The sequence below is a fragment of the Uranotaenia lowii genome, chromosome 1 (genome assembly GCF_029784155.1).
Source record: "Uranotaenia lowii strain MFRU-FL chromosome 1, ASM2978415v1, whole genome shotgun sequence".
NCBI lineage: Eukaryota > Metazoa > Arthropoda > Insecta > Diptera > Culicidae > Uranotaenia > Uranotaenia lowii.
The window spans coordinates 119,328,250-119,400,338 of record NC_073691.1 but is presented as its reverse complement, the minus strand read 5'-3'; the positions used below and the strand labels follow the sequence as shown (position 1 = coordinate 119,400,338).

General features: G+C 35.1%; 3 long non-coding RNA genes across 3 annotated transcripts; 1 reads left to right on the top strand and 2 right to left on the bottom strand.

Annotated features, from left to right (window-relative positions):
- The first annotated feature begins 20,471 nt into the window (after window positions 1-20,471).
- LOC129738111 (uncharacterized) lies at window positions 20,472-21,721 on the top strand. The gene is made up of 3 exons (XR_008735487.1): window positions 20,472-20,597; window positions 20,661-20,776; window positions 21,307-21,721. It is a non-coding gene; the product is annotated as an uncharacterized LOC129738111 (long non-coding RNA).
- Window positions 21,722-40,834: 19,113 nt separating this feature from the next.
- LOC129752949 (uncharacterized) lies at window positions 40,835-41,352 on the bottom strand. The gene is made up of 3 exons (XR_008738904.1): window positions 41,318-41,352; window positions 41,031-41,250; window positions 40,835-40,969 (listed from the first exon to the last, which is right to left on the bottom strand). It is a non-coding gene; the product is annotated as an uncharacterized LOC129752949 (long non-coding RNA).
- A 484-nt stretch (window positions 41,353-41,836) lies between these two features.
- Window positions 41,837-43,005, bottom strand: LOC129739066 (uncharacterized). Its single transcript, XR_008735738.1, has 3 exons — window positions 42,555-43,005; window positions 42,245-42,498; window positions 41,837-42,145 (listed from the first exon to the last, which is right to left on the bottom strand). It is a non-coding gene; the product is annotated as an uncharacterized LOC129739066 (long non-coding RNA).
- Between the last annotated feature and the right edge of the window lie 29,084 nt (window positions 43,006-72,089).

The window sequence follows — 72,089 nt, the reverse complement described above, 5'->3', positions numbered from 1 at the left end:
GCTGAGTCTATAGAGGACAAACAAACAAACAAACAAACAAACAAACAAACAAACATACAGAAATTGCTTTTTATATATATAGATGAGTTTCTGCATGCTTAAAATAGAATATCTTGAAAATTCGTGATTCCACAAAATTTCATCATAGGAAAGAAACAATTGGAAAACTAAAAATCTAAACGAAGTTTAGGATAAAAAAATGTTAACTTTGTAGAACTAAAAATCATAATGTAATCCATATTCTTCGAAGTTTCATAGAAGTAGTTTTACTCTAAAGGGTAGTTTTTTAAAACACATTAGTGTATCAGAAACAAGAATTAGGAAAACAAGTTAGTTTAAAGAAAATATAAACACATCTTTTACTTTACTATTACGCTTTTTATCACTGCATCGAATATAGAAATAGGAGTTTTTTTTAGAAAAATCTAGGAGCATTGGAAGTGTTGTAAATTTCTATCCCACCATTCACCAGGATCCTGATGTATAACCTATCCCCAACTAACACAACCCTTTGCTCGGATATTTAAATTCAGATTCGCAGACATATAGACGGTTTCTATAGTTGGTGATATTGACTTATCTTTGATTCTAAATTTTACAAAATTAATCTTTGGAGTATAAAGGGACAAAAGGTTGTTTATTGATCCTTGGAAGTATCCTACTAACAATCCTTCCTTCATTCCTCATTGGCTACTAGGACGTGGCCAGCGCCGTTATTGATCATTCTAAAAGGGAGAGCATGAGTTTTGTGCATTTTGAATGAACTGCTTGTCCCCATTCTTTTGGTCCTTGACAAAACTAATGGCCTCGATCAATTATGGAGTAGCAACCATTGGAAAGGTATTGTGAATTTAAATAAAATTTTTAAAAACGTCGCTGGTGAACTGGCAACAAAACACAGACTTCCGTAAATCTAGAACTTTACTTTTCTTTATCGGAAGTCGGAAGTCCGGACTTCCGAAGTAAAATGTAGTGCTAAGGCGTTAATAGAACTTGTTCTACTTAGCCACGCTAGCGATCTTGGCTAGCGAATGGTCTTATCTTCAAGTCACTTCAAGTTCAGTGATTTGAGTTGGATATGAGTAGTCAACTATTTAAGCGTAGCTAAGCTAAGCTAAAACTTATTATTTGATCCAACACTTCTGATACTAAGTTAGTTAAATTTTTTGATTATTTTTTATATTTAAAATTACTTTTATTAACAGTTCATCAATAACAGTCTAAGTGCAAATCCTAAACACCATTCCAATTAATTAATAGTTCTTCGTTATTAAATTTCTTGTTGTACTTCTTGTTGATCTTCAAACTTGTATTAAAGTTTATTAGATTGAACTATTGATTTGTAAAACCGAATCATATTAATCGATTCTTCATTTATTAAAATTTCAATGGTATCCAACTTCATGTTGCCTAAACCTTTTCGTCTTCCTCGTTGTCAACGAACAAGATCTTCTTGCTTGCATCCTCATCAAGCTTTTCTATTCCGGAACGACCATGTATATTTTCGCTAAACCTTCTTCCGAACTTCCAGTTCCACTTTTGGTAATTCGATTCCTTTTTTTCTGTTGGCTTGGCTGGTTTGCCGCGTACGAACCTCACGTCATTTGATCCTATTTCTCCTTTGGTTTCTGTTTCTTTTGTCAATGAAAGAAATGATGTGATGTAGATGGATGTTAAAGGTGTCTGTTCATGTTTTTTTTCGCTGTTGTTCTCTGACAAAGGATGGGCATGTGATGTCATCCTGCCGTTGACCGTTCTTCGAACAGGTCAATCGACTTTTAAATTTTCCGTTGATCCACATTGAAAGCATTTGTTCACCATTCCTTCATAAAGGACCCTTGTTTTAAAATTCTGGAGAGAAACCTGACCCGGAACTTACTCTCTCAACTCAATATGGACACCATGAACACCAGTCTAAATCGGAAATCCCAACTCTACTCAATAACACTCTCTTTCCAAGCATCCAAAAGTCTTATGTCTACTTAAACGCGTGCTTCCAAAGTTCGAATTTCGCTGAACAAAAGTTCCAAAGGGAATTTGTACCGAATTTTCTCGAATGCGAGCATGAAAGTTACAAAATGTTCCTCAAATAGCCTTTTTGTGACCGTCAATCGTCTCAAATAGCATTCCATGGACTTGAAGTTCCAAAAAGTTCCTTAAATAGCCGTTTTGTGACATGTCAAACGCATCTAAGAAAGCTTATAACCATTTCGAATTTTAGCTGCTGGTAAGGAAACATCTAGGCGTGGCCTCTTGGCAGCGTGTTTGGCTATCATCTCAAAGGGTCACGGTTCAAATCTGGTATCAGGACTGTTTTTTGCATTAGGTTGTTTGATTGCTTTAGTAAGCAAATAAAACAAATGTATTGCAGAACTGGCGTGCGCTCCGGCATGTTTCGAACAAAGTTAAAAACAAAGCAATTAATTCAGATGAGTTGAGGTGGTGGGAGGAATAAAGATGGATGCCGAGAAACCGGCAGCACCATATGGGCTGGTGATGTCCGAAGAAAGAGAGGGGAGGCAAGATTTTTTTATTGTTTTTGCTGATTTAACGGTCACTTGTGAGCTGAACAGAAGGCTGTTCAAATCTGTAATGGAACTTCAAAATTTCAATAAAACTTAAATTTTGGGCTGAACAAAATTAACTTCAGCACATTGATTATGCTGAATAAGCTGTGTTTGACCTGTTTAACGAGAATTTTTTCTTGGGTTACCATTCACTGAATGTTTCCATAACGTGACATAATTACCGCTATCTTTTGGTCGTCCACCTCTGGGGGTGAACCCAAGGCTCGAACATATTCAACAAATCCATTTGCCTCTGATGCATAGATCTTACTTTTATTGAAATCATCATAAACAAAGTCTACTGATTGTCCTAGTTTTGCTAGGGCATCCTTCATTAAATTGTCCGTTTGAAATATTTTCTCTCTTATGATGTTTCAATTCTCGAGAACCGCGTAAAATAACCGCGCCTATGGCGAAAACCCGTGTAAATAAAGGATGTTCGGATCAAAAAGTGCTCACACTATATTTTGTGAAAATTGATTATTTGTTTATTAAAAAAAATCGAAGTATCTTTCATTTTGAAGTCCAAAATGTATGAAAAACGTGAAAAATACTCAGTTAAGATTCCGGTCGACCTAGACCAAACTGGCGAAACTTTTGTTTGACGCCTGCCATCAGATTTTGTACAATCACCTTATCCACTTTCTTTGGCGCAGAACGCCAGTTTGCCTTGAACTGCTTCTCGCTGCTTACAGTTTTTTTGGGTTTTCTTACAGTTTCGCTTAACTATCGTCCATTTTTCAATTGGGAGAAGTTCTGGTGTGTTAGGAGGGTTCTTATCCTTGGGCACAACCTGAATGTTGTTAGCGGCATACCACTCCATGGCTTTTTTTCATAATGGCAGGATGCCAAATCCGGCCAAAAAAGCACAAACAAGTCATGTTACATCAGGAAAGTTAGCAAACGCTTTTGAAGACACTGTTTTACGTAAATTTCCTGGTTGACGGTCCCGGCTGCAACAAAATTGTCGCTTTACAAGCCTCATGTACAGATAGCTTCCCAAACGAGATATTTCTTGGCAAACTTTGATAGTTTAACCGGTTGCTGTATAAAACTCTTGTCACGAAGCTGTCTGAAGTCTGCCTTGGCGTGGGTTTCGTCGTCCATCACCACGCAAACAAACTTTGTCAACAATGTCGTATACAGCTTACGAGATCTTATGTTTGCCGTGAGGTTTTGCTTTTCAATGAGATTAGCAGTCACTACCTTCTTATTAGTCGATAGTTCGGATCGTTTTTAACACTTTTATTTACTTACTTTTACTTTTATTTACTTTACTTTTATTACTTTGGTTACGGTTGATGTTGCCGCATTTAACGATTTAGCTATTTCTGCGTACCGTCAAACGGGGCATCATGCAAAAGCAGGGTTAGATTAGGGTTGCCATATCCCGCGACACCAAAAGAGTACATTGAGATCATTTACCAAAAGTCAGGAGAAACTTTGAACAGTAGAACCATTCAGCCGAACTCCAGTTTTCTGAGCTCCCGCGTTATCCCAGCCATCAGGTTGACCCAAGATCCTAATATTTACCGAGCTTTACCATCCGGGTGGTATGCAAAAGGATGTACAGTAGAAACCCGCTTACCCGAGATGATGTGGGTAGAGACCACCTCGGATAAGTGAAATCTCGGGTTAAATACATTGACATACCCAATCCTTTTGCTCTGGTTTTGCATATCATTCAGGCGCATAGCCCGGTTATTAAATACATGGATTTTATTTTTCTATTTACCTGGCGTTTCTAGCAAGTTTAGATTTGGAACTTGCCAAAAATGTTAATTTAATACCGTTTTTTTTTTTAAAGAAATTAACCCATTAAGGTCTTTCCTCAAAATGTAATACTTTCACAGTATATCGCGATGATAAAACACATTTTTACACGGAATGAAAGTAGTAGCTCGGATAAGCAGGTTTCTTCTCTACATATTTCGTGCTATCTGAGGCACCCAGATATTTTAATTCAATTAAAAACTGGGCATGTCTTGGTGTCTTACATGACAATAAATTTTCTTTTAAAATATTCTTGTACTATACCTAAATTTTGTGCATATTGATTACTGCTTGCATACTCAAAGGCGCTTATCGCGCTAACTGTTTATAACGACTAAAATGCATGATTATTAGAACAAAATATTAAAGCAATTTTTAGTAAGCTGTATTCCCTTCGTAGTTTTTGCATAAGATGTAAAACAACTTCCTAAATTGGAAGAAATACGTCGATTTTCGGATCAAGTGTCTTTCAACAAAAAAAAGAGTACATTTGGTAAAATTTCACAAAAAGAAGAGTACGCCCATTTTTCGATCGGAAAAGAGTACATGTACTCTTAAAAGAGTACGTATGGTAACCCTAGGTTAGATGCAACATTTGTATACCACAATACTCATTCAATTTTTATTTATATTTTTTTTTATATTTCTGGGCTTGTGATATAGCTCAGTTGGCAAGTCTGTTGTTTCCTGAGCTGATGTCCGCGAGTTCGAGCCCAAGAGTAAACATCGAACACAGTTGTACCGGATAAGTTTTTTTTAATAACGATCCGCCAACTGTAACGTTGATAAAGTCGCGAATGCCATAAAGATGGTAAAATGACTATAATCGAAACAAAAAAAATTATTTCAATATACTGTTATAAAGTTATCATGATAACAAATTGATGAAGACATAGTTTTTAACATCGTGAAAGATCTTTTAAATGTTTCTGATTCTCATAAAAAATTTAAAAAAAATCCAGCAATAAATTTACAAACTTTTACATTTTTTTTATGCCGTAAAAAACTTTACCCAGTACGACGGATTGGCTTAACGATATCACCTACAAACTTTATATTGATTTCATTATCCTATACCAACACTGTTGGTGTTTCACCATTTTTTTTTAAATAAATATTTTTATAATTCACTTACCTGTCTGGAGCAAAATGCAACAAAATGAAAATCAGAACTGAACCGCATAAATCTCGTTTCCATATGCTGGGAAATGAATGCTTTGCATTATGCGTTTGTTAACATTCAAATTTAATCCATCCTAAGATTTATTTTCATGATTTAGGCTAATAGAATATTTGTTTTCTTTTTATCCGTAAATGTATGCTGCAAATTTACACTTTTTCCTTAAAAACATTTTTGATAGAAAAACGTAAAATTTAATTCGAACAAATCAAACAAAAAACTGCAATTGGTGCTTTATGTGTTATAACATCACAAATTTATCATAAACTATAAATTTTCAAACGTTTTCAATTGATTTTTCATTAATCACAGAGTTTAATGCAACTTACCCCTTTTTCTCAGCAGGGTGAAAATCGCATGTTTTTGAAAATAAAAAATAACTGGTAAAACCAATAATTTTTCTGACTACGTCAATTTGGTGTCCCATCAACTTTAAAAATTTTGGTGAACAAGAGGTATGATTATCTGTAGGCATTAATATTTTAGAAGACATTGAAGTTGAAAAGTGTTGCATGTTGCGCCGGTGGCGCCAGTTGACAGTACGTGTAGTATGTATTTTCAAGCCGAGTGAAAAAAAAATCTGATTCGTAGCTCCTCTTGCTTAGACGCTATTTTGAAAACTAAAGACCTAATGTCGAAAGACAAATAGAAGCATCATTCACTCACACCTAGAAAATGAAGGGTGTTCAGATTTTTTTATCTGAATGATTAGAAAAAAATACGACGAGTTTAAGTTGATAACTTTTTGATCCAAACACCCTTTAGAAGTTGACTGAGTAAAGACAATCCGCCTAAAAAACCTTAGTGTACTTTCTATGACAATCTATGACAGATGGTTATATGAAATTAGGCTTTTCTTCCGTGAAATCTGGCAAGCCTAACATAACAGTGTCTAGGATCCTCTGTAAACGAAGAATATCATTTAAAACGGAAAAGAAATCATTTTTTAGTTTGACCCAGAAGATATTCGCTTTCTTTGACAAAAATATTATGAAAACAGTACGTAAACTGTCCCGATTCACCCCATTTTATTGTTCCAATCCCGTTCCATGAATATGAATAATGATTTACTATCTATCTACCTACATGAACACTATTTTCGTGAAAATTCATAGGCTCAACCAAGTTTGCCGGATCAGCTGGTTTTATTATAAAAATTTGTGCACTTTTTAAGTAAAACTGTAGAACATAACTAAGATTTTGAAAATAAAGGTTTTATTTAATTCAATTACCAACTTTTCCGAAGACCACAAGTTATTTAACTCCTGAGAAAAAAAAGATGTTTTCTTTTTGAATGTTTTGCCCTGTTCTGCTATAAATAAAGAGTTTTGAGAAGTTTTGAAGAAAATTTGCTAGAAGAGAATTCTAAGCTATTTCTTTAACTATAAGTCAAACGGTTTGCAGCAAAGTTGTAAAATAAATTAAAATCTTAAATATCAAGATCTCAAAACCGTTCTTGCGTGATGTCAGGATTGATTATAATTTTTAACGACTATAATCGAAACAAAATAATACTAGGGAAGTTGGACGACATAAGGTATTCAAGGTTATGTCGAACTAAGTTGAGCGTGCGGCTTTGAATCTTATGACATAAACAAAGTGTATCTCTTTCACGTTCCTTTTTCGTCGTCATTGCGTCAGACCTTGGTATGAGACAATAATTTCTGGCGCTTTCTTAGCTAAATAAAATGGAATTACTATGAATGCATTCCAATACTATTCCTTAGCTTACAAAAAAAAAATCCATGCATTTCCAGTGAGTTCCCTTGTTAGCATACTGCGTCGAGACGAGACCATCAAAGAGCTGAACGATGGTGTGGTAGTGGAGATTTTCCGGCATCGCGTGAAAGGGATCCCCAGATTTCAAAGTTCGCCCAGCACATTCGGGCATAGCATTGGAGGTTTTTCTATCTGTGTGCACACGTTACAACAAACATACCCATTACCGATCCACAGACAAAGGTCAGCAGCACAGCTTCCTGACCTCTTTTCTGCACCGTTGGTGTGAAATTTTTCAGCAAATTCTGTGCGGTTGCAGTTGAAGTTGAAAGTTTCCTAATTTGGTGACATCGAAAGCTTGCGAAATTTTGTTTTAAGCTGACACTTGTTAAGGATTTGTGTGAATTTTAAACGGTGCTTCAAATAGAATGTGGGAATGGTGTTTTGTTTTTTTTTTATGCTAAAATTGAAAAATTGTTTGAACAATTCGAAAAACTGGTAAGGCTTTGGGAAAGCTAATAAAACAATTGATCAAAATAATTCCATATTAAAACAAGGCATCAAGATCCTGAAAACATTGTAAATGATTCTTCATACCTGACAACTTGTCAGTGACAAGGAAAAAATAGATTCTAAATTTAAGCTCGGAATTAGATCTTAAAATTCAGAATTCCGATTCTGAGTTCCATATTCGAAATAAGAATCAGAATCAGAAGCACCAGCATTAAGAATCCAGATTTAAAGAGTTAAATAGGAGTTGTACACATTTACTTGGAATCATTGAAACAAACCTTGAACTTTTTCCGAACTCTATTTTCTTTTAATGTAGATTTATAAATAGATGTACATATATAAAAAACCTTACGTTCAAAAGAATGACAACATAGCATTTATTTACTCAACCTCATATTCAAATAATACACAATTTATGTCCTTGGAAGATAACAGTAGGTGCTCACGTAGTAACATTGTGTGTTGTTTTACGAAGAAGGCATTGATTTATTCATTTAAATGACCTGAAAACACGAAAACTCGCAGTAGGCGTTGGATTTTCTTAGCCAACAAAAGCACACAACAAAAGGCATTCTAACGAAACTTTCTGCTGACTGTCTCTTTCTCTCACACATTTTTGGGCAAAGTTGCAAACGAATCCCACTGAAGAAATGATAAAGAATTTTAGCCAAGATGACTAAGCGTGGATGTAAATGGCGAACGGGAAAACTTTATCCATTTGGAGACCAAACGACGACGGCGCTGCACTCGATACTTCTAGCTTCCAGGAGTTTAAGTTTCATAAAGAGTTTTGGCTGGCGGTAAAATAGTTTTACTGTAACAAAAGACGGACATCATCTAAGGAGGCTGAGGGAAACCAGCACCGAAAGTCGTAAGAAATCTTTTGTTACACAGATTACAGTTACTTTTGTCAATGGGATGCAGCAGCGCGTTAGCAAAGAACCAGATGGTTTTCGGTAAATTCCAAAGTGTCCATTCAAAAGCAAATTAGGAAGTTTTCTTTGAAGTTGGAAATCGTAATGACGAAACTGACCGAGACTAAAACTACCATCGAGCATCGTGTCATTATGGATGAGCAGCTAAGCACCGAGCTTCAGATCGACAAATTTCCTATGAATTAAACACCCTGGGGCTTGTTGGATTTTTGGAGTGTTGGAAAGAGCAAAAATAGAAGCAGGTAGATGTTTCCTCATTGTGGCAAATAGGGACCTTTTTGGACTATTGTCTTTTTTTTTATATATATGTCTTCATTTGTATCAATTCATCATTACATTTATATTACATTGTTACATTAAATTAGGTGTTCAGCTCAATAATGAACTGTTTCCTATAGAGATGCTTTTGACATTTCTTATGCACACTTGCTGAGAGTGTACAGATGAGACGGGACAATTAACCTCAAAAACTCTTGGTACAAAAAAACGGGCAGCTGGTCGATACACATGGTCGTTTTTGAGGTTGATTGTCCCAAAACTGACAAGTCTTGGTGAAACAGCCAGCATAATATCACGAACATTATCAGCGGCAAATAGGACTATAGAGCCGTATAGACTACTAATCACTAAAATTATTTATTCGACTTAAATTTGTTGAGCACAATTAAGTATTTAAATGTTGGAGAACATCCTGTAATGTCAGAAAATAATAATAAACCTTAACCTAAAAACTATCCTAAAGTAAAACTAATTATAGCGAGAGCGAATCTCTGCGATGGAAGACTGCATCGATTGGCCTCTGTAGTTAGAGATAATTTTGTTCGCCATCTCTTCGATCGATTCAATGCTCGCAATCCGATAAAGATCTTCGGTGCTGTGCCAAGGTGGAAGCCGCAAAGTCATTTTCAGATGAAATAATGATGCGTGTCGTGACAAGCAAACGTGAACTACTATCAATAGAAAATTTCCAACCAAGAAACGTAGGTACAACACGCATCATTATTTCGGCTCTCGGCTTCGCTCTCTGCCCGAATCACCACCCAGCTAACATGAAATCGTAATAGAAATGATAATCCAAATCGAATATTAAGACATTTTCAATAACTATCGTAAACACGTTAGTATTGAGTGATTTTCGATCATTCATTTACGACAAGCTTTGCTTAAAAAAATTGAATCGGATAGCAGTTTAATCAATTCGTAAATATGTCTCCAAAAAGTTGAGAATATGCTAATTCGACATTTACGATTTGAGTGAACTGATTTAGGGGCTGTTCACTAATTACGTAAGCACATAAGGGAGGTGGGGGGGTTTCACATTTGCTTACGATCTTTTACAAGGGGGGTAGGGGGGTTTCCAAAAATCTTACGTAAGAAATGTAACATTAAAAATTCATCACAGCCGCTGCAGCCATACGAAATCATATTACTCAGGTTTTTTTTACTCACTACCTATTTGTTTGTAAATTTTGATGTTATTTATCTTTTAATCTCTTTAAATTAATAAAAAAAATGGCAGGTTCTATAAAATTTATAGATAACCAATTCAAACCAACATGTTTTAAAAACACTAAATCACATTATTAAAAAAGATTGTCACTTTTCGCTTCCATCAAAACAATCTTTTTAATTGAGAAATTTAAAGAAACAAAAAGGAAAATGGCGCGTTGTGACACCACGAGTTGAATCCATCATATTTCGAAAATGACTTCATCCATAAAAATCTTTAAAAATCAATATAAGGCGCATTAAATAATGAATTTCTAGACAGTTTTTTCAGTGATAGACACTAGCTACTATACATTTTACTAGCGATTTACCAAAACCTTTATCGCTTACCGCTGAATGAGTCTGAGCTTTTAGGTTAGTAGACAACGTGATTGTCGTTAAACATTTTTGCCCTAATTCTAGTAATGTAGAATTTTTTTTTTAAATTTTCATGATTTGCAGGTAAAAACATAACAATTTTTTGTGGTACCTTGTGCTAACCTGATCTCTCTTTTTTAAATAGGAACTTAGATTTTATGTAGTTTTTTCGATTGTGGAAATTACTGAAAATTATTGTTACCTATTTTATAAGCTTTTTTTGATAATTCCGTGTCAATTTCTCAAAGATTAAAAAACGTAAGATCTTACAAGGGGGGGAGGGGGGGTTTTGAAAAATCTTACTTTGTCTTACTAGGGGGGGGGGGGAGGGTTGAAAATTTCCAAAATCGTGCTTACGTAATTAGTGAACGGCCCCTTACGATAAATGGGCGGTTCTTCGATTGACACTCTCTCCGGTTCCTTCCTTTGACCGGTTCGTTAACCCTCATCCGCATTAGATTTCATTACCCTAATCAGCACTAGGAGTGTCAATTTGACACTCCAAGCTAAAATTGTCATAACTCTTTTTATATCTAACCGATTACAATTAAATTTATATCAATAGAAACCTTGTAATGCCAGTAAAATATGTTTAGAACATTATATATAGCTAAAGCTTATAGTTTTTCCGTTATTTAGCACGAAAGAAAAAAAATCCGATAAAACATGCCTCAGGAAAATTGCTGTAGTTCATATAATACATGTCCAAAAAAATATTTGACCAAGAAATGCACGACACGCATCGTTATTTCGTCTCTTGGCTTCGCTCTCTGCCCGAATCACCACCCACCGTACCTACTCGGAGAGCAAACAAACACGTTTTGCTGGACCGCTGCTTGTAGTTCTAGAAATTCAGGAATGATTGTACGTTTATAATTTTCATATTTTTGTGAAATCTCACAGCGCGAATTGTAGCGCCTCACTAGAATGTAGATTAAAGGTGCTTTCCAATGAATATACTCTTGATTGGTCCAAACAAAGTAAAAGCACTGATAATCCGGGTACAACCTGACAGTGGACCACAAAAACAGATGAAATTTCAATTTGTAAAAAAATCGCGCAAAGTAGTGAACTTTGAAAAATTCCAGTTAATTCAATTTTTGTTGCATCAAAAATCTAAAGACAGCGAAATGTTGGAATTTTAATAGATTTTGTAGTCATATTTTTTTCAAAACTCTACCATCGCTCAAACAGTATTTACTAGCAATCGAATGAAAAGTAGGTTTTTTAGACCACTTTTTTGAACTTTTTGTGACCATTTCATTAAAAAAATTTTAAAAAATATTTCTTGTCTTCATGATTTAGGCATTAACTTCAGCTTTCATATGCATAAGGCAAATATTTTTTTTGGACGTGTAACATATGAACTACAGCAGTTTTCGTAAGGCATGTTTTTTCGGATTTTTTTTCTTTCATGCTGAATAACGAGAAAACTTGTTACTTTAGCTGTATATAATGTTCGAAACATATTTTACTGACATTACAAGGTTTCTATTGATATAAGTTTTATATGAAGTTCATAATAATTCAAACGAATTAAATAGATTTTACTTTTGGAGTGTCAAAATGACACTCTAAGTCGGAAAAGGGAGTTTTTTTGTCCAGGCTTCCTGGGTTCGTCCATAAATAAAGTAAAGATGCAATATTAAAGAACTTTTGAATTAGTTTAGGGTCCCCGAAGAAATTTTTCTTTTTTGAAGCTTCTGAAAAAAGTTACAAGCATTCAAACTTGCAATAGTGTCAAAATGACACTCTAATGCGGATGAGGGTTAAAAGAAAATCTCACCATTTAGAGCTATAGCGTGGACCATATCAACTGATGAGTTGGCAAAGTGGTAAGATACCGGACTGCGAATACGGAGGACTGGAGTCTCTTGGTCGAGGAACTTTATTTTTCGTTTATTTTGCTTTTTGTTGGAAAATCGAATCGTTGGAATCTTGTCATTGTAGATATATCGCCTCCATTTTTGTAGCTATATGCTATTTTGGTAAATTTAATATCTTTTTATCTGGTATATTTGTTTGAATAATTCTGTCGTTCCTGCGTTATACCTTCATAAATGTTTGCTGGGCACCCACCGTACCTACTCGGAGAGCAAACAAACACATTTTGCTGGACGTGCTGCTTGTGGTTCTAGAAATTCAAGAATTATTTTACGTTTATAATTTTCATATTTTTGTGAAATCTCACAGCGTGAATTGTTGCACCTCACTAGAATGTAGATTCAATTTGCTTTCCAATGAATATACTTTTTATTGGTCCAAGCATAGTAAAAGCACTGAAAATCCGGGTACAACCTGACGGTGGACCACAAAAACAGATGAAATTTCAACTTGTGAAAAAAACGCGCAAAGTAGTCAACTTTGAAAATATTCAGTAAATTCAATTTTTGTTGCATCAAAAATCTTAAGACAACAAAATATCAGAATTAAAATAAAATTTGTAATGATATTTTTACAAAAGCTCTACCACCGCTCAAACAGTTTTTACTAGCAATCTAATGAAAAGTAGGTTTTTCAGACCACTTTTTTGAACTTTTTGTGACCATTTCATTAAAAAAAAATTTAAAAATATTTCTTGGCTTCATAATGTAGACATAAACTTCAGCTTCCATATGCATAAGGCAAATATTTTTTTTGGACGTGTAATATATGAACTACAGCAGTTTTCCTGAGGCATGTTTTTTCGGATTTTTTTTTCTTTCATGCTGAATAACGAGAAAACCAAAAGCTTTAGCTATATATAATAATCTAAACATATTTTACTGACATTACAAGGTTTCTATTGATATAAGTTTCATTGTAATCGGTTAGATATAAAAAGAGTTATGACGATTTTAGCTTAGAGTATCAAATTGACACTCCTAGTGCTGATTAGGGTAATGAAATCTAATGCGGATGAGGGTTAAGATAAGATTTTGCAAAATTTAATATTTACCAGATAGTCTGATTATTCCAATTAATAGCGGGACATGTCCCGCTTTTTAGTTGAATGTCCCGCTGTCCCGCTTTTTTCTCAAAATGTCCCGCTTTTTTTCTTGGAAAACTATTACAAAGTTAACTGACTGACACCGGAAAATATCAAACTTTAGTTTCAATTTGAATTCTATGATGAACAGAACATCTTTCAAATCAACTTTTCCTCAAAATAAGCAGCATTTATCATAAAAGACAATCTAATATATAAAGATGAGTTGGACTATATATGTTTGTATGCACCTTATACAAATCCACACCGCTTAACCCATCAGCCTGAAATTTGATACAGTTATGTGTTTGGACCATGGGAAGGTTTTAGTAATAGTTTCGAGCCCCTCCCTCCTGAGAAAAGGGACCCTCCCATAGAACTTTCGTTTTTTTCCCACAAACCAGAAGTCATGGCACCCATTTTTCAGAACCAATTTTTTTCCCTTTGGCGGGGTTGTTTTCACCATCACCATGGGCCGGGGATTAGAAACGACCATCAAGAGTTCACGTGGACTGGAAAGCAAATCAAAGCTTGCTGAACATAAAAAAAATTGAAAGGAGAAATTTTGGCGGGTGATTTTTCCTTCTACTGCTAAAATCACGTGGTACCGGTGCGAGGCATTTGATTGCAATAATGAGCCTTCATTTAGGATAAAAAAACTACTCACCTGTTAGAAATATATTGACAAGAACAGTGGTTGAGAATCTACTAGAATATGCAGTGTGTAAAGTATGCATACAATAATTCATGTTCATTATGAATTGACTTCTTCAGTTGAATAACAATTTGGACTGAAAACTAAAGTTCCAGCTTTTAGGAACCAATCATTTTCATATTTTTGAACTTCTTCATAGGGAAAAAAAATTGAGGGTTGTAAGTTCAAGGCTGCGATCTTAACACTTTGATTGCCGTGTAGGAATTTAATTTACAATAAGAATTAGACAACTAAACGGTTATTTTATGCAAAAAGTTAAATCCAACGCACGAGACTTTTAGTAATTTAATCTGAAGTATTTAGTTTTTTACAATTCAATTTCAGTTGTTAATTGAAAAATTTTAAGTTATTATTGATCATCGATGTGTTCAATTTCACCATCCAAGTATAAGAAAATTTAAAAAGCATATTGAAGTTATGCAGAGGAAGTCTTTTATAAAGTTTCAGCGGAAGTGCAAAATAAAACTTAAATAGGTATTCCATTCTACGGGGACATCTTGATAAGAGGTCGTTAACATTTGTTTACAAGCTTCATACATTGAATTTTCACTACACACCAAAAATTTTATAAAATTAAACGAGCCAGAAACGCTTCGTTACTTAATAAATTTATGATCTAATACAGAACAAATCTAAATTTACAACACTTTAAACCTAAACGGCACACACACCACTATCAAATGAACTGTAAGCTTGAAAAGATCTAAATTTAGTTCCAAAAGGATGTATTTTTATGTCACGTACCAAAAAATCATCAAAAACACAGTTCACGTTTGCAATTGAATCAAGATGCAAAAAAGTAGTGACGGAAAATGGTGTGTTGCTATGTTGAGAAGAAAATGAAACTCTTGTTTTTATTTTAAAAAGTTATTTAGCTGTTATTGATGCTTGAGAAAGCTATTCCATCCAGCAACATCAAAATAAATGTGAGCGATATATTCAAATGGGAACTATGCTGGAATTCGAAGTGTAGTGGATCGTTTGTGAGGAATCAGATTCAGGTAGTTTTTACTACACAAAGTTCCAGGCTAATTTTCGGAAAAACTTTGAATGTCATTCAAGATGAAAAGTGCATGATTGATTGGAAGCATCTGGCCAAAATATTTTCATTCGTTGGTACAACTTGTGCGTAAATAGTTAAATGTATAAAACAATACACGTGATTTAACATTTTTGGTCAACTTTTAAACATTTCTTGAGAAACCTTTTAAATTCCATGACTCAAACAGAACATACGAGCATTCCAGTATCATCACATTCAACAACAAGTAATTTAAAAATCATAAGATGTAGCATTGCAACTAAGGTATGACATTTGCAATTGAGTTCAGCAAAGAATAGTTTGTTGCGTTGTAAAAGCAAACTATTTCTAAGCTTCTGTTAAAAATACACTGTTGAATATGAGATGTGTTCAAAGGGACAGGGAAAATTGACCGTATGCCTTAAAAAGTTGGAAAATTTTGGAAGTCAGTATCAACTACTGTGAAGAAGAAATATTTCAAGAATATGTGTTTTCAAAGATAGTTTTGTGTTCTTCAAATCAATTTAGATTTATGTATGTTTTCTCAGACTGCCCGGCCATTAGCATTAAAGAACATTAGTGATATTGGAACTTTTGAAATACTTCCAGCCAAATATTATTTAAAATGCTCGAAGAATGGATTAGATTTTAAAATAAGCAATTAAAACGAAGAAAGATATGGCGACAGCGTTTGGAACAACAAAAGGAAGGTATGTTCTCAATAGGATAAACAAATTTATAAAATTGGGTTCTTTTTATGTTCCAGATTCCAGAGTTTGAAAGAGGAAAAAAGGAACTTCGATTTCCTTCGAAAACTTTACGGGTACAGGAAAATGAGCAACTTCCTGTGCAGCAAAAGAAAAACCTCAAATAATGTTTGGCAAGTCATAAAGCTGAGAAAAATGTTAAATTACCAATTTAAAACTTACCGGACAAACGTTTTTAAACTTTTCTTGGGATAGCGTAATTTAATTTTTTCTCTTAACTTTTCCGTTCCAGATCCGTGCTGAATAGTTGATGTTTGGAGATTAACCAACTGCAATAAAAATCCCAAAAAATATGATGAGGCCTAAATAAGACAGAAGTCATTGTGTTTCTTACCTCAAGAATATGCTTTTGAATTCTTTTTGGCCATAGCTGCATATTGTTGAATATTTCATGTATTTCAAATTGGACAACACAATTATTTTCAATTGAAACATTTTGACGAGCTAATAATTAAAAACACTATACCAACTGGCTGAGTATATCGGTATCGAATTTTGAATACGGCGAATGCGCCAACTGTAAACAAATCCAGATAATCACATAAATGCGTTAAACTATTCATTTTACATCCGAAAATATGATCTCCTTTCAATTTTTCTTATTTTAGTGAAGTTAAATTTAATTTTTTTAAAAAAGGCGAATAGCTTTTTTTATGAGTGTGTAATCCCACAGTTCATTCGCCCATTTCTCCTCAAAATTTCGTCGCGAACAAAAGGGCCAATAGTTATTTCGAGATGGAAAAAGGGCATTGAAGTTTTCGAAAAAAAAATTTCCAGGACGAGGAGATGCACAAATCAGTATTTATAAGATCGTTGAATGTGCTAATGTGTTAACGTGATCATTTGGACCCGTTTTCAAGCCGAAATTTGCTTGAATATTGCTTCTTTAATGAGTGATCCAAAAGGCGAATAGTCATTCTGCAATTCAAAAGGGCACTCCAATTTGGCGAATGAACAAAATGAGAGCACCAGTCTGTGGTAAAAGGGCCCACAGTTATATTTATTAATTTTTTGTGGTAATTAGTACGGAAAAGCTATATTTATCGATCGGGTGTTGAAATTTAACCAATTTGAAAGCATTTTAGCGACTTCTTTAGGAAAATGATTGTACGCAGCTAAATAGGAAATTGATTTTATTTTCTGAAACTTGGAATGCGTTTTTCTCAAAACAAAGGTCTTGGCGCATTCGCCGTATTCAAAATTTGATACCGATATGGAACCAACGGAACCCTAACAGTCAGGTACACAATTTTTCTCCGTTTGTTTGCAAGTTAAGAGCTCTGAATATTGTTATGAAATAGTCCAAAAATGGTATTGAATTTTTAGAACTATATTTTCAATTCTACAAAATGAAAAGATTATTGTTATTGTCAAATTTTATTTATTCAAAAAAGGATCGATCATAAATTTTTATAACTCTCATGAGAGTATGCATACAGATAAGGTTTAAACAATACATGTACATGCAAAGAAATTTCACACCTAAAGCAATTAGAAATACTTTGCGCCCGCAGCTCTCAAACAGAGGTGCCAGGTGTCCTGATTTATCAGGATTTGTCCTGATTTTCGAGAGACCGTCCTGATTTTTCAAAAACTCTCAAGTTGTCCTGATTTTTGAAAAGTTGTCCCTGAAATGTCCTGATTTGTCCTGATTTTCATAAAAACTTCTTAAATATGATCGAATTTGTAGTTAAACTATGAGAAAATCGAATTAATAGGTTATAAAATAGTTAAACCCATTTAACAGATGGTAATCTTCGGTTCAGATGGTATTCAAATGGTGTTTTTCGATATGAACAAACAAACTGCGAACTGTTATTGCATAAGTCAAGGCGTTTAAAACACCTGCATTGCGCCTTTATTTATGCAATCTAAGCAGAAATCCTTATTACTTTCATGAATCAAGAGGTGTCCTGAAAAATCCTGATTTTTAATCTCGCGTTGTCCTGATTTCTGACGAAACCACCTGGTACCCTTGCTCTCAAATCATGACACGATTAAACCGCCATTCTCAAATTTGCATGTATTCGATACAATACATTTTCAAATGGTCGCAAAGGTTTTTGAATTCTTACACGCAGAAAAAAATATTTTAGAAACAATAAGATTTCGAACGAAAATAATAAAATTTTTGGTTGGGAAAAAGCACAAATATATTTCTGGTAGCACTGACTAAAATTATCGATTTAATTTAAACTTATCGTTTGATTGAAAACGAAACACCCCCTTTTTGAAAATGATCCACCATTCTCGTCAAAATAACAAAAAAAATTTGATTATAAACTAAAACAAAATGTGAGGTTCAAAACAGCGAAAAAAATCAGGTAAAAAATAATGCATGGAGTTTATGATTTGAAATAATTTTCTTTTTCTTTCAATAAGACAGAGCTATAATTTTAGGTTTTCGGATCTTTTCATTATATTTAGAATCCATTTTATTATTTAGTCAATTAATTTTTCAAACTTATTATTATTTTGGTTACTTTGATTTTCTCGGGAATCGAGTCATCCTCTTCAAGCAACAGCAGCAGCGGCACCTCCTCCATAACCACGCACTGGTCAACAGCCCAACCGGTGTTGTTGCTGCTCGGTGGTCAAATTCGGCCATGTTCTAAAATAAAATAAAAATGTAAGAAGCATAAGATTTTTCAAATGTAAAAAAAACATTACCTTCAAAATTATTCCTGCCGGTTCCTTAGGAGGTTCCAACTCTCGAAAAAATATCCTCCGCGATTCCACCGCTGCTGCTGACCTCCTCCCTCAATTTTCGCAGTTTTCGCCATGGTGTGTTCGTATCAGATGAATCATAATTTTCTCAATATTTTTTCTTTATGTTTATTTTGTTTTTCAACTACACGTTTATTTAAAAACAACTAGGTTTGCGTTTGAACACAAACCAAATTTAGATTTTAAGTAATAAAAAATGAGTGTGCAAAAATTACAAAATTTTATTATTATTTCCAATCGATTTTTTCATGAAAATAACGGAAAAATATGCATTGAGAAAACAAAACAAAATAACAAATCGTTTTGTTGAATCCGCTAAACTCCCCGTCTTTTTTCTGCGTGTAAAACTAAATTTTCCGAAAAGTGTAATACATTTTTTGAACTGAACAGATTAATTTAATTAAAATTGAAGAGTGAATTTTGAAAAATTTTAATAATTGAGTCAATTAAGTAATGATGAAATTTTATCTTAAATTTAATCACTTTAATCATCATTGTACGAGCATTCATTTCGAATGTTTTGCTTGAAATTACACCCTTTCAAACTTTAGCTATTGATGTAAATTTGAGCAAACAACCTACCGTTACAAATAAGTCACTGCTGGTTTCTAATACGAGTTTTGCCGCCAAACCAAACAACAACAACAATTGTGAACAAGGAATATTTAAATATTCCTTGATTTGTGAAAACGTTTTAATTGGTTTAAATTTGTGTTTATATTTAATGTTGTATTTTGAAATTATTCAATTTCTGTATTTGATTGGCGTTTGTTGATAGGTAAATATATTAGTTCTTACGTATAATAATCTAGCAGATGAATATGTGCATTGGTAATATGATGACAAATTGTTAATTAAATGAAAAGCAATGTATTTTATGTGCTTATGACTATTGGTTATTTGTTATCAAAACCCATTAAGTATTTCTCTATTTTTTCTATTTTCAGATTTTAATCAGTTTACACAAAAATCCAGTGTTTCTTCGATGATTGGAGATTTTGTTCCCAGGAATACATTGGAGTTAGTAATAACAAAATGAATTAGAGAAAGTTCTCATCTTTAATTCTTTGCGTGAGTCCTATTAAGTTCAGATAGATTTATAACCTAAACCACTGACCATACTGACTGGACACTCGATTTCGTTTTCTGGATAATTTTTCCAGAAAAAAAACAAAAAAAAAATCATTTTTCCAACAGTACGCAATGTCGATTCCAGAGTGCGCATCGATCGATTTGAAGAAATGCTATCCCAGTTAGGAAATGCCGCCCAACTTTAAAAATAAAACACGCAATTTCTAAGATAAAATCGGGCTAAACAGGACCATTTTTCCTACAGGGCATTTTTTGTCAAATTTTTCAGGTTCGCCACCTGCCGTCGGTATTGCGAACTTGCAAAATCTGACAACAAAAAATTAGACAGAAAATGGTTGAATTTTTGTTCTAAGAGTCAAGTCAGTGTGGTCAGTGCCTAAACTGCCGTTTTAATGAGCGTTATAACGAAGATTTCGATGTTTGAACTTTTCTTTCTTATTGAGACAGTTGTGTGATATCACTATCCGCAGTACTACGCAGTTTGATTGAAACGATTGTTCAAACACGGTTTTGAGTTTTAATTTTCAGCATGACTAAATGGGGCACTAGGTTTTTCCAAACCAGAGATTCGTAAACGGTTTATGCGTGTCGCACTGCTGTTACACATAAATATTTATTTGCGAAGAAATTACAATCAAATCCGCTTAATCCGTATAATCAAATTTTATATTTCTTTAGGGCTACCGTGCAATTGAACAATGGTATTACAGAAAAACCTTAGGACAACCACTATATTAGGTTCTGGGATTAACAGGTAAGTGGAAAACTGAATGTTATATTTCAGTTATTTTAAAAAAGTTTATTTTCTTTTTTATAGCTTCCAAAGGTTCGAAAAGCGGAAACTATTTCCGAAAACAGGAGGATTTTTGCAGTACCAATTTGGCAGAGGTGTTATGTGTTATACTGGTTACACAGCGACTCTTACACAAACCGGTGAGTAGACGAGGATTTTTTTGTTAAATAATGGGAAATGTAATGACCGTCCGGAAATTTAGGGAATCACCTGAAAATAGCTCTTGTCGCATATTGATCAGAGGTTTCTCTGGATCCGCTGTAGAAAAGATGTAACAACACACGAACTTAACATAATTGGAGACATTATTATTTCATCACCTGCAGAAAGGGTTTAGCGAATAATCTTAATTGAAAGAGCCAAGCAATATAATCGACGTGGAAAAATGGACAATGAAACTGTCTCAACTTGAAACGTTGAGATTCTAACCCAGATGGATCGTGGTGGTTTGAATTATTTTAGTTCCTACTAGATTACGAAATTATTACACCAAGATAATTTAGCTGTTCGTACGTCGTAATTCATAATTAATGAGATTGAAAAAATTATGTTTAAAAAAAAATCGTTACAATATTTTAAACAGTAACAGTTATTTTAAATTATCCGAATACTAAAAATACCTACTTCACTAGCATGTCCAAAAAACTAATATCTTCTATCATTCTTGCAGGTCTCCGTAATACATGTTCTACGTTTTGCGCATCATGATTCATTCAGGAAGTACCAAATAAAACTGTATCAAAGTTTTCGGTTTTTTCAACCAAAATAAATATCAGTTGGATAAAATGTGAAGCAGGCTGCGAGCCATGAAAATGGCGCCTGGAAGAAGAGATATAAGGTACACCGGGGTAAGTGTGGACGCGGGGTAAGTGTGGACAATGGCTATTGAAACAATACTGTGCACTATTTTTTCAAACTTTTAATGCAGAATGTTCAATTTACTTGTAATCTATCCAATAACTGTGAAAAAGATACGATTCATACAATAACGGATGTTTACAGCGACTTTTTTGGAATTTTCTATTTTCAACTACGATGTCGAGTTGATGTGCTTGTTTTTCAATTGCGAATTTTTCGTAAACTAGCTGGCTCTCGATGAAAAACTCTACATTGAAACAATCCTTACATTCCAAACAACCAGTTAGGAAAAGAAACGGCGATTAAAAATGAAGAAAAAAGAGTTTATTTTCAAAAAACTAAAATTTTGTCTCCAACCCCTGCCTGGGGTAAATGTGGACGGCTTTAAAAAGACTTGATGTTTACACATTTTTTCAATTTTCTTTCCTTCATCCTTCATGAATTGTTTTATTTAGCTACATTTAGCATTCGGAACATGAAAAGTTGGGTATAGTACTTGTTTGTTCTGTGTTTTTGATAAAATCGGATCTCGTGTGTTGCAACATAAATTACTCACAATAATTATTGAAAGATGCCTTACTAATAGTATCATGAACTTTTTTTCAAAATTTTGGACGGTTCGAGCAATAAAGTAACGTATTCATTAAAGAAAACATAATTTTTTTGAAAATTTCCTGGAAAATCAAAGGGAAAATCTACCGTCCACACTTACCCCATAAAGCGGGGTAAGTGAAGACACCAGCAGTCCAAAACAATTTACGTGATAACTTTTTTCGCTTTGCTTCTATCAACCTCATTTCTTCAGCGTTGGAAACAACATGTTCTGCATTACATTGAACGTTATTTTATCAAAATTGCTCCTCTGCTGATTTTTTTTATGATTATTTAAAGTTGAACTATACGAAAAACCGTCCACACTTACCCCGGTGTACCTTAATAAAAGATGATACACAACATTCTAATGTATAAAAACGATTATCAAAATTATTGATGTGTATATTTTGTTAAAGCTTTATAAGTTTAATAACTATTGATGATACAATTAAAGAATGAATAAAATTTGTATAATTTAATTCATGTTGATTTGTTACCTACTTGGATTTGTTATCCATTTCTGAATTCGAATATCACCAGAACCTTCGATTAGTTTTAGCAAATTTTTTTTTAATGTCGGACAGGCCTGAACATGTTGGTTGTTCACCAAATCCGGATAAGCAACAACAAAACTCGATTCGTTATGTTCGCACATCCGTCGGACTTTATCGCGGTAGACATACTGACCTTTGCTTTAAAATCGGTTAGCGATTTCGGTACGTGTACCCAACATAGAAACCCATTCTTTGATGCTATGCCCCTTGGTATCTACCAAGTTTTCTGCCATTCCTTCAGCAGCTTTCTCAGCCGCTTGGCTATAGGTGAACATAATCGTCATCGTCATTCTTTTCATAGAAAAGTTCCCGATCGTATAGATGAATTCCGGTTGCGCGATCACGACGTCGCATCTCAGACTCAGCGTTTGCTGTCTGCAAAATTTGTGGACAAATGCTTGAAGCGCGCAGCCGAATAAAAAATGAAAACAAACTAAGCGCATTAGTATTAGTGTCTGGCTGTTCATTCAGCAGCCTGATAGAAATCGATCGAAGTCAATTGGAAAAACAGCTGATCAACTGTCAATCCATTTCAATTGATTTCGATTGAGTTTTGTTGAACACACCTTCAATAACTTAAATGAAGCGTTACTGAGGCATCATCACAAAAAGGTCGATCATAGAAATTAATAAAATTCGGTATCGATTTTTGAATACGGCGTATACGCCAACTGTAAACTTGTATACCCATTTCCAATATCGATATCCAATTATTTTGTTGTGTTTTTCCTTAGTGATACCATTGAAATAAATAAATGATTTCAATTCAATAAAACATGCATTCAGTTTTCTAAATATTCCTGAGTTCTGAGTTCAAAGTTTTCGCACCGAGAAGTTATCGTTACTAACAGACTACGGTAAAATTATAAACAATTGAGACGCTTAGGATCAGAGGGGTGCAAGTGCCGAAATGATGATTTCGAGAAAACGGGCCTCAAAGTTTTTTTTCTAAATCAAAATTATCGAATCAATTTTTCTACTAAATTTTCGATGAAGTGTGTCTTATGAGGTCTAAAATGAACGATTCTCAAAGAAAAACCAAAGTTTTTGCGATATTTATGTTAAAACGGCGAACGACTTTTATTGATATTTTTCACTTGCACCCTTCTGATCCCAAGAATGACACTTGCACCCCTCTGACTCCAAACAATATGATAGCATCCTTTTGGAACCTGTATGTAACGAGTATTTTCAGTATGATACTAGATGTTTTGTTTTTGTTCACACATTTAATTTTCTGCGTTTTCGGGCTTCAAATTTCTATGCAACTCATAATGAACGAGGTTTGCAAGTTCCACTATCCTAATTCCCAGAATTTGTTGAAAACTTTCAATCTCTCTTTTTCCTTAATGGATACACAAGAATACCTGCATATGTGTTCATTCATTGGAATTAACTGTTTAGCTGGTCGCTTTTTCCGGTAGAACCAACGTACGCTTCCCCTTGGTTTCGTAGCTTTTTTCGCAAGATGAGTTTAAAGACTGCCTGATTTCGTTGGCGTTTTTGGGGTCTTGATGAATGGCCAGTTGACTCTCCAGGAATGGACTCAATTTCGCTAGCAACTGCAGCAGCAGCAACTTCTGATTCTCCAGAAGAACCGTGGATGTTTAATTTTTTTCTTTTTTTGGTCTAATTATACCAGGCCTCTTTCCTAAACAGTTATGTAAATATTCCTTAAAAGACTTAATGTAATTTTTTATAAACTACCTGTCGAAACGACTCATCTGAACTTTTCGAAGTTTCATTTTGTTCCGTGGGATAGTATGTAACATCAGGATCAAAGCCTGTCGAAAACTCTGAATCCTCTAAGCTTTCATCCGAGAGATTTTTCTTAGATATATTTCCCAAAAAATTATTGTTAAGTGCGTTTTGTGTTTGCCTTTTATCCCTATTAGCATTAGCTAAATTTGCCATAAAAAAATATTTTAGAATTTTTTGTATACATAACAATGAGATTTTCATGCCGACGAAGTTACACCTGAATCTATTTTCATCACTTCTCTATCTGGGAACTTTGGATTATCCTAATCAGAACCAGTAGAAAATCCTAGTCGGAGCTAGATGATGTTGTTTTCAACTGACAAAAATGTATACGTTCTAATGAAATCAGCCTAAAAGTATAATTCTTTGGTGTCAGAAGGGTGCAAGTGCACTTGCACCCTTCTGACACCAAACGAAACAGGATTTTCATTGACACGTTTTTTTATAAATAGCTTAAAAATATAGAAATAATTTTTCTTTTGACCTGTGTCTTCTACAGAATGTTAATCTATACTTTAACTATCCAAAAAACAGTTTATCTCAGTTTTGATAAAAAATCACTTGCACCCCTCTGATCCTAAGTGCCTCAATTATATTTTAACTGAATATTTCATGAATATTGTGTGGATGCAGTGGATCCCCTGACTTCTACCCGTTTCCACTTTTTCCACTAAGGGCACCATATTTAGATCGACCCTTTCATTGTGATGCGCTCGTAAGAGCAAGTTCACTGGTTGAGATGGAGTTGGAAGTTTCGAAGGTTTACATCACATCACAACACATTTGCCGTCCACCGGTGTTGGGAAAATCTGATATTCGAACAGTTTCGCGCTGCAAAATTTGTATCGTAGAACACTTTATGGCGGAGGGTGATAGAAAAACACGATGTTTTGCAACACCGAACCGAGTGATAGAGTCGGCGTTGCAATACAGTATTCGTGCATGAAACGCTTCGGTGCTGCCATCTAACTTATGCTCAAAACCTCAGTTGAGGGGAAAATAAAGGAAATTGAGCAATTTCAGGATTTAAACATAAAGTGATATTTTCTTTTTTTTTAATCTTTTATCACTTAAATTGATACGAATTGCAATGAAGTTATTCAACTCTTTCAAACTTACAGCCAATTTTATTCATGCCCTTGCCAATCAAATACATTTTGAGGCGCAGAGATGCCAGATAGCTGGGTGAATAAATAAATTCTGCTTGTTTGTTTTGTTTGAGCGGTTTTCGGGAGTAGGAAATTGTTTCGTTTTTTTATTTGAAAAAGATATTCCGACGGAATGTCCGATAACAAGTTCGGAACGCCGCCTTTAATGGATCCATCATATTTAGAAAACGGAACCCTCGCTGTTAATTCGACAAGTGTCAATCAGATCAAACGTAGGCGTCGAATCGGGAGTAAAATTCAGCTTGTGTTTGAATTACCTATACTTTTTATACGTCACTTTGAAAATGATTTAGGAAAAGTTCAAAAACTTTATCAACTCGTGTAATCAAATGCACTCCAACACAAAACTCCTAATCCTGCAGAATACAGTTTAATATTGGAATGCATTATAACTTAAACAATACTTGTTCATACATATAAATAATAAAATTTTCATATTTACACTAGGTACTATTTCAAGTTAATGATCAAGTAAAATGAATTTGTTTTCAATTTTCAAACGGTGAATTCAAAATAAAAAAAGTCAGTAAAATTACTGAAAAGCAAATTCACTTGGCATCGCTGGTTGCTTTCGATTTTATACCTTCGTATTCTATCACACCGGTGGACGGCCAACATTTTTGGTCTATATTTCACGATAGAAAAATTCCCATCTGTGCTACAGCTGTCAAAATTCCTACCACTTTTTCCCAACACCATTGGACTTGCTCTAACGCTTCATATAAGTCATTGATTATCCCCTTTTGATGACTGATTTATCGTGTGCTGCATCTCACTTGCGCAAATAGGAAAAATCTATCTGCATCGTAGTTGCGTGCTTAAATATTAACCGGAATATTAATAACCAAAACAAACTCCGTGGAGGTAATTTTTCCAGTTCCGAAGATAATTTTCCAGGGTTTTTTTTTCACATTATCGTGTATCGTGTGGTTACAAATGCTCCGTACTTTGAATTGACCACTGGATATGCCAGTGCTGATTTTCTGCAATGTTCGGGATGGTATATGCTGGCTGATACGTATAATTCTTCATGGATTCGTTTCTGATGATGGATTATTTAGACAAAGGCGATGAAATTTTGAAATAGCCCGAAAAGTGTCACTAACAGAATATTTCCTACACAGCCTGACGCCTCTGGGATCCATCAGCAGATGCAATGGAAGGTTGGTGGTAAAATTGTTTCAAATTTGTTTATCTTTACATTTTCTTACCAAATTTATTTCCTTTTTTTAATTCTTTAATTTTTAACGGCTCATACCGAAGGCATTAAGGATTCAAAGTCTTTTTTTTAATTGATCCTACTAAACATATATCTGTAAAGTTCTATAATTGATTTATGAGTTTATAATTAAAGGAAACTAAAATAAGCACGTGGTGTGATATTATTGAAATAGAGGCGTACTACGCAACACTATGTGATTAGGTTGAAAGTCACAAAACGAATGACCTAGTCTTTTATTCAATCTTATGTCCGGAGCTTGTGCCTTTGTGCACATTCTCACTCTCTCCCACTTGGGGTTGTTCATGACTACTCGAAAAGCACTTTGCTATACACTACAACTTCTCCTTCCTTTCGAGAACTAAGTCAACCTATTTGATTATTAATAATTTCGAAAGTTTGTTTACAAACTAATCAATTCATATTTTAAATTATTTCGTTTTGCTTTAAGATCTATATTCGAGTGCATGATTCATGCTTACAAATTCATTAAACAAAATTTAAATGTTACCAGCTTTTTTCTCGAACACTAATAATAAATGTAGTCATGTAACTTTTTTCTTTTCGATGATCTTTTGGATCTTCTAAGTTTTTCATTGCTATTGGATATTCTATCCTCTTCATTCTCCTCCCCCGCGAATATAAAAGAATCTGCTGCGAACCCATAAAAATCCTCAGATTCACTGTTGTCGTCTGGTTCTCTTCTCCGTTTATTGCTACTGCCGCTTGAAAAAGGTGATAAAACATGATGCGTCGCTTCAAAACTGGCTTGTTCAAAATTGTTTGTGGTATCTGCAGGCAAAATTGTTGATCCATGTGGAAAAGAACGACGGTTTTTTCTACGAGCGTTATCCGTAAGCTTAAGCTGACGCTTGTGTGCTAAAATCGTTCTGCCACCCAGTGACACCTGTGAAATAGTTTGAGAAATCCATTTTAAAAATGTGACAGGAAGATATCGTCTTAAATCAGTTTTGTTCGGATTTATATAAAAAATCAGGTCTCCATTTTTCAGACTCAGAAAAGGATCTCTCAGTCTTTGAGGTGAGGTGTTCCGCTGTTGAGATAAATCATCAATTTGACAACATCTATCAAATTGTTTTTAAAACTTTTCTTAGGGTTTATAAGATCCAACAACCCTTTAGGCTTGTATTTCAGTAGACGTTCTGAAGGAAAACTGTAGTCCGTATTTAAACAGGTATTCCTGTAGTTGAACAAGAATAGGTACATTTGCTCATCCACATCAAGCTTTTTTATATTAGGGTCCAAAAGAAATTTTTTAAGAACATTTTTTACTAAACGGACCATTCGTTCCGCCTGGCCGTTGCTTTCTGGATGATATGGTGGACTTTTCATCATTATTATGCCTTGCCTCTCAAAAAATTTGATGAATTGTTCAGAGTTAAAAGGTGGTCCACTATCCGTGACTATGACATCTGGGAAACCATATCTGGCAAAAACATTCAAAAATACTTTTATGACTTTTTTACTTTCTGTACCATTTTTCATATTTTCTAGCTCAATCCATTTACTAAAACTGTCGACAATCAATAAATACATTTTACCTTGGAGGTAAAAGAAATCCGCGTGAATCCGTGAAAATGGTTTGTTTGTTGGTATCCATTTTGAATATTGAGCAATCGTTTTAGTTGGAGTATTTAATTTGCATATTCTACAGTCTTTAACAAATTTTTCAATATCTTTATTGATACCCAACCAGTACACGGTTCTTCTAGCCATTTTTTTCATTTTATTAATACCGGAATGATTCATATGTAATAAGTCCAAAATTTTCGATGTCATAGTTTTTGGAATAATAACTCTATCCTGAAACAACTTCTTCCAGTTCTTGGTTCATTGAAAAAATATCTCGATAGTGTTTGTGGATACGTTTAGGCCAACCTCTTTTAATAAATTCTATAATTTGTTGTATAAAAACATCCTTACTTGAGGCGTAAGCGATTTCTTTATAATCAATCGGGAATTCATCAGTGAAGTTTAGATTTTTAATAAAATTTTTATCCAAATCTTTGGGTACTTTTTCGTCAAGTGGGAACCTAGAGCAAAAATCTGCATTACCTAATTTAGAAGCTGGTCTATAATAAATTTCAAAATCATATATAGACAATTCTAAAATATACCTTTGAAGACGGGTAACTGAAATTGAATTACGACCTTCTTTGCCTAAAATTCCAATAAGCGGCTTGTGATCAGTATAGATCGTAAACTTTTGGCCGTACAAATATTTGTGGAATTTCTTCACTGTACTTACAACAGCGAGGGCTTCTAAATGTAAAATTGGGTATTTTCGTTGTGCTTCATTTAGCGAAAAAGATGCGAAAGAAATAGGTCGTTCTTCTCCAGAAATTTCATGAGCTAAAACTCCTCCTAAGCCATAAATACACGCGTCTGTTACTACCACAACAGGTTTATCTGGATCAAAATATTCAAGCAAATTCGGTTTCAAAAGCAACTGTTTGCATTCCTCGAAAACTCTGTTACATTCCTCTGTCCAAATATATTTTACTTCTTTTTTTAATAATTTATAAAGATTCACCCGAGTGGACATATTTGGTATAAACTTCGAATAATACGAAAGTAAACCAAGAAACGCTTTTAACTCAGAAATATTTTGAGGACATTTCGCTTCCTGAATTGTCTTTACTTTTTCTGGACAAGGAAGTAAGCCGTTTTCGGTCAAAACATGACCCAAGTAGGGTAAAGTAGAAACAAAGAATTTGCATTTTTTTAGATTTACTTTTATATTAGCCTTAGCCAATCTTTCCAAGGCTAGAAAAAGGTTACGTTTACATTCTTTCAAAGTTTTTCCAGAAATAAGCACATCGTCTAAATAGCATACTACATTTTCAAGTCCTTTCAGAACTTCGTCCATAACTTTTTGAAAAATTTGAGCAGAAGACGATGCGCCTTGTGGTAATCTCTTTTAAACATATAATCCTTTGATTGTATTTATTATCATTATTTTTCTCGATCTTTTTGATAATAAAAGTTGCGTGTAAGCACCTGCAAGATCCAAAGAACAAAAAAATTTGGCTCCCGAAAGAGTAGCAAATAAATCTTGTGGCAAAGGTAAAGGATACGTGTTGGTTACCAAAACTTTGTTGATCGAGACTTTACAGTCGATAACCAAACGTATATTTTGATCCTTTTTTATCACCACGACAACTGGAGATGCCCATTCACTGGCATCGATCGGTTCAATAATACCATCTTTCTCTAAATTATCTAAATAGCAGGGGTTGAAAATCGAGTCGCTAGCTAGATGCCCGAAACGATCAAAACGCAAACCATTCCGAATCATGCTTGAGCTGAATCATTCCATTTTGTAACATTATGGAATGGAATGGATTGCCAAACAAATTATCCCTAGCCATCGCGTGGACGAATGAAATTATTTCGACTTACTTGATATCAACCAAGTTCAATGCGGAGGCCAGTGAAAATGAAAGGCATCTGTAGAAAATGCTGATGGGATGGCTGGAGATGGCAGTTTCTGCTTAACTAAAAATGCTGTAAATGACTGAAAAATGTATGAAGCCCACACAATATGGGTATTGGGGAAAAGGGCTTAACGCGTAGAAGTCGAATATCGTCATCCGACGCCATCTTGAAATCCAAGATGGCGGCTTCCGTTTAACTTCAAAATGCTGTAAATGACTGAAAAATGTATGAAGCCCACACAATATGGGTATTGGGGAAAAGGGCTTAACGCGTAGAAGTCGAATATCGTCATCCGACGCCATCTTGAAATCCAAGATGGCGGCTTCCGTTTAACTTCAAAATGCTGTAAATGACTGAAAAATGTATGAAACCCACACAATATGGGTATTGGGGAAAAGGGCTTAACGCGTAGAAGTCGAATATCGTCATCCGACGCCATCTTGAAATCCAAGATGGCGGCTTCCGTTTAACTTCAAAATGATGTAAATGACTGAAAAATGTATGAAACCCACACAATATGGGTATTGGGGAAAAGGGCTTAACGCGTAGAAGTCGAATTTCGTCATCCGACGCTATCTTGAAATCCAAGATGGCGGCTTCCGTTTAACTTCAAAAGGCTGTAAATGACTGAAAAATGTATGAAACCCACACAATATGGGTATTGGGGAAAAGGGTTTAACGCGTAGAAGTCGAATATCGTCATCCGACGCCATCTTGAAATCCAAGATGGCGGCTTCCGTTTAACTTCAAAATGCTGTAAATGACTGAAAAATGTATGAAACCCACACAATATGGGTATTGGGGAAAAGGGCTTAACGCGTAGAAGTCGAATTTCGTCATCCGACGCCATCTTGAAATCCAAGATGGCGGCTTCCGTTTAACTTTGAAATGCTGTAAATGACTGAAAAATGTATGAAACCCACACAATATGGGTATTGAGGAAAAGGGCTTAACGCGTAGAAGTCGAATATCGTCATCCGACGCCATCTTGAAATCCAAGATGGCGGCTTCCGTTTAACTTCAAAATGCTGTAAATGACTGAAAAATGTATGAAACCCACACAATATGGGTATTGGGGAAAAGGGCTTAACGCGTAGAAGTCGAATATCGTCATCCGACGCCATCTTGAAATCCAAGATGGCGGCTTCCGTTTAACTTCAAAATGCTGTAAATGACTGAAAAATGTATGAAACCCACACAATATGGGTATTGGGGAAAAGGGCTTAACGCGTAGAAGTCGAATATCGTCATCCGACGCCATCTTGAAATCCAAGATGGCGGCTTCCGTTTAACTTCAAAATGCTGTAAATGACTGAAAAATGTATGAATCCCACACAATATGGGTATTGGGGAAAAGAGCTTAACGCGTAGAAGTCGAATATCGTCATCCGACGCCATCTTGAAATCCAAGATGGCGTCTTCCGCACAACTTAAAAATGCTGTAAATGACTGAAAATCGAATGAACCACCCACAATATGGGTATCAGGTGAAAGGGCTCAGCGAGTAGAAGTCGAATATCGTCATCCGACGCCATCTTGAAATCCAAGATGGCGTCTTCCACTCAAATTAAAAATGCTGTAAATGACTGAAATTCGAATGAATCACCCACAATATGGGTATCAGGTGAAAGGGCTCAGCGAGTAGAAGTCGAATATCGTCATCCGACGCCATCTTGAAATCCAAGATGGCGTCTTCCGCACAACTTAAAAATGCTGTAAATGACTGAAAATCGAATGAACCACCCACAATATGGGTATCAGGTGAAAGGGCTCAGCGAGTAGAAGTCGAATATCGTCATCCGACGCCATCTTGAAATCCAAGATGGCGTCTTCCGCACAACTTAAAAATGCTGTAAATGACTGAAAATCGAATGAACCACCAACAATATGGGTATCAGGTGAAAGGGCTCAGCGAGTAGAAGTCGAATTTCGTTATCCGACGCCATCTTGAAATCCAAGATGGCGACTTCTGTTTAACTTAATAAATTACTGAAAATCAATTGAACCATCCACAATATGGGTATCAGATGAAAGGGCACAGCGAGTAGAAGTCAAATTTCGTCATCCGACGCTATCTTCAAATCCAAGATGGCGGCTTTCGCTTAACTTAATAAATTACTGAAAATCAATTGAACCACCCACGATATGGGTATCAGGTGAAAGGGCTCAGCGAGTATAAGTCGAATTTCAAAATCGAAGATTAAAAGAACATTAATAATAAAAAAAAAGTTGTTAAATAATATTTAAGGTGTGTTAGGTACACTTTGGGAAGGACCTGATTTGAAAAATGGAATCACTCGATCTAATGCTGGATTGATGAGTTCTGCATTCAGTTTTACTTGTAAAACATTCTCCAGTTTTGTTTGTCCAATTAAGTGTCTGTGGGGCGTGAATATCATTCCAAAATGCAAATTATCTCCACAGACACTTGAGTAGCCGCTGCTGTGTATACGACTTGTGCAAGGATGGATTTCAAAATGGCGTTGCATGGCGAAATTAGATTTCTACTCGTTGAGCCCTTTCACCCAATACCCATATTGTGTGAGTTTCATGAATTTTTCAGTCATTTACAGCAATTTGAAGTTAAAAGACAGCCGCCATCTTGGTTTTCAAGATGGCGTCGGATGACGAAATTCGACACCTAGTCGCTCAACCGTTCCACCTGATACCCATATTGTGGTTGTTTCATACATTTTTCAGTCATTTACAGCATTTCGAAGTTAAACGAAAGCTGCCATCTTTTATTTCAAGATGGTGTTGAATGATGGAATTCGACTTCTACTCGTTGAGCCCTTTCACCCAATACCCATATTAAAGTACCCATTTTTCAGTCATTTACAGCATTTTGAAGTTAAACGGAAGCCGCCATCTTGGATTTCAAGATGGCGTCGCATGGCGATATTCGACTTCTACTCGTTTAACCCTTTCACCCAATACCCATATTATGGGTGTTTCATACATGTTTCAGTCATTTACAGCATTTTGAAGTTAAACGGAAGCCGCCATCTTGGATTTCAAGATGGCGTCGGATGACGATATTCGACTTCTACGCGTTAAGCCCTTTTCCCCAATACCCATATTGTGTGGGTTTCATACATTTTTCAGTCATTTACAGCATTTTGAAGTTAAACGGAAGCCGCCATCTTGGATTTCAAGATGGCGTCGGATGACGAAATTCGACTTCTACGCGTTAAGCCCTTTTCCCCAATACCCATATTGTGTGGGTTTCATACATTTTTCAGTCATTTACAGCATTTTGAAGTTAAACGGAAGCCGCCATCGTGGATTTCAAGATGGCGTCGGATGACGATATTCGACTTCTACGCGTTAAGCCCTTTTCCCCAATACCCATATTGTGTGGGTTTCATACATTTTTCAGTCATTTACATCATTTTGAAGTTAAACGGAAGCCGCCATCTTGGATTTCAAGATGGCGTCGGATGACGATATTCGACTTCTACGCGTTAAGCCCTTTTTCCCAATACCCATATTGTGTGGGTTTCATACATTTTTCAGTCATTTACAGCATTTTGAAGTTAAACGGAAGCTGCCATCTTGGATTTCAAGATGGCGTCGGATGACGATATTCGACTTCTACGCGTTAAGCCCTTTTCCCCAATACCCATATTGTGTGGGTTTCATACATTTTTCAGTCATTTACATCATTTTGAAGTTAAACGGAAGCCGCCATCTTGGATTTCAAGATGGCGTCGGATGACGATATTCGACTTCTACGCGTTAAGCCCTTTTCCCCAATACCCATATTGTGTGGGTTTCATACATTTTTCAGTCATTTACTACAATTTTTAGTTAAGCAGAAACTGCCATCCCCAGCCATCTCCATTTGAGAAAGAATAAAATTGAAATGACCATCATTCAATTTTGTAACATAAACGAATGACGCCGATTCGAAGAAAAGTTCGATCCTGACGAAAACCAAACAGAGTGCCTTGGAGCTTCTCCTATGTCTGAATATTCCACTGCGCGCTGGTTTGAAAGTAGGCAACACAGATAACACAGAAGCATGTTGTTCACAGAGCAGATCGAAGCACGTTCATTTCTGTAGGGCTTCACTAAGGGGGTGAACGTGAATTTTGATTCATTTTTCAAACCCTGCTAAATAGTCAATAACTTTTTGTTTAAGTCTGAGAGGCACGTCATACGCTTTTCTGAATATTGGAGTATTATCCTTTAAAACAAAATCTCCCTCAAATCCCTTAATAGGATTAGAAAAATCCTCGTCAAATACTGTAGGGAACTTACTCATAATATTATCCATTGCTTCCTCCTCCTTGACTGCATGAACTGAATCATTTGACGGTTTGGTAAATGTCTTTCTCCAGCCTGTATAGAAAACGTCCAACCAAGTACGACCTAACAAAGGAACAAAATCATTGCTGCATTGCAAAATAACTAGTGATAACTTCTGTTGATTGCCATTCAACTGCACGTTCACATCTGTTTTTCCTAGAATATTCAGTCGTTTGCCATCTATTACTACCAAACGTTTATTACACGATTTAACTTTCAAATGTCCAAAATTTCTGTTAAATTGTTGTTCGGATATCACACTTTCAGCCGAACCACAATCTATTTCCATCTTCATTCGCTTCCTTTCTATAATGGTATCTACATAGCATGGCTCATTTATTTTGTGAACCGAAGAAATCATCATGCAGTCTAAATCGTTATCACTATCAGACTCTAGATCCTTTTTTAATCTCTTAAAAAGTCCGGATGAACTTGGTTGTGGCAAAGCAACATTATTCACACTTGATCTTTGTTGTCGAGGGCTTCTGTTCTTTAGTCGATAACAGTATTTCTTGGTATGACCTGTTTTATTGCAAAAGGTACATCGATAAATGGGTCTATTATCAGAGTAATTGTCGTTTTTAGTATCGTGTCTACGAAAAGTTACTGCTCGATTCCTACTATTACTCCAGCTTCGTGACCTAGATCGATGTCTAACCGGAGACCGAACTGAACGTCTTCCAAGCCTATTGATCAAACTGTCACGTCTTGTTGAATTAGTATTTACCGATTGAGTCCGATTCCAAGCTAGTTCCTGGTTTATTATCATCTTTTCAGCCTTGCTAGCCGTTAAATTTTCCTCGTTAAAAAGTTTTCTTCTTAAATTTTCATCTTTAACTCCAATTACCAGAACATCTCTAATCCCACGTTCTTTAAGGTCACCCAAATTACAAAGTTCAGCCAAAAATTTTACGGCTAAAACAAAATCCATGTTGCTCTCGCTTTCACCCTGTCTGCGAGTCCAAAATTTATCGCTATTTACGACTTCATTCGTGTCTTGATCATAGCTTAATTCTTGTTTTAATTCTGTATATGAAATATCTCTTACATTTCTACCCGGAAATAAAAGTTTTATTTTGGAGTAAACCTCCTGTCCACAAACCGCTAAAAATAAGGCCTTATATTGGTCCTCAGAATATTGGTTGTGGATAAAAATCCATTCTAATTGCTCGATATACTGAGCGAATGGAACTGACCCGGGAATGTAAGGTTCCATTGTAGTAGTTAAAGGCATTCTGAATATGAAAATGTGTTTAAATAAACCCAGCAATAATAACGTTCAAATAAAAAGAAAAGAAAACAAAACAAAAAATAAATAAATTAAAAAAATATTAGAATGTCTCGTATTTTGACAATATAATAAAACGATAAAATGGATCAAAAACAATGAGTAAAAATCAACATACCTGATACACCAAAATATTTCCGGATCACCAAAATATTTCCAAAACTGAGGGAAAAAAAATCCTAACAGTAGCAATGGCAATCACCGAAACAGCAAGCAGTAGCAACAACAAATATCAGCAGCAAAAAAAATAGGGCAGCAGCAGCAACAGATGAAACAGCAGGAGCAGCAAATGGAGCAGCAGCGGTGAATTTCGATGTACAACAGCAACCAGTAAAACGCAAATAACAAGTTATTTGAAACGCTCTTGGCTACACCACTAACAGCAACCTTCAGCAAGGCCCGTAATTTGCGAACTTCCAATTGATTCAAAACGCTCAGCTTTGTGTTCAATGTGAACAAAATTTGGAAGAAATTTTTCGTTTCGGCTATTCTATTCAGCTGATCACACCACAACACCACCGTCTCACTTGTAGTTCACTTATGACAATTCGTCTGAGTGATGATGGTGAGTTGAGGGATACCAAGTGAGATGTCAAATTAACTTTCTTCTCACCGTTTACTGCAGTGCGGCAAATTTTACTAAAATGAACCAACTTCCAAAATGAACACTTTTTTGACACTATGCTGAATTTGAGATTTTATCCCACTCGTCGCCAGTTGTAAAGTTCTATAATTGATTTATGAGTTTATAATTAAAGGAAACTAAAATAAGCACGTGGTGTGATATTATTGAAATAGAGGCGTACTACGCAACACTATGTGATTAGGTTGAAAGTCACAAAACGAATGACCTAGTCTTTTATTCAATCTTATGTCCGGAGCTTGTGCCTTTGTGCACATTCTCACTCTCTCCCACTTGGGGTTGTTCATGACTACTCGAAAAGCACTTTGCTATACACTACAATATCAAACTTATATTGAATCATTTTTAGAAGTTGCTTAGATAATGCTTCTTATATACCGAACTACAATCATGATAATTGTTATTAAATAAGTAACTTTATTTATCCTTATCGCATTATTCTAATTGTAATTAAAAATCACAATAGCAATAATGCGATAAGAAGAAATTTAGTTACATATTGAATAACAATTATTTTGATAATAGTTCGGCATATAATCTATTTGGTTGTGAGAAAACTTAATAACAACTACTTTTTTTACTTACCTCTACTGACTGATAGAGTGTTTTTCCACTTAGCAGAATTAAGCAGGTTCCTCCAGGAATGGCTAGAGTTGTTCGAATTTGCCAATGGTTGCAGAATTACACTTTTTGTATTGGTATTGTAATTGGCTCCTCTAACTTAACGGAGCAGCTGCCAGAAGTTGTTGTGTTCATCTGATGGGTTCATACCGTTCATACGGAACACTAGTAATCAAATTGGCAGAGCCAGCAGCACAGATATTCTATAAAGTTTCGAAGCATTAGGAACTGACATCAAATTAAAAAAAAAAATGTTTTTACTTACTTTTGGTAATGACGAATTTCCGCAGGACCACCGTTCCCGGTCGAGAGCAATACGATTTTCAGTAAATGGGGCACTTTTGCGAACGACTTTGCTGATAAAGCTACGAGTAGTCTTAACTTTCTTAATCCGAGTTATTTTTCTAGCAGTTGAACAAACAGTTGAATGTCATGCTCATTTTTGTTACAGAACTTTTACTGTAATATTAAATGATTTACTTTTAGCTTTCAGTCCAATACAACAAAACTACAGCTTTATTGTTTTACAGGCTCTATTTTTTACATGCAACCATTTTCACGTACACGTGATATTCATTATTTTTTTCTGTGTTGTTAAAATGATAACTTGATATGAAAGTTTCACTTAATCTTCAATTTTTATCTTCATATTCTCTCTCGATATCTCTCTTGACAAACTTTTATCACGGATTCAGCGGCCGGTATCACCAAATAATTGAAAGTCTTTTCAACTGCACCATTGCGCTTGCAGACGCGCAGACATAACCACAAATGGCTATTCAATCAAGTAAATACGTCCGAAAAAGTTAATTAAACATAATTTTACATCATTCAACACATATTTTTAGGTGAGACCTAATCTATAGTCACTTGCATGCAATAATAGATGTTGAAAGATGTAAAATTAGAGCATATTCAAAAATAGATCGAATATAATTATGGCTCCAAGCGTTTCTGTCACGAGCAATTTTCGTAATTTTTTGGTGTGTATGTTACGTTTTAAAAAATGATGTGAATAAATCCGGACAAAACCCGGGCTATTTGCAACAAAATCCGGGAAACCGAGTCAGACCGGACTTACCTCAAATTTTGATTCAAATGTTCTAGCAAATCCGTATAAATCAGGGCAATATGGCAACTTTAGATTAAAACGTTTTTCGTGATAGCATGGATAAGCAATCAAGGGAAATTATTTCAAATTTCTATTAGCTAACCTAAAAACTATAACTTATTCAATAATATGGAAACGATAAACTTTGCTACATCAAAACTTTAAGAAGAGTAACAAAACTTACAAAGCTCACATGGCCAAACCTGATCTAATTTGTTATGATGATAAGCAAAAAGCTTTCAAAATTTCAAAAAGTCAAACGACTCAATTCGATTTATATTTTATGTGCACTCGAGCAAGGCCGGGTAAAATCAGCTAGTAAAGAATAAATCTAAAGCTCTCAGCATCACAGTGAGATTCTGATTCAGTTAAGTGTTCTTGAAGCACGTAAGCCAACTTACTTACTTAATGATCCCGTGCCGATCGTCCGGTGCATAGGGTCGCGGTAAAAGACCTCAACTGTTTACGATCCGGAGCCAGCGTAAGCCAATGTATGAAAAAAAATATTGTTATAGTTGCCTCCAGATAATTATAAATTATAGAATTATAGAGATAAACTTTTTCGCCGGAATCTTAGTAAAATTTTCAAATATCATACACCACCTTTTTCGCCTCAATTGTCTAAAATATATAAGGATGGAAGTTTTCTTGATGTTTTCAAACATTTGAACAAATTACCAAACAAACTAATTTTATTAAAAATACACTATGGTGTTTGACGTGGTATCAAATCCGCCGTTCACATGTACGACTTGAAATATTTTCTCTCAAATAAAGTGTTAATTTGCGAGAACAGCGGAAAAAAGGGTGCATATGACAAAAATAACTGTAAATAGAAGTCATGTAAGAAAAGTCCTAAGTAAGTCCTGTTTTTTTTCGCTGTGTCTTGCTTTTTTTTCATGAAATGTCACGCTTGTTTCTGAAAGCACTAATTCTACTCTAAAGTCAATAATTTTGAATTTTGAACGCTGAACGAGATTTTTTGAAGTGTTGCTGGGTTCTGTAAATGAAAAAAAAAAAAAATATTGGGAAGTAATAGGTAATTTTTTTCTTTATATTCCAATAGCTTTGCGGTCTTCGACAAAGTTGTAGCCAGAGAATTTTCCAGATGCTTCGCACCCGCGCATTGATCATTTAGTTTGATAACAGCGGTAGTTTTGTAAACGTTTTAAAGAAAATGTTTTGCAACAAGAATGCCGAATTAATTGTTACAGATCAATTTCCATTTATCATTCTTAAATCATTTCTTCTGCTTATAAGGATTAGCAGATCGAATAACACTATTTTAAAATTATTTTGATGATGACATTTTGTACTTAGATAGGGTAAGTTTCCTAATTTGGCATGTGTATCTAATGTTAACATAATGTTCAATTTTGCCTGTCTTTGACGTTATTTTCCTCTTATCACAATCATCAAAAAAATGATAATGTAAAGAATCATGTGAACTTTCATTTTACAAACAAATTAGTTTTCTAACTCACAGGATTTTTCGTGAAATGCGAATTGTTTCAAAGTATGCCCAAATTGAATGGAATGTTAGCGAACTTCTTAAAAAACACCTGTTTAGAAATAGAAGATTAAAACTGAATTTGTCAACCGATTTTTTTGAAATTTTTCGTCGGATTGTTTTTTATCATGATTAAGGTAATAAGTATGTTAAAACCATGTTTTTTTCGTGTAAAAACTCAAAAAAGCATATGTCCACAATTAGGAACACTATTTCCTATGTGTTCCTAATTATGGACATAGTCAAAGTTTTCCAAATTATATCAAAGTCATAGAATGTATTTGAAATTAATATAATTGAGAGAATTGTGTTTTAACATAATTTTCAACGATCTGTTAAAATAAACTGTTTTGAGCTAATAAAACATGATTTTTCTATACTTCAGTATATCTCAAAGCTAAAAATGTTTAAAAAATATTTTCTCCAGGTTGTAAAGAACCCACCCTTTGCGACAGAGAAGGAAACCATCAACTTACAGAGAGCTTCTTAACGAGAACAGAATCGAAAGGAAAAATTTAAAAATAAAATCTCAATAGAATACGTTGTATATCGTCATTTGGGGCATCATGCAACACTTTTCAACTTCAATGGCTTCACGGAGAAAAAAGTATAGTTTTTTCAACGATATTCTACTTGCTTTCTATCATATATCTGATTGATTCTCGGCTAACTATAATTATTAAGTATTCAACTATAAATATAATAGGCTATTTGGTTGTGTTCATGCGTTCAACTATAGCTGCAATAGGTTCAACTACTACTGTATTGTAGATTTTTTTGCATTCAACAATAAATAAGATATAATTAACTGCATTAGTGTAATTTAAATTATGCAATTAATCATTAATTTGACAAATTCTAGTATAATTATATGGTTCATTATTTGCATTCAACTATACATACGATGGATTCAATTACATGCGAATATTTGATTTTTTACGTTCAACAGTAACTATAATTTAGCTAATAATATAGGAGTGATAGATTTTGCAATGTGATTGGTTAAATTTTTCTCAAATTCATTTGATTGACATTTTATTTAAACTTGATATTTTTCATGCTTAAAATTTCACAATAAATAACACGAATTCATAATGGTAATAATATCGTCGCCTGTTTTACTGATGTTTTGCATTCTTCTCCCGGTCAAGATACTGATGAACACTTCTAGCGGACAACTCCTTACTTTTCGCGGTTTCTGTTCCGTCGGTTTTTTTTCTGCTAACCTCTCGACGCTGGAACAGAAAAAAAACACATTGTAAATCGAATTTAAACAATTCAAATGAATATTTTTACCTGAAAACACATCCTCTTTTTTGTCCTTACTACTCATGAGCTCCCAGCTTGATCCCATAAACGGTGCTTGCTGGCAAAGTCCGCCAGAACCTAGTATCTTATACGGGTACTATTGCTGCTTTTGGGAAGGAGGGGCTGGCGGTCCAAAAATGGTTCTTCGTCGGCAGTATTCGTACCAATCTGGTATTGCCGAAGATCCGTCGCAGTTAATCCTGATAATCTGGAAAGGAAAAGAGATTCATAATCGATAAAAGAATGTAAAAACATAGATCAATTTTTCATTTCACCTTCCGCGTTTGGCCGCTGATTTTTTCTTTTTTCCTTGGATGAACGATGAACACTATACACTCTTGCACACTGGAAATCAAATTCAGGTTCACATCAGGATAGTTCAAATAAATCAACTGTTTAAATTGTTGGTTCAAAAACATATGGATTTAAAATCAAATACAGTCGTGCATTTGACATGACAAGCTTAAATAATAGAATCAACTACACAGCAAAAATTAATTGCTGTAAAATTACGGCAAATATCCTGTAACAAAAAGGAGCAGGACATTTACCGTAATTTTACAGGTCGAAATTAAATTACGAGACAATGAATTTTATAGTGCTGTAATTCCAAATGAACCTGTAAATAAAATACAGGCTCGTTGGAAATTACAGTTCTGTTTTTTTTTGTTTGGTTCTGCCGAATGGTTATTTTTCGAATTTAATAAAAAGCAAAAAAAAATTGATTCGAATTTATATTTATTATTCTTTATCAGAATTGAATTGAAAAAAAAATATACATACATAAATGGCTTACATCACTAAAATAAAAGTCACTCGTTCACAAAATTACACTAAAACCATTCGATCCATGGCCGAAGAGGACTTACTTGTACCAAAGACAAATATTTGTAAGACTTCCGGAATTCCCTGGAAATCTTGATTTTTTATGTTGCTGCAGTTTTTTCGTTTCTGTTCCTTTCTGCTGGCATTACTTTTGGCGTCATTCCGTGAGCTTCCATCGGATCAGGAGCAGAGACCAAACAGCTCGTTCTGTGGAAGCCGGATGGTTTTTTTCTTTTCCTTCCAAGATCCCGCGTAATTGCGATCCATTGCTGCTAGTACTGGAAAGAAAATAATTTGAAATTATATTGTAATCCTCAATAAATAAAAAAAATGTTATTATGGTTATTATCTGTTTTATGCAAAATCTTAACACTTACCAGTGAAAGCTACAATTGTTGTGACGCTCAATATTTCTTTTCATGAGAGAAGATGTTACTTTCCGGAACAAGGGCAGACCCGATTATGCAACGGCAGAGGTATCCTCCACATTTGGATTGTGAGATTCGCTGTCCTCTTTTCTACCGTTGGAATTATACACTTTCGGATCGTTGACCTCCTCCAGTTGGCGTTTTTATCCCGTCGTGCCTGCTACCGCGCATCAGTCACAGTCGGATTGATATCGATTTACATACTGCAAAAAAGAATGATAAGTCAATGAATATGGTTAAGTTACTGAAATAAACTTACTTGCTACAGCTGATTGTTTGGCCATGTTGGGGCAAATAGGCCGGAAAAACCGGAAGGAGTCTTCATAGTCAGCTGTTGCTAGGCTGCTGCTTGAAAGGGTGATGCTGGAAAACTGCTGCTGCTGATCGGGAGGATTGATAACATTTTCCTAAACATCCGTGCTTATTGGTCGCCTCGCATAAACGGTGAACGGTGCTGCGGGTGCTGCTTAATAAATCCTCCTTCGCTGCTTTATTTGACCGGTGGGCCTCGGCTGCACGACGGCGTAAATAAAATTTTCGACAACTGAGCAACTATCAGAGTTGCGGCACAAAACATCCGGATTAAAACGAAACACAAAACATCCGAATCAAAGACAAAAACGTAAACAAACATGCCCGTTTCTTGTTTTTGAAAACTAACTGGGATGCCAGGAGAATATTAATTGACTAGTCTAAAAGTAAATGAAAAACAGTTTATATTACAGGTGATGTCCTGTAACAAAAAGGAGCATGACATTTACCGTACTTTTACAGTTAAAAAAAAAATTACGGGTCATGAAATTACGCGACACGCGTATTTTTTAAGACCTGTAAAACTACGGTAAATGTCATGCTGCTTTTTGTTACGGGACATATCCTGTAATATTAAATTATTTAACATTTACTTTCAAAACAATCAATTGAAATTTAAGTGTTTTTTACATTACAGGTTGTATTATTTTAAAAGCAACCATTTTCAAGTACACGTAATTGTCATTATTTTTTTCTGTGTAGTCGACTTTATTCTCCGTGATAGTTGAATGCCTAAAATCAATGAAACAATTGTAGTTGAATCTATTATATTGAAAATTGAATCAATTATACCACTACAGTTGAATCTATCATATTTACAGTTGAATCAATTATACCACTACAGTTGAATCTATTATATTTATAGTTGAATGCCTATAATCAATCATACAATTGTAGTTGAATCTGTCATATCTACAGTTGAATCAATTATACCATTACAATTGAATCAACTATTCCATTACAATTGATTCTATTATATTCATATTTGATTGCATAAGGTCAATCAGCATTTTGTAGTTGAATCTATTGTATTTATAGTTGAATGCATAAAATAAATCATACAGTTGAATGCATTATATTGATAGTTGATTGCGTAAGGACAATTAGAAGTTTGTAGTTGAATCTATTATAAAAGTAGTTGAATGCGAAAAAATTAACTGCATTTCGATTATTGGTATAACAAGCTGAAATAATTGGAACAACTGTCGTCTTTTTTCTCCGTGTTCTAAAAACCTAATGTCCACTGATAATCCTACCGTTTATACATCTAAAGTTTTAAGGTTAATGGGACATCAAATTAACGTAGTCAGAAAAATAATTGGTTCCACCAGTTATTTTTAAATTAACAAAAAATGCGATTTTAACCCTACTAAGAAAAAAGGGTATCTAAGTTGCAAAAACCTTTTTTTTTAATGAAAAATAAAAAAAAAGTTTGAATAGTTATAGTTTTTGACATATTTGTGATGAGGTTACGCATGAAGCACGATTTGCAGTTATTTTTGATTTTGTTAGAATTAAAGTTTATATTTCTTCTGTCAAAGATTTTTTTTAAGAAAGCATAAGGGTGCTGATACATTTAGGGATAAAAAATACTACAAAAATTTTACATCATATTCTAGCATATGGAAACAAGATTTAAACTGTGAATCATTGATTTGCATGTTGATGCATTTTAGCCCAGACCAGTGACGGAATTTTAAAAATATTTATTTTAAAAAATTAAATGATTGTCCGAAACATATTCATACACCAACAGTGTTGATGTAGGATAATAAAATCCATATAAAGTTTGTAGGTAATATCACTATGTCAATCCATCACATTGTGTAAAGTTTTTTACGGCATCAGAAAATGTAAAAATTTCGATTTTTCGAATTTTCTATGAAGGTCAAAAACTTCATAAAACTCTCTCACGATGTGAGAAACTATGGCATCACCATGATAGTTTTATTACATTATATTAAAATAAAAGTTAAATAAATGTTGTGGTACACAAATGTTGCATCGAACCGTGCTGTTGCATGATGCTCTGTTTGACTCTACTTATTTGTATCCATTACAACGAATTTCTTCTTTTGAAATATAGTAAATGTATCCATAGGAAAAGTAAAAGTTTGAATTTTAATAAGCTCAACATCCACTACTTTCTTCAAAACTAGCGTGAAAGAATATTGTGTAGGATTTAAATAGTCCTTATTTCTCTATTCATATTCCAAAAACTTTTAAAATTTATAAAAAGGTGAGTTTTGAAATGTTTCTCATTAAAGTATTAAAAAAAGTTGAAGAGGTTGTAATCATGCTACAACCGTGTAGTGAGCGTAGAATTACGATAACTCTCTATGGTTAACTTATTTCTGTATTGATTACATAAACAAAAAAATTGCAGTATAATGAAATGCTTAGAACTAATGTCAAAATGACATCATAATTGCATGTCATTTCAAACCGTGATGGCAGCCAGCTTGAATGTCATTTCAAAATGTCACGAAAACATGTCCTTTCAAAATTTCATGACATGTTGTCAAAATTTCAAGACAAAATGTTATGTCAAATTGTCTTGCCAAAATGTCATGTCAAATTTCAATGTCATGTCTACATTCAATGTCATGTCGACATGCAATGCCATGTCAAAATTGTATGTCATAATATCATGTCAACATGTCATTTAAACTTGGCATGTCATGTGAAGATCTCATGAAGATGTCATGCCAACATCTCATATCAAAATGTTATGTCAAAATGTCATGTCAAAATGTCATGTCAAAATGTCATGTCAAAATGTCATGTCAAAGTGTCATGTCAAAATGTCATGTCAAAATGTCATGTCAAAATGTCATGTCAAAATGTCATGTCAAAATGTCATGTCAAAATGTCATGTCAAAATGTCATGTCAAATTGTCATGTCAAATTATCATGTCAAAATGTCATGTCAAAATGTCATGTCAAAATGTCATGTCAAAATGTCATGTCAAAATGTCATGTCAAAATGTCATGTCAAAATGTAATGTCAAAATGTCATGTCAAAATGTAATGTCAAAATGTCATGTCAAAATGTCATGTCAAAATGTCATGTCAAAATGTCATGTCAAAATGTCATGTCAAAATGTCATGTCAAAATGTCATGTCAAAATGTAATGTCAAAATGTAATGTCAAAATGTAATGTCAAAATGTAATGTCAAAATGTAATGTCAAAATGTCATGTCAAAATGTCATGTCAAAATGTCATGCCAAAATGTCATGCCAAAATGTCATGTCAAAATGTCATGTCAAAATGTCATGTCAAAATGTCATGTCAAAATGTCATGTCAAAATGTCATGTCAAAATGTCATGTCAACATGTCATGCCAACATGTCATGCCAACATGTCATGCCAACATGTCATGTCAAAATGTCATGTCAAAATTACACGTCAAAATGTCATGTCAAAATGTCATGTCAAAATGTCATGTCAAAATGTCATGTCAAAATGTCATGCCAACATGTCATGCCAACATGTCATGCCAACATGTCATGTCAAAATGTCATGACAAAATGTCATGTCAAAATGTCATGTCAAAATGTCATGTCAAAATGTCATGTCAAAATGTCATGTCAAAATGTCATGTCAAAATGTCATGTCAAAATGTCATGTCAACATGTCATGTCAACATGTCATTTAAACTTGGCATGTCATGTGAAGATCTCATGAAGATGTCATGCCAACATCTCATATCAAAATGTTATGTCAAAATGTCATGTCAAAATGTCATGTCAAAATGTCATGTCAAAATGTCATGTCAAAGTGTCATGTCAAAATGTCATGTCACAATGTCATGTCAAAATGTCATGTCAAAATGTCATGTCAAAATGTCATGTCAAAATGTCATGTCAACATGTCATGCCAACATGTCATGCCAACATGTCATGCCAACATGTCATGCCAACATGTCATGTCAAAATGTCATGCCAAAATGTCATTAACTCCGCTGGTTATCCTCCGCTGCTAGTCGCCACCACCGCTGCTAGTCGCCAGCACCGCTAAATCGCCATGTCTGCTGCTGAACCATCCTTCTACTTCGCTGGCTTCCACTAAACTAACTGCAAAACGATATCTGCGTTGGATTACCACTGGTGGGGTCCAAACGCAGATCGAATTGCAGGAGAACTGTACACGACGACGAGCAAAAAGAAACTGAAACCGAGCCGTTGTTGTTTGTTTGTTTTATTATAGAGGCTTGTTGGGTAGATTCGCCTCTGTAAAGTACTTAAATACTACTATTTACAAACATTAGATTTTATCGTATAGATTGATTGATTTCAGAAATTCTATAACTTTGGTTTCCTTATTGGTATCTCTAGCTAAAATGCTTTTTAAAGAAGAATCTAGACCTAATCTCCTACGTTCAATTTGATATTTAGGACAAGTTAATAAGATATGTTCAACATCAAGGATGGTTTGACATTCTTCACAAACTGGTCTATCTTTCCGTTCCATGAGGAAACTGTGGGTAATCCTGGTATGTCCTATCCTCAGCCGGGTGAGGCATCTCTGCTCGAGTCGTTGTTTCCGGTCAATCCAGTTAAATGTGTTAGTTTTGATTTTTCGCAGGTGAGAGGTGTTCCGATTAATCCATTCTTGTTCCCAGTGGCGCCGGAGTAGGGTATGCACCCATCGGTGTGCATCCTGGTACGGGATAACATTATCCATTGGAAAACTGGTGCGTCCTTTGTCTGCCAAGAAGTCTGCTTTATGGTTGCCTACGATGCCGCAATGACTTGGGATCCAGCAAACTGCAATCGAATTTTCAATGCATCTATTTTCAGCTCTTCTGATCCACGGGTGCGGGTTGCTTCCTCCTTCAATGGCTGAGAGACAACTCGCCGAGTCGCTAAAAATAACTGTAGGTTTTCCAGATTGTTCGGCTATTGCTATTGCATGATTTATAGCAGCAGCTTCGGCAGAAAAAATTGAGCAACTTTCCGGGAGTTTGAGGCAGATTTCGACTTCTTTACTTGTGACGCCTAGACCGACGGAACCGTCACGCACCGACCCATCCGTGTAAATGTGTTGGTGACGTTTGTATTTCTGGTCAACATGAGATGCAAAGATTACCCTGGTTTTGTTGCTATTTTCGCCAGCCCTGACAAGTTTTTTGATTCCCCAGTCGATTTCAGGTTTCGGAGTATTCCATCTACGCTGCCGGAGTCCCAAGGTGTTTTGGATATTCGGCAATTTGCATTCTACGACATTTTCGAACCATTTACTGGCCCGTGAGAAGGTTGTTGTCGGTTCCATCGCTTTCTGTTGGAATCTCATGGCGCACCGAGCTAAAATTTCGATAGCTACAAGATCAAAAGGTAACACTCCCGCTTCGGCCATAAGTGAAGGGATTGGGCTGGACGGCATTGCACCCGATGCAAATCGAAAAATACTATTGTAGGTGGGAGTCAATCTGCTGAAAACTTCCAATCCGCTGCGGCTAACGATTTCAATGCCGTAGGTAATTTTTGGGACGATTAACGATTTGCCGATACTTGCGATGGTTTTCCGGCATCCGATTTTACTGCGTCCACTTATGCATCGAAGAAGACATAGTCGTTTAGATGCATCTTTCTTAGTTATATTTATGTGTTTCTTAAAATTCAGTCTTTTGTCGATCCAAACACCTAAAAGTTTGATACAATTTGCCTTATTAATAGTATTTTCACTAACTTGCAGGGCGGGAGGAGCTTTTCCGTGGTGTTTTCTGGAGCAGCTGTGCATCAGCTGTGATTTCTCGGCGGATACTTGAAAGCCGATATTGTGTGCCCATGAGTTTATGATATCGATTGCCTTTTGGAGTCGTTTCCGTACCGATGAAGCAAAAGGTCCCGTACTAATTACCAGGATGTCATCAGCGTAAAGTAGGATTTCGATTCCTTCCGGTACGTGGTCGAAAATTGACTGCATCGCGACTAAGAAAAGTGTCACTGACAACACAGAGCCCTGCGGAACACCGTTCTCCAAACAGCGGCGTGATGATTTTGTTCCACCAACGACGACTCGGAACATCCGACCCGTCAAGAAGTCATGTATAAATGAAAACATTCTGCCGTCGATTCCCCATCGATTCAAGTGCTGAAGAATGTTGTGCCTCCATGTGCGGTCGTATGCCTTGGCGATATCCAGAGTAACGAATTCTACGTGCATGTGTTGTTCAGCAGCTTTCTGTATTTTTTCGTCGAGTTCGCAAAAATAGCTGCTGGTTCCCCTTCCTTTACGAAAAGCGTGTTGTCTGTTATCAAGAAGGTGTTTTTCCTCAAGTTCTGTCATCAGACGACGGTTGACCATGCGTTCGAATACTTTTGAAAGGCAGCTTAGGAGAGTGATTGGCTGAAACTCGTTCGCTGTTCGTTTCACCGCGCATGGTTTTGGAATCGGTACAATGAGACCTTCTTTCCAGGTGTCTGGATAACAGCCTCTTTGCCAGCATTCATTATAGCAGTCTAAAAGCAATTTTTTTGCGAAAAAAGGCAGATTTTTTATCATGGGATATCCGATTTCGTCGAGTCCAGCGGATATTCCTTTGCAAGAGTCGATCGCAAACAACAACTCGGTCATACTGTAGTTAGCGTTGTAGTCTTTTTCTTCGTTGGAGTCGGGGAGGAAAGCTTTCGATTCATTTGTATTTTTAATCTGTATGAAGTTCTCGTCGTAATTTGCAGTTGATGAGACTTTTTCGTACTGATCTGCAAGTAGTTCCGCTATCTCGTCAGGGTCGTCGGTGAACATATTACCGTTTTGTAAGCTGTATCCTACTCTTCGCCGTTTTCCGCTTAGGGCAGATACACGTCCCCAGAGCTCTTGTGTGGTGGAGCTCGGGCTTATTCCTGTGAGAAATTCGTCCCATGTTTGTTGTTTTGCAGTTGTTATCACTTTTTTCGCATTGTCACTGGCATTTTTGTAGTCAATCCATAATTGTTGTTTTATCTCGTTTTGGGGATCAGCTCTTTGAAACTTACGTAGTGCTTTCCTTCTAGCTTTGATGGCGATTTTCACCTCTTCGTTCCACCAGGGGACGGATCTGCGTCCTGGTGTACCTTTCGTCCGGGGGATACTCTCCTTAGCTGCTGAGACGATAGCGTCGGTGATTTGCAGTATCGTGTAGTGTTCTCTGGGGCTAAGATTATTGTAGATACATTCTTCGAAGTTACTCCAGTCGGCTTCTTTGTAAATCCATCTATGCCTCAGGGTTATCTTGGTTGGTGGGCTGTGGCTGCGTAGAATTATTGGCATGTGGTCGCTGCCTCTTGGGTCTGGGTCCAATGTCCAATTTATTCTTGGTACTGCATTCCAGGATACGAATGTAAGATCTAAAGTTGATCTCTCGCCGTTTCTGGGGTCGATTCTGGTCGGCTGTTCTTCGTTGATTATCATCATATTGTGTTGCTCCATAATATCTAAGATGATCTTTCCTCTACAATCGTTGATTTCGCCGCCCCACAGGGTATGGTGAGCGTTGAAATCGCCCATAAGCATCAAAGGCTTCGGGAGCTGCTGGAGAACTGCGTCTAATTCTTGCGCCAGGTCGTTATTGGGGAAATCCGGGGGTATGTATATGGATGCCATTGTCATATTCACGTTTCCTTTGATAGAGACCGCGCTGATTTGCATGTTGGTGTTGATTTGGATTCTATTCTGGGGGTATTTTTTCAGTACCGCTACACTTACTCCACCACTGAGGGGGGTTGGGCCGGTTTGGTTGTGCCACGTATAAATTCCGCCTAAGGCAGTACTGTAGATGTTGTCATTCGTCTTCAGTTCTTGAAATGCCAAAACTATTGGGGGATGTTGTTCTTCGGTTATCAAAAGTTGGATCTCGTTGAGTCTGCTCTTTATTCCTCTAACGTTCCATTGAACTGCCAATCGTTGATTTGGGTTTCTTTTCGATGATTGTGATACAGCATGGTTCGTAATAGCCATAGTTGAATGTTTAATTGTCCGAGCGTCGAGATGATGTCGGTTGCATGTTTCCACTGGCTTGTTCTTTTTTGGTCAATTTTTTTAGTTTTCTCTCCTTCCTCAAAGATTGCTTGTTGTAGTAGTAAGTTGGCGTGCTCTGGTCATCGGAAGATTCTTTGTCGATTTTACGCTTCGGGGTCAATTTCAAATTTGAAGAATTAGTATCGGTTTCGTCTTCACTGGAAACGGTCATTTCGGATGTCGGGCCTTCTTCCATTGCTTCCCCCAACTTTTTCCTTGTCAGGAGGGCCGTTCTACCAAGCATTTCGATTTCCTTCTGAAGCATTTGAATTTTTTGTTCGAGTTGCGCTATTATTTTGTCTTTTTTCTCAATTTCGGTTATTTCCTTAGGGGTTTCAAGACGACGTTGAATCTTGCTTATTCCGGCAAATGAGGATGCGGCGGTTCTGGATTTATATTCCCGTTGGGCCTGGAAGTATGGTATTTTGAGATCCGTTTTGATTTTACATATTTCGAGCTCCTCCTGAAACGTAGGGCAATTCCGATCCATTGTGCTGTGCGTACCTTGGCAGTTAATGCATTTAGGAGTATTCTGGCATTCATTCCTTACGCATTCCTTTCCTCCACAGTTTAGGCAAATTTCTTGGGATTTGCATTGCGGTTTTTTGTGTCCAAAAGCACCACAACCGAAACATTGTAGGGGTTTAGGGTAGTATGGACGTGTCGCTATCCTGAAAGCGCCGAAATATACGTGAGTAGGCGGCCTAGTAGTTTTCAAGGTTAGGACCATAGTATTGGATGGTATTTCTTTTTTCCCTTCTTTTTTGACAAATCGGAAAATTCGTACAACGTTTTGGCTGGCCAGTTCTTCCAAGAGTTCTTTTTCGCTCATTTCCGCTACACCATGGCAATGGTTGGAAAATCGCTCAAGAAAAGCAATCAGGAATGGTTTCTAGCTAGAATGATGCTTCCTCCGAGTGCTGTGATACGCACGTGGTAAAAGTACCCATTGAACATATGTCGAAAATCAACACTAACTTGATACAAGAAGATATACCATGCTCCATCGGAGGCTACCGTTGCTATTCGTCACGTGGCTTATCGACGGTGATCGACATACTTGGTGATACATTTTGAACGTCGCTCCCTCAATCATTCCCGAACGTCTATCCTCGCATCATTGTTGATAATGCTCGTTATTGATAGACGATCATTAATGTTTCAAAAGGAAAAATCTGAATAAATACCAGGACTACATGTTCAAAAAAGCTGTAGCACATGCTGGACAGTTCATTGCGGTTACCTAGTCATGTTTTTGTCCTTCTAGGCAAAGCGAAAAATAAAAAATCATCTGATAGCCTACATAGATCGCTCAGAACGGATACATATCAGTTATGATCCTAAAGGTTGAACGTCGTCAAGGGAAAGAAATCAGCATAGAGACGTTCGTTGCTGATAGTCTGCGTCCTTTTTTACCTCATCATGTATCGCAAAAGTGTTTCAAATACGGAAGCGTCGTTGTCATGCATGATTGTTTGTATGATTTGGTTGAAGAAGGAAAATTTGACTGCTTTGATTTTTTGGCTCTGAATGTAGTCAAGCATGACTCGGTGAAAATGATTGATTTTGGGAAGACTACACCATGGCATGTTACTACACATTGGCTTGTATTGAGTGTTTGATGATGTTCTACTAGGACTTCAGTTCCATCAATAAGTTTCTTTAAGTTGAGTAGTTTATTTACGCATTGCTGGTTCCTCACTTTCAGCAGGTATCTATTCCCGTTTTCAAATGGTTTGGCCTCATCTACCTTGATACCAAGTTGGGCTATGGTTTTGGAGAAGATAAAAGGATTTTTCGGCATTGTTGTGCTCTTGGCGGTTGTTGGTTCTTCGTCCTGGTTGTTTTTGCTAGCGCTTACAACTAGGAATTGTGTTTCCCCGAATTCATCATGTGCGTCCATCCAATCAGGTATTGTCTTCAACGTCTTGTTCTTTTTAGGAGGATCTCCCCATTTGCTCTGGGAGGATGCCATGGTAACGGAGAGCCGCGCCAAAATGGCGGGCTTTGTTTACGACGACGCTAGGAACGTCCGTCGAGTTGCCCCGGCGGTGGCACGAAAAACTCGACTCGTGGTAGGCCCCGGCGAAAGCCAAACCACACGAACGGACCGCGTACTTTTTAACTAGATGTTTTTACACGAATGGGTTGATACCGACCCGACGATGTCTCGTATTTCACCTCGACGATCTCGTCGATAAATTCGCTCAACGTAAAAATAGGAGAGAGTACTTGTCAAAAGAGAACTGTTCGCTTGTACGGTTGATCAAAGACTGAAAAAGAAACCGAGCCGCTGGCGCCCCGTTGTTTTTATACTTTTCGTATACATGGAAAATCAAAACTCATCAAGAGGCGGGGCATCCGTGTTTTCTTTCTTTTTCTCTTTTTTTGTTTTGGCTTGGTGATGACGTCATAATCCTTTAGATAGGATGTCTTTGAAAGAGGAGTTTTTCGTGACGCGAGATTCGATCGCAAATTTCAATTTGTCCCCCCTATAGTGTTGCCGTAAGACGTAATTCTACGTCAAAACAGACCCATATGCAAAATCAGGAACAAATAGTTTAATATTGGGTACGCTGATACATTTTTCCTCATATGTTAACATTAGGAACACCCATATGTTAACATTAGGAACAATTAGTGCCAAATTAGGAACACCGACACACTTTATAAAACATGATATTTTTCGTAAATAAAGACTTGAAATGATTATTTTAAATCAAAACAAAGTTCAGTAAAAAATTTAGAACTTAGTTACCAAAAAATTGTATATCTAAGTATGAAAGATTCGGCGTAATTATATCAAATATAATATCCTCTTACAAAATATAGCGAAATTAGGCTCATTTACCCTACTAGCTTATACTCAACCCCCTGGCAACTGGACAGTTCTGGCGAGTTTCGTGTGCCTGATTCAAAATCGCAGATGTCGCATGTGTACCGCTTGTTTACATACTTTTCGAGCCATGCGTATGGAAAGGGCACATCATCAAATGTGGTGCGAATCAGACAAATTCATAACTTTCGAATGAATGAAAAAAAGATTCAACCAAAATTATTATACACATTCAATAATCTACCTGTTTATTTATTGTATAGGAGCAGTTTTCCATAAAACAGGAAATGTTCTGCTATAATGTGAAAGTCTTGCCATTCTAAAATTTTCATATGTATCGCAGTTTATGAAAATCAATCGATGATTGTTGTGGTAATGTTTTGTTTTTATTGTGTACGATTGTTGATGCGCGCTACGAAGTCCCTCGGACGAACCACATACAGACTTCGAATGACTGCTGGTTGACAGATGTGAAGAGGCGTCGCGACGCTGATTAGTAAGACATAAGTGTCAAGAAACAATTTGCAATTGTAATCAACATTTAGAAACACGTTTATATCATTGTTGATTCTAGCTCACTTTGTATTAAATTCATTGGTGCGATCTGTTCGTGGAAGTAAAAATTAGAAGGAGACTAAATTGTAAGTTCTATCATATGAAACATTAACGCAAATCATGAACAATAAACGTTTTGCAGTTTAAGCTCAAATTGGATTTATTCTTGCTGAAGAACTCTGGACCACCTTCGCGAACAATTGTCCACAAAAGTTTCGGTGGAAGGGATACTTGTTCCAAAAATACTGCCGAATATCTGTGGATTATTTTGATCAGTCCAGAAGTTTTAGACTTAATAAATGGCACACAGATTTACGTCTGTGAGTCGTTTGCATCGACTAAACTTTGAAAACAGATCGTTTTTACATATAACTGAGCTAAATTTTTTGAATTCGAATATTTTTTCATTTGTTGAATCAATTGAATGAGAATATATTTCAATATGCGTCCTTTCGACATGTTAAGTCGCTTGATTTTCGATTTGACAGAACCAGAGAACCAGAAAAAACTGGCACACGCGATTTGTATGGGAAACGTCATGTTGCCAGGGGGTTGCTTATACTTGACTCACAAAACGAATTTGATCGAAGCCTAGGTCAGTTGACATACTTTAGACCCTTTAAGTGGTGGTATTTCAATAATCTTGTTTTACTTTTTTCTCATAAATGGACGAGAGGTTTAAATCTTTCAGGAAATTTATTTATGGTTTATGATCTATCTTCAATTTTCAATGAGAGTTTTCAACATAGGTTTTGCCGATAAATAAAGATTTGCAGAGATATGGATAATCAAAATTTCCAACTTGGAACCTCTTTTTCCTATTTTGGTATTGAATTGGTATCTTTCATTAGACCTAGAACTAAAATTCCTATATAAATTTTATTTTTTTTTACCTTTAAATTGCCCGCCACACTCCCCCACGCCAAAAAACTCAATTGAGTCCCCTGGTAATGGACGCTAGTGTTCCCAGCATGTCGACAGCATACAAATAACAAAACGCGAACAAGACTCTACTCATGCTGGGAACCAATTTTTTTTAGCTATATGCGAAGGAATGGACGAGAAAAAATATCTACATTTACGTTAACGTGTGAATCTCAGTGGAAATATATCCTTTTAAGAGATCCACAGAATACGACAAGAATTTACAAAATTAAAATTAGGTTAAAAGATATGAAGAAAAAACTAAAACTAAGGCTGTCTTAAAACTAAATTTAAAAAAACTGAACTAAAATTAAATATTTAAAGGTAAACAAAAAAAACTAAAATTACTATGACTGATACGATGGTTGGTGGTTAACGAACATGAATTCCTTTGAGATATTGTATCAAACTTGTTTTAAATGAGGATCGACTGTTGATGATTTTGATTCGATTGGGTAAACTATTATATTTGGTAGGCCCAATGAAGGAGATTCTTCGTTGACCTAGAGTAGTCGATGATCTACTACGCTGAAGATGACTTGATTGTCGGGTATTATGGGTTCGGACTCCCATGGTAAAGCTCATATTTCTATTGGTTGAAGAATGAAGATTATCAAACACAAATAAGATGGTTTGTAAGTCACACATTTCTGTAAGGGGCAAAATATTGTGGGATCTTTCAGAATAAAGATGGGAAGTTGGAAACAGTTATGGAAGATTAAATATTGTTTTCAGGCAACGGTTCTGCAGTGTTTGTAGGCGTGTTAGTAGGGATATCGATGCTCTTCCCCAAAGAATGATTAAATAATTTAGAATAGAATTAACAAATGCGTAATAGAATTTTAGTAGGACATGACGTGGCACAAATTGCTTTATATGCCAAGGGATTACACACAGTGATGAGACCTTGCTTTCCAATTGCATTATATGATATTTCCATGATGAGGTGTCATCTAACAATAGCCCAAGGTATTTGAAGTTCATAACTTGCTCAATCACGTTATCATTGACTACAGGATCTTCATGACTGGGAACTATTTTTCTTGCTGAATGAAACACCATATATTTTGTTTTCGGAAAATTTAGAGTAAGAAGATTTGCATTAAAATATCTCAAAAGAACTGTAAGATCTTCTTCAATTTGCTTAACGATAAACCAAGGACATTTCCCTGGATAAAAAAGGGCTGTATCGTCTGCAAACAGTCTTGGGATGCCATGTAAGGGAATATTCTGGATATCATTGACATAAAGCAGAAATAGCAGCGGTCCAATATTACCCCCTTGAGGGACTCCAATGCTCATGTTTTGTAAAGAACTGTTGGTATTATTTACTGATACATATTGTTTTCGACCTGACAGATAACTGCGAATAACATCGTTCGCAATTCCCCGAATCCCATAAGAACCTAGTTTTTTTTAACAGTATATCGTGGTTCAAGGTGTCAAAAGCCTTTTTCAGGTCTAAAAACAAAGCCCCGACTTTTTTTTTTTGAATCTATGTTTTCGATTATCGTGTCGACAAGTTCACAGGTAGCAATTGAGGTGCTAGAACCAGCTCGAAATCCATACTGTAAATTATAAAGGATTTTATTTTCTTCCAAGAATTTATTCATCCTATTAATCAACATTTTTCAAATACTTTGCTGAAAATACTTAAAGTAGAAATCGGACGGTAGTTGTTAACATCAAGACTGTCTCCTGATTTGAAAATTGGTACGACTCTTGCTATTTTGAGAAAGTCAGGATACTGTCCTGTTTCTACGATTTTGTTAAAGCATTGACAAAGAATTCGAGAGAAATCATCGCAATTTCCTTTTAACAAGAAAGTAGGAATCTGATCGTGGCCACAGCATTTTTTGTTTTTAAGAGAATTTATAATTAAAACCACTTCGTTTTTTGTTCCCGGATATAGGAAAATGGAGTTAGAGACACGATAAGAAAAGGATAACGGATCAGATTCAGGATCGTTATGAATAGTTGTTGCTAGATCTTTACCAATTTTTGTGAAGTGATTGTTAAAAGCTTCGCATACTTCGGGGTTTGTCTCGAGAAGGATATTATTAACTTCAAGTTTCATTCCATTATTAGGATTACCTTTTCCTAAAATTGAGTTAATGCCTTTCCACACTTTAGAGCTTGTTGTGTTGCTGAGCAAATTTTCATAGTAGGAAGCTTTACAAATCTTCTTACATTGTTCTACCTTCTTAGAGATATGTTTTAACATTTCGTGTAAGTGTGAATCTTGAGGATTCCGTTTTAAACGTTTTATATAATTATTTTTTATTTTGATTAATGTACATAGATCAAAGGACATCCATGGGCAAGGCTTTCCTTTCAATTTCATTTCTCGTGTTATTTGTTTGGTACATTCCGATACTAGTCTATCGTAAACAGTACATATTTCTTTCAAACAATTCTCAGGATTTTCGATAATTTGTACACTTTTAAGGTAATCAGAGAATAAACTGTTTAACCTTGCACGATCAATGATATCTTTATGCAGAACAATTTTACATTTATTAGAGGACAATCTTAGAGTCGTAATAACTTGAGAGTGGTCACTAATATTGTGTCGTTTCTAACGAGAGCTAAATCACTGTACTTGCAAATAAAGTCTGCTTCATTTAATATTGGAACAAATTCTTTTGCTCATTGTGGCGCTCCTAGTGGACGGAATTGGAAACTTTTTTCACCCACGTGTCGGGAAATTCATTACCTTTCACCATGCATTTATGTCATAACACCAAACGATAGCATTTTGTAAACAACCGCCATGGAAGCCGAACGGAGAGATCAAATTGTGCACAGTTTTCTTGAAAATCCATTGTTGTCGGCATCGAAGCTAGCTAAACAGCTTAAAATGCCCAGAAATACCGTATGGCGTGTTATCAAGCAGTACAAGGAAACATTGACGACGGCTCGGAAGCCGCATTCGAAGCGTCGGAGTGGAACTGTCGACCGGAAACTGCGTGGGAAAGTCATCAAGGCCGTCAAGAGGAATCCCAATCTTTCAGACCGCGATTTGGCCAATAAGTTCCAGGCCTCACAGTACGGTGCGACGAATTCGTCTCCGGGAAGGAATAAGGTCATTCCGCCAAATCGGACGCTGAAGCAGAACAATGTGGCCAGAATCCGTGCTCGAAAGCTGTACGACCAAGTGCTGACCAAGTTCGACGGATGTATTCTGATAGACGATGAGACCTACGTGAAGGCGGACTTTGGGCAAATCCCAGGTCAAAAATTTTATTTGGCGACGGCTTGGGGGGATGTACCTGCAAAATTTAAGTTCGTGTTTGCGGATAAATTCGCCCGCAAGTACGTGATTTGGTAGGGGATATGCAGTTGTGGACAGAAAACCAAAGTCTTTCTCACTGACAAGACAATGACATCAGAAGTCTACAAAAAAGAGTGCCTACAGAAACGGATTCTGCCTATTATTCGTGCCCACGACCGTCCAGTAATGTTTTGGCCGGACCTCGCAAGCTGCCATTGCAGCAAAACGGTTATGGAATGGTACGCAACGAACGGGGTCAGCGTAATACCGAAGGACCTCAACCCCCCAAACTGCCCCCAGTTCCGGCCGATAGAGAAATCCTGGGCAATCACGAAGCGGAGGCTTAAGGCAAAGGGAAAACTTGTTAGGAACATGACTCAAATGAAGAACTGGTGGAATCAAATCGCCAAAACGGTGGACGAAAAGGGTGTGCGCCGCCTAATGTGCCGTATTACGGGAAAAATACGAGAATTTCTTCGAAACAGCAATGAATAATTTTTTTAATTTTTTTTATGAAAGAGTAAAGAAAATGCTACATTTTTATGAAAAACAAATTATGAATTCGTTAATAAATGACTGAACTACACGCAATTGTTTGTGTTCCAATATTAAATGAAGCAGACTTTAACGTGATCAAGAACATTTTTACTTCTAGGTCTTGTGAACAGTGTGTTCGAACACACAAAACCGAAGGACTCTAAGAGTGATATGTATTTTTGTCCCGAGCAGAATTTTATGGCAAAATTACAGCAAATTTTGCTATCACGCCCTGAGAGCCGAATGTGCTCTCATTTTGCTTGACATAAGGTGGTACACAGCAAAAATGAGAGCACAAATTTTCATACTTGGTTAGCAAAGTAATACCAAATTTTGCTAAAACTGAGACCTTATCTACACCTCGTTTTTTGAAAGCTTGGAGAGCAAAAAGATGTGATTATAAGGCATCATAAAAATTTTGTTTACAGCAAAATTTGGCATCTTTAAACTCTCAAAATTTATGAAAAAACTAGGTATCGTTAAGGCCCCAAAATAAGCTAAATTTGGCGGTACGCTGCAATTCACGTATAAAAATATTGCTCTCATTTTTGCTGTGTCAAGCAAAATTAAAGCAAATTTGACTCAAAAGGCGTGATAGCGAAATTTTCTTTAGTTTTGACGTAAAAGCGTTGACCGCAGTAAAAGCATGCTCGGTTCAATATTTGTATGAAGAACAGAATCTGCTAAGGATAAAACGCCTTTGTGTAGGCAATGAATGGGATACAGATTATGGAAGCAACAACAAATTTGATTTTAAACAAAAATGAGTTTGTAGTCTACACAAAGGCGTTTAAATCAACGAAACCTGTTCTCAATTTTTCAAGAAAAACGTCATTAAGAACCATTAAGAATGTCTATATATAATATAACCTATGATACAATCTTTTCAATTTATATTTTATTCTTCAATCGTCTGATTGGCAACAAAATAGTTTTAACATTTCCTTTGTGATCTTTTGTTTCTCAATATTTCAAATTAAACTTTTCCTGAAAGCTACTTACCTAAAATACAAATTTAGATGAGTATACCCGTTCATCTAGTTATCTGAATTCCACAGTGCTCCCATTTGTAAGATCCAGTGACCACACCGCTTTTGAGACTAACTATTTCTTGACGAAAACTGTTTGTAGGTTTGGGATGCTTCGGGGTAAATTCATGTCGCTTTCTCGTGCTCCTGGGATAAATCGTTTACTTCAGATAGAAACCCATTGCTTGCTTTTTCGGCTTTTTGGATCTCGTAGTTTAAAATAATGAGCAAAACAATAATCAGGTACATTCAATATTTCCATCTTCCGGACATCAAGTTTGGTCATAATGTACTGAAAAAAAAAATTAATACTATAATAGATTATAAAACATTATTTTAAAATTGTTTTTTTTTTTAATTCAGTTAAGACCTGGATCCTATAAATATTTTTACTCAAGATAAAATGCTGTGTTCAAATGTTTGATAATTTGGCAGGGATAGTAGATATCCGAATGACATCGAAAATAAATCTTTAGAAATGAAAATCATAATACGAACTGCAATTAAACATCCAGTTACCATTTTTTTTAATCATAAGCCGTTCGGAGTAAACTTTCGTTACTGTTAAAAACATTATTTTTATTCTGTTCTTGCACTCAGCACAGGCGTAATATTTTAGGAAGCTTTTAAATAATTAATAAATACGCAATTTTGATTGTGAATTGAATTGTTTGTCTGAAATCTCTCCAAAAAACATTTATAAACTCGATGCACAAGCATTAACGCGTTTTTTCAAGCATAGTGTAGACACTGCTTCGAGGAAATTTGAAAAATTGTCGTCTCTACTTACCGGTTTGTAACTCAAATGATTTTTATAACTATCATTGTAAAGATGATTTCGAGTGGATCCGATTTTTTAACAAGCCGGTACTCTAGCCGTGGCAACCCGGTTTAGTAACACAGCACCAATGCAAGAGTGTTTTGAAATCGTTCTTTTCCGGTGATTCGCGACTATCTTCCGGTGATTGTCTGCTATCACAGGCATTGTTATCATCACACCCGTTTCCGTTGTAGTTACGTATTTCACTTCACAAGAATCACCTAACAGACCACTGATTAAAATTCCTAGCTAATAAACGGAACGCAATTAATTGCATGCGTGGAAAGTTTGTTTACATTTGATACACGCTTCGTTATGAATAGTCATTTAGGGTTTTAAATAATTACTTTTACTTCTTTTCAGGGCTATTCTGTTAAATGAGTTTAGGGAAACCAATGAAATAATTTCTATGAAAAAATTCCTATTTTAAATTTTTAATTGAATAACGTCGACTTATCAAAAAAAACACTCATTCTGGGGCAATTAAAAATTTCTTTGTTTATTATCCATTTTTCTTTGACTCATAGAATTTTTCGCCTTAACCATTAAAACAAATTCTTTTGTTCAATTTTTTAAAAACAATGTTACAAAGTATTAAGTTAAAAAAAAAATCATGCGTTTCGATATTTTTTATTTTGATTTAAAATCACTTTTTAACACTTTTTAAATATAAAGAAGTTAAATCCAAACAGAATCAGTTTTATTTCATCGACCCTAGCACCCATTGTGATCAACGATATAGTTTTGCCGAACTTTGATCACATTTATGTATGTATATTATTTATGCTTTGAGCAGCTGATTTTGAATGTTAATATTTAAGAGATTTAAGTTACGAAAAAAAACGAGAATATAATTAATAGATCTCAGAACCAAAGAAATATACGTACATACATAAGTGTTTAAAAAGTTTTTTTTTGAAGTTGTTGTTATTGTAGTTTGAAATTATGAAAATCTAAATAAATCAAATAATTTAATTTGAAGTCTAAAAAATCGTCTTCAATTCTCTGCTTAAAACTGATCGTTTTTAAATTTTAAGAACTTAATTTTAAAAATTCACAGTCGAACTCAAAGTTTAGGGCCATGAAAAACTACCATTTTGATCCATAGCACCTTATTTTGAGTTTTTTATCGGGAATAAAATATGTTATAACTTCGGATTTGGGATTTTTATTTATTATGGAATCCCTAATGATGCATTATTTGGCTATAAGTTTAATCGTGCAGCAAACGATGCTGTCATCTTAGATTTGGGTTTTTGTTTTCAAAATAAGGATACCCCAATGACGCCTTGTTTTTTGATAAGTTTAATTGTAAAGAAATCGATGCTATTATTTTACCTTTTTTTTTTATAAAAATTTGGATATTGTTGCCTTATTTTGCAATAAGTTTTTTTTCTACAGCAAATGATGGTAATGTTTTAGTCTTAGTTTTGCAACTCACAAAGAAACTGAATACCTTAATAATGCCTAATTTTGCTGTCAAAATAAATTCTACTCCAAATTTCGCTTCCATGTTTGTGCTGTTGCCTAAATTTGGTTTCAGTTTGCTATCCGTCAAACATTTTTGAAAGCTTAGCTATGCCTTATTTTGCTCTCGTACAAAATTGAACACCAAAAGATGCTATCACTTTGCTGTTGACGCCATAGCAAGGTCTCAATTTGCTATCAATTTGGGCATCAATGTCTGCTCGGGGTACGTTACTATTGCTAGTCATGTTAACAGGTATGTTGATATCACCAACCAAGAAACAAGAGTGACTCTGGGTAACGGAAGACAACATATTTTCAAGAATTGGAAAAAAAATTATAACATGAAACGATGGAGGTTTGTACACACCATACACATCGAAAATTTGGTCTTTTATTTTTATTTCAATGCCAATGCTGTGGAAACCTTCAAGACATAAATTTTTTGTAACTCTACAGTTTAAATTTTGTTTAACGTACACTGCAAGGCCTCCGTACGACTGCTCTCTACATGAAAAATATGAGTTATATCCAGGTACCCGAGCAGACTTTTATGGCAAAATTATAGCAAATTTTGCTATCACGCCCTGAGAGCCAAAGTTGCTCTCATTTTGCTTGACATAAGGTGGTACACAGCAAAAATGAGAGCACAAATTTTCATACTTGGTTAGCAAAGTGATACCACATTTTGCTAAAACTGAGACCTTAAATACAGCTCGTTTTCTGAAAGCTTGGAGAGCACAATGATACTAATATAAGGCATCACATAATTTCTCATGAAAGCAAAATTTAGCATCATTAAGCTTTCAAAACGATCTTAAAACGAGGCATCATTTGGATCTCCAAAAAAGCAAAATTTGGCATCGCTTTGCTAGCCACGTAAGAATATTAAGGCTCTCATTTTTGCAGTGTATCACCTTAAATCAAACAAAATGAAAGCAATTTTGAATTTCAAGGCGTGATAGCAAAATTTCATTCAAATTTTCTCTAGGAATAGTGTTCGCGAAACCTTCCAAGTTTTCACATTCAAAACCGAGTTAGATGATAAGCGCCTTTGTGTAGGCAGCGTGTTAAACTCTGAAAGTAAAAAAAAAGAAATTAAATTTTGTTCTAATCGTTGCTACACAAAGGCGTTTAAACTGCGGCTTCGTGCAGGAAAAAGCCCCTCCAACATGTCGAGTCATATTTCACTCACTTTTCGGAAATTTGTATTCCTAGAAATAGAGCAGTATGAGCATAAAATTTTTAAGGCATTTTTCTAAAATAACTTTTCAATCTCAGTTCAAAAAACAATATTCTTTATAAAATTTTTGAAAGTTGCAGTGAATTGAGGAATATCATCTAGGAACAATTCAACACAAAGTGCAAACTTAAAAAAAAAAAACATTTATATAGCTGGTACATTTTAGCTACGAAACTAACCTATTCCTTAAGTAAATTGGATCGATGTAAGGTAATGTAAAATTTATATTTATCATGTTTTTGTTGCATCATTCCATATTAGATAGTCCAGGTAGATGGTCAGATAATCTTAACATCATTCCATTGTATATTTGTTGTCAATGTTTTGCATATTATATTATTATTGTCTTGTTCAACCTACACAAAATTTAAAATATTCTACTGCTAATAACATACTATTTTCAGCTTAACTCAGCTTAATTTTATTGAAAATTGCAGCTCAATAATACATTGTCATCACATTGGAAAGTAAACAAATTCAAATATTTTTACTGATACAGGGACAGGATTTCATCACCATTTATATTTCAATTACTTCAAAAACTTAATTATAGAATTATCAGTCGATATGCGGAAAACTTGCGGAACTGCTGAAATTATAGTATTGAACGTGTTTATTAAATTCCAATCCTTTCCATGACATGGTCATTCAGGACTTCTTATTTTTCAGGTGATTTGGAACATTTATAAGTTGAATGATCAGTATCAGTATTCATAATGATCATTCCATCCATTTTTTCAGCCTGGTTTAACGCACACTTTAAACTAATAACTTACTTTTTTTTTTTTCATATAACCACCGATTTATTTTGATAACCATTTTTAATTCTTGCAGGTGAAGTGATGAATAATTGCTTATACCTAGTATTTTAAATCATTCTTTTCAGCTTCAGCCTACATTTATTCAACATGTAATTTATATTTTTTCTCAGATGATGTTGGCTCAATGATGTTATACTCCTTTCATTATATTTTTACTATGATAGCTTCGTTTGTCTGCAGATTTTTATCTCATTGTTATATTCATATAGATCGTATTTTATTTTATGGGGATTTTTCAAATATTTAAATAAACTCAATAATTTAACAATTTAATTAACAAATTTTCTTCCATAGAATTAAATTATACTAGTTCAACCATAGCATAACAGATAACTGACCATTATTCACAGTAATTCATTTACATGTTCATTCAACTGATATTTAGCACCCAGCAGATATTTTGTTTCAGTTACATGATGCACATTTATAAAAAAAATATTGTTTATGATGAAATTATATGATCAGAGTTAGAAAAGTCCGAGCTGAATGTCATCAGCTTTTTTCGTGATACTGGAGAATTATATTTAAATATTATTCACTGGCGACATTTACGTTTCAAATTTTTGTAGGGCGTGGTCATGTTTACTGTTCTTAGTAATTTATACTTAAACTGAATTTATCATTTTCGATACTTTGTTCAAATATTATGCTTCGAAATTTTTTAATGGTATAAAAATTGTTTATTTTAGATCAGATGGATTAAATATGGTTATGATGCTAAATAAGGTCGGTTACAGCTAAAGGTAAGCTTAGAGTGTTTTGAGGTAAGACGGGTATATAGGTAAGGTTATTCTATTGTATAACTATTTCATTTATTGACTATATAATATAAGAACATTCAATCAGTTGCCAGCTGGGCAGGTATCTACACGCATGCGGAATACCTGTCAAAGATTCATAACACTGAAAATGTTATGAATTTTATACGGTTGCGAAACTGTTTGCTTGTTCAACAAATAAGACAAACACATACACGAAATACATTCATTACATGACAGTTTAAACGAAGCCATGGTGTCGGGTATGTGGTATTTTGCATTGAAGATTGGCCGAACTAATAATCTAAAGAATGCAATTAAGCGCATACGTTGGCGAAACTGCGGTGAATCCGTGCACCCATGGTGGATTATCTACATACATACATAACTTTTCAATCTCAGTTCAAAAAATAGCTTAACAAATAGTTTTCATATAACTTACTAAACACGTTATGATTCTATTAATCACATTACACGTCAACTCAATATAAGCCACATTCTCAATTTTTTACATTACCACTCATTCCAATTTTCAACAGATTTCAATAAAATAAGGTTCATCGTTCCTGTGTGTACATAAAAATGTGGAATCCTCCATCAGTCTTATCTCAGAAATCATTCGTTTAGTTGAGTTTGTCCGACAAACTGCAAAAAAAGGATTTTTTAAAATATTTATTATCGAAAATCTTTACATTCTAGCATGGCATCAAAATAAAACTAATTGATAGCTTAAACTTAAAATATTAAGTTTTCTCTTTGAATCATTACATGAATTTTATAAGATTGATGAATTTTTTATTTTAATGATATGAATATTAAAACTATTGGAGGGATTTTTTTATAAGTAATTATGGAGTTTGAACGCACTGAAGTTGAAACACAACTGATAACGAAAAATAGCCATTGGAAAAATTAAACTTTCCAATAATTCATTTCATTGAATTTTTCAAATTTCCTCCAATCATTATCCAAAAAACAAAGATTAATAAAGATTATAAGTCACGGTTTAATGTAAATTGGTATCAGTTCCCTCTGACAATCGAGTCAACCAAGAAATTGTTAAAAAAAATCGAATTAAATTTGATTAAATTTTAAAAAAATCCTTGAGAATCACAGACAGAGGAAATTTTATCGGACTTAAGCATTCTGTAAGTAATGTTTCACCTCGGGAAACTAAAAACTTATAGAAATTTGGAAAAACTTATTGCATACTAATTTAAAGCTGACGCTAAACGGACTAACAGGATTTAAGTTGTTTCAATGTTAGTTTCCTGTCCAAAATTTGTAAAAGCCACGCGTTATAAAATTTTCATGTTTATTCAAAAACGTCGTTTTACTCCCACAAGAAAAAGTGATTAAAATAAATTGTATTACTGGAAATGTTACTTAGGTTGCTACCAGGGTTGGTCGGCTCTTCTCAAACAACAATGAGCCGGGAGAAACCAACTCTGTTTTCAGTTCGGCTTCCGAGTGTAATCCTCTTTCGCTGATCGTGCTCCACTCGTTACCCGAGTTTACACGAGCTGTAAGTGACTCGGACGGCAAGTGTGAGAGCATTTGCATCCGAGTGGGAGAAAGAGAATTCTAAACAAAGAGCGCCCTGTGTTTCAGTCATACACCTCAGAGTAAAGAAGGAAAAAAAAAATTAGACTCCCACCACACAACGTAGAAAAAATATAAACAATTTCTACTCCGCTACTATGCTCACCGCTGTTAGCTGTTTTGAATTCCTTTTTTTTTTTTTCAAAAGGTAGCGTTCGAAGAAGGGGTGACAGGTGGTTTCATAAAAAAATCAGGACACCGCGAAGAACAAAAACCAGGATTTTTCAGAACCCCAGTAGATTGGTGGAAATGAAATGCACCTCTTCTTAGATTGCATAAATTAAGGCGAAATAGCGGTGCAGTATACGCCTTAATTTATGCAGCAGAAGAGATATGAAGTTAGGTGGCTTTTAGTTTATACCGAAAAACACCGTTCAAATATCATCTGAACCGAAGATTATCACTGGTTTAAGAGGTTATACTGTTTTTATTGCAAAATCAATTGCAATTAAGATCAGGACGGCTTCTAGAAAATCAAGACACCGCTGGGAGCTTTGATTCGGAAAGTAGCATCTTTTCTCGTGAACGTACCAAGAATAAACTGAGTTAGCTCTCGAATTCTCCTCAGCACATTGCGCAACAGATTTTTCCGGAGAAGGGAATTCTCTTCATCAGCGGATATGAATGCTCTCGCTCACTCTTATGTGTTGACAATCTCACTCTTCATTTCAGTGCGATTTATCTCTCCCCGCACCGATTGGGGGAGCAGACGAAAAGAATTGCACTCTCTTTCACTGGACAAGCTGATCTGAGGAGTTTTGCCACCCATGGTTGCTACAATGAGTTGCAGGTTTCCCAGCGACTCGTTGCATCAACCAAGACCTTGCTATATCCAAGATATTTTTTGCTGTTTTAGATGAATGATTAGAGGCAACAGATTAAATTAGCATATAAAATCATATTTAATCAATCACTCAATATCGTGACATAACTAAGTTCTGGAACACGACAGAATCAATGGTGAATTACTGATAGATGAAATTTGTACTGGACTTGAAGTCAGGCAAGATTGTTTCAGTTTCGGTTGGCCACTAAAACCAGTTCTAATAGATTTTATACAATGAGTTTGAACTGAATTACAACTAATTCAGCCATTCCTAAACCTAGTTTTTTCAGTATTGACGAAATAAAATTATAACAGCTGGCCAGAGATGCAATTAACAATCTGTATGCTGGTCTTGCCAGGTTTATGATAAATCGTCGAGGAAGATGAAGATCAAGAAAAAAACCACAGAACAAACAACACTTCCGAAAAAACGGCTGGCAAGCCCAAATATATGAGCATTTTTAGATTAGGAATTGATCAATTCACATACCTGAGATAACATAGGCTGTTGTGCTGGATTTTCTTCCAATATCCTTCTCCAGGCTATTCGATAGAGGAACCACATAATTGTGTGGACAAATTGCAGTTCAACTGGACTCAACCGGGTGGACCTCCTCGTTCGGGTATTGCCAGCGGCTAATCCGATGCTCTCTCGCGGTTTGGTTCGCTTGGGCCTCGCTTTCCGTTCGATCTGAGTCGGGACGTTTTCTTCCGTTCCGGTGCTTAGGGTGTTTGTTCTGCGCTGTAATCATGTCCTACCGGGCAAACGTCTGGTGTCAATAGATTGGCTTGACCGACCGGTACGTTACGATCAGGTAACTGTCGCAGCGAGTGCAAACGCCTTAGATTGGATTGATTTGGCGAGCGTTTATTTATCGAAGAAATTTGACAAAATCCAAGTTAGTCACAAACGAGAACAAACATGCGACGCTAACTTACCTCCGGAATCGAAGGAATTATATTTTTTCCTACGAAGATGCTTAACAGCCGGGAATGTATCGATACACTGCACTTCGCCACAAGTGGAAACACAACACAGTTTGAGTTTGTTTACTTTCTGTGAGCATTTATGGTTGGACCAGTGACATTGTATGTATGTCCAATACGTTTATTTCTTTGTTAGGGAAAAATAAAAATGATTAATTGAGAAATTCACAAAAATCACTTCATATTTATTTAAATGTTTGATGACTATGAATGGCAAAAATTAAGCATTGGAAAACAAAACTAAGTGCAGCAACCAAAATAACACAATCGTTGCGGTTTCTTAGTTTTCTGAATTTCTGGTATTATAAATTGAATTTTCAGTGCTTTTAACATAACTAACTTCAAATCTTACGTTCGACGATCAGTTTTTTGAGTAAGATAATTTTTTCCTAACACCGAAAGTTTCTACAGCTGAGTTTACATAAGTGAATACGAAAAATATTTGTTCCGAGAAATTCAGAAACATTTACTATAAAATTGCATAAATGATAAACTGTATGATTGTTGATTGCACTACTAGCAATCAATATGAACTCTAGAAACAGCGTTTTAAAAACAAATAGAAAAAGTACTTTTTTCAAACACAAAAAATTTTAACGTTCTTATTTTAAAAACGATATGAATTTTTCTAAACTAGGAACCAGTCTCCCATACATCAACAGATATCAATAGAAATAAATTTAAATTTCCATTCCTGGTGTTTATATTTATGTCGTTGTGAACATGTAAAAAAAAAATTACATATTTGACTTCTAATTTGAGAAATTTAAAAAAAAAATACTAGAAAAGCGAAGCGGTTTTTTTTAATTAAAAAAAAACACGAGCTAAGTGTGTTTAGAGTTTTTTTTTACTATCCAAGAGATTTGTTTTAAATTTTACTAAAATTTTTAAATGCCAATAAGTTATTCTTAACAAAAATTGAAGATGTCTAATTTTGTCACTGAGAACATTTGACATTCAATGATGCTATCATTTAGGTCTCAGATTTTTATTGTTATAAAATTAAAATCTAATTTAAACAAAGTTTTGCTATCAGATGATAGTCTACAACAAATTGTAATAAAATCTAGTGTTGGTAGAGTATTATGGTTTCAGAATGCTATAAACAAAATTTTACGTCATATGGATGCCTTATTTTGTTGTCAAAGTCTACCCGGGTATTCCTTAATCCTAATTTTTCTCTTTGCGGTTTACTGATTTTTGAGAACACCACCTGGCACCTCTGGCTACCAATGAATTACAATTTTGAACCTTATTTTGAGTTTCTAATCGGGAGCGTGTGACTGATTAATTTTCGAGCACGGATGGATCGGTGACTGTGATCTAACCATGGTATCAAACCATGTTAGTTTACACCTTGACAATGTTTTCAAATAACTAAGTCATGTTATAATTTTGATTCCAGATTCGGGTTTTTTTTGCAAAATGAAAGAAACTTCAATGATGTTTAATTTTGCTATAGGGTAAATTGACAGCATATGATGCTATAACTTTGGTCTTAGGTTAGAATTTTATGTAAAAATTTGATACTTTAATGATGGCTTATTTTGCTATCAGTAAATTATACACCAAATTTTGCTGTTGAAGCCTGAATTTGGTATCAGCTTGCTATCAGAAAAATATATTTGAGACCTTAGTTATGCCTGATTTTGCTCTAATAAAATAATCGACACCAAAAACTGCTATCGGTTTGCTGTTGACACCTCATTAAGGTCTTATTTTACTATCAATTTGGGCATCAAAGTCTGCTCGGGTATGTTATACAATGAACAATTTTCTTCCTTAAACCACGTTTCGCTTATAACAATCACATCAATACACGCATTTATAGATTCAACAGTTTGCAAAATGCTGTCGAATTTTTCAAAGTTATTCATGCTACAAATGTTCCACTGAAAGATACACAAATTATTTTGATGATAGATTTGAACTGAAGAATTGAAATCGTCTACAGTTACATGATATTTATTAATAACTTGATCCATTTTGGATGAATTAAAAATATGTTAAGAGAAAAACTAGAAAATGCGTGAATATACTCCAAATCCAGTGCAAAATTGAAAAGCAAAAAAAAACTGAGAAATTGCAAATTGACAAAAAGTTTGAAAACAGCCACCTTTGAATTTTTTTAAAAAATCTGTGTTTCGTATTTTGAAAATCTCAAGATGCAAAATTTTGCCAAACAACGTCAATTTTTCAATCCCTTTTTCGAGAATTTATCTGGTATCATTTAAACAATTCTGACAGTTCATTGATTGAAAAGTATGGTTTTTCACCACTTTTCTACAGTTTTGTAGTTATAATAATTAAACAATTTAAAAAAAAAATTGCTCCTTATGAGCAATGTATAGCTTCCAACTTTAGCTTTCTTGGCTAAGCTAAGTGATATTTTTTAGCATTTCGCAGCTTCCGTCTTTTTTCTGAAGCATGCTTTTTCGGATCTTTTTTTCTTAGAATTATGTCTGTGTTATATCACAAGGTTTCCAAAACCATAAAGTTTATAAAAATCAGTTGAGAAACAAAAGAGATATGGCGGTTTTAAGCGAGGAGTGTCAAATTGATACTCAAGGTCTGATAAGGCAGATTTTTTCCTGGGCCTTCAGGGTTTCTCCATAAAAAGTAGGTAATGGTGCATAATCAAAGATATCAAAATTTCATTAATTTTTTTTTATTTGAATGCTCTCGAATAAAGATACAAGCCGCCAAACATCCAATAGTGTCCTATTGACACTCAAGAGCGGATTAGGGTTAATCAACTATTCTCATAAAAAAGCATTATAGCATTATCGTTAAAATGATAAAAACTCGGAAATTTCTGTTATAAATATCTCAAACACTTTCACTTCCCGTCAGCTCTATCAGCATAACAATAGCTGAAACTTTCTTGTGTTTAGTTACTTGTAGTTTATTTTCGTTAAGCTGACACAAAATGTTAGGAATGTTCAAGATTATTTCTGAATTATGCCCCGATTTTAAATTCGCACCTGTGTTGATTTGTCGGTGTTGACTTAAAGTTTTGGTGATGTCAGGTCTTAAAATGAAACACATTGTCGAAAGTCTCCTATTTTTGGACCCTTAACAAATATTCCGGGATTCCTTTCATATATTTTTTTTTGTTTTAGGAAAAATAGGTAGTGTGGTTCATATTCTTTACAGTGGAAGTATTTTGCCTTTCAACTCTGGCTAGGACAGTAAAAAAACGTGATTTTTCCTTATTAAATCTTATTTCACAAAATGCGCCCCAATAATTGAGCTATCTGATTTACCACTGATGAGGAGGTACAGTTTTAAAAAAGTTGGAAATTTTATCAGAAAGACTTTTTTGGCAAAAAGCGGTATCGTAGCTCATTGTGTGCATAGGAGCATCTAATCCTTTGATAGCAAAATGAGTTATTTACAATTTTCAGGATTTTAGGACTAAAGTAGGCTCTAGGTTCAAAGTAGGAGTGCTAACCCTAGTTTTGCAAGAAATATATTCTATGAACTGAACCTATCTTCAAAAATTTTGCCAAAATCATCCTTTTTCACACCGTTTTAAATTCGAAAATCTAAGAGCCTTCATCTTGTACCTACCGATAACATAAAAGGAACAGAAATCTCTTGAGGTTTATGAGAAACGGTTTTTATCATCATTATGAAATAATACAAAGAAATTTGCGGAAGGAAGTCATCCATCAACAGCATTTTCAATTTTTGATGTTTTAGGTCACGTTAAAAATAAAACAAAAGATGGACAACAATTTTCAGGTCTTAAACAACATTCTCACATTTTCCAGACCCACAAGTGCAAGACTGGAGACA